This window comes from Hyperolius riggenbachi, chromosome 3 (assembly GCF_040937935.1).
Source record: "Hyperolius riggenbachi isolate aHypRig1 chromosome 3, aHypRig1.pri, whole genome shotgun sequence".
NCBI classification, from domain to species: Eukaryota; Metazoa; Chordata; class Amphibia; order Anura; family Hyperoliidae; genus Hyperolius; species Hyperolius riggenbachi.
In genome coordinates, this window is record NC_090648.1 from 340,388,105 (window position 1) to 340,460,193 (window position 72,089).

Below are 72,089 nucleotides of genomic sequence, written 5' to 3' on the forward strand. Positions count from 1 at the left end.
AAGAGATAACAATTGCCAACAGGGAAACAAGACTGAGTAAGCACAGAGATAGAATGTATGTGTGTCCACCAATCTAGTCGCCACCCAGCGACGGTGAACGCACAACAACGGAAATGAAGTGGGAATGCAATCGCAAGTGTAGCGATTGCCAATAGTGACACAAGACTGAACTAGACCGAGCAAAAGTATAAAGAAAGAGCACAGGGACAGAATGAATGTGTGTCCACCAATCTAGTCGCCACCCAGCGACGGTGAACACGCATCAGCAGAAACAAAGTATGAATGCAATTGCCAGACTGGCCATTGCCAACAGACACAAGACTGAGCAGGACAGAGCACAAGAGTAGCAAAAGGCACAACAAGCAACAACAATAAGAACATCAAGGAAAATAACAAATGCTAGCTAAACGTGAACACCGCACTCATTCGCAACAGCGAACGCGTTTAAGCACGATCACCGCGCATTAGGCGCCCAGTGATAAGCGTGCCACCCTAACTAACCAAAGTACACAAACACGAAATAGAGAACACGAGCGCTTGCTAAACGGATACCTCACCGAACCTACAGCAAGCGTTCGCACCAGACAAGACAGACAGACAGATGGGGCTACCAGTAGCAACCGCTGCTCTGGCTAGCACCCCTAAGGCAGAATATAGAAGGAAGCACTGCCACTACCACTAGGGTGAATGCAATCCAGACAGACGGAGCAGCCAGCAGCAACCGCAGCTCTGGCCTACACTCCCAGACAGAACGATTTCCTGTCGACCGCCGCTGGCGACAAGACAATCGAAGCAAAGAACAGAATAAGGCAAAACAGATAATACAACCTGACTGCACTAGAAGGAATGCCTAGTGCAGTCCCAGGGAATTACTTTAAGATAATCTTTAGCAAACGATAGCAAAGGCTGACACTCCAGGTGTTAGCAGGAACAAACCATCATGACCAGCAAAGGATCCTGGGAGAACATGGTATTTATACTGCAAGCCTTCAAAGGAGGCAGCTAGGAAATTTGCATGACAAGTGTATGCAAATTCCTCAGTGACAGAGCAAGTCTGAAACTTGCAAAGTAAAGATAGGTCTCTTTTCCAGAGATCTGCAGCCCTCAGACTTAAGGAATGGTCAAACAGCTGTCTGCCTGTGCAGACAGCTGAGCGGATCATTACAATATCATGCGGTTTAGCTCTGGAAAATGAAACAGCATGCAGAGGTTCCATTATGCACAATTATAAAAGTTGATGTAAAATAGAAGTGGGCTTATCCGGAGAATGGTTGGCTTTAAGGGAGAAGAACTGCTTTCTAGTTTTTGACTTCCTGTTTTGCATCTTACTTTCTTAAAGTGGCAGTCAGCCTTTAGTAGGCATAGAGCATATTATGTACACACGTGCAGTGGTCAGCATAATTGAGTACACCCCCTTTAAAAAGTATGAATTTAATCAGTAGCTCAATGAACAAAAGAACACGTTCCAAAATTTTCAGAAGGCTGAATTTTACACTTGTTTAACTGCATAACATGAAATTAAGGTTAATAATATAACTGAGATCACAAAATCTTCAGTTTTACTCAAATTGGTTGAATAAACCCCAAAACAAAAACTACTACATCTAGTATTTTGTATGACCCCCGTGATTTTTAAGGACAGCACCAAGTGTTCTAGGCATGGAATGAACAAGTTGGCGACATATTGCAACATCTACAGTATATTTTTCCATTCTTCAAGGACAACCTCTTTTAGAGCCTGGATGGTGGATGGAGAGTGATGCTCAACTTCTCGCTTCAGAATTCCCCACAGGTGTTTGCCTGGGTTCAGATCAGGAGACATACTTGCCCATTCAATCACCTTCACCCTGTATTCTTCTTCAGAAAGGCAACAGTAGCTTTAGATGTGCGTTTTGGATCATAGTCATGGAGGGATGGAGTGGAGTGATGGCAGCATTGTTGAGTTCATGATACCATCAATGAAATGCAGCTCCCCAACACCAGCAGCATTCCTGCAGCCCCACATAAGGACAATGCTATCATCATGTTTCACTGTAGGCACCAATGTGGGTTTCCTCCTGGCACTCCAGTTTCCTCCCACATCCCAAAAACATAAAGATAAGTTATACGGCTTCCCCCTAAACTGACCCCAGACTATGATACATACACTACACGATACAGACATAGACATAGGATTATGGTAGGCATTAGATTGTGAGCCCCTCTGAGGGACAGTTAAGTGACAAGACAATATGCTATGTACAGCGCTGCGGAAGCTGTCTTCGCTGTATAAATACTAAATAATAAGAATAATTGGCTTCTGTCAGTTCATTTGTAAAGGACACCTGAACTGAGAGGTATATGGAGGCTGACATTTATTTCCTTTTAAGCAATACCAATACAGAGGATCATTAGGACAGCCAGGCAATGTGCATTGCTTAAAAGGAAATACAGTAAATATGACAGACTCCATCTCTCATTTCAGGTGTGCTTTAACAGCAGACAAGGTGTAAACACTCCCTGCCACTGTGCTGCGACTACTACTAGACTTTCATCAGCACTGAAAATGAACATTCATCAGAGTGTGTAGGGAATTTGCCTACCTGATGGTAAGACTAAGTTGCAGTGATCACCAAGTACACATCCTTAAGTACTGAAAAAGAAAACTATGAGAAGTCCACATCACCCATGCAGCTTATCCCTTACGCAAAAACACATCACCATCCTGTTATGATAAAAATCAGTTAAGTGCCAGTGTTGATGACAAAACATTTCTGTTGAGCTGTTTTGTTGGTGGTATGTTTGCCTTGCCTGCATGCATGTGATTACATCACTCATTATACTCTTATGAGGAGTGTTAAATTGGCAAATCCCCATGAAAATATGACATCTGTGGTATCTGTGCAGACAGCCTTAATCCAGTACTTCACAGAAGAGCATTTCATTGACTGTTACACTCAAACACTGAGGTGGTCATTTGGTCCATTTGTCCTAGCTATGACATGCCAGACCTTTGTCTGCCCTGGAAGAATCAAACTGCACCATAAAGGTTTCTGACAGGAAATAGTCTGTTTTGTGTAAATAATCAGCAATTACCGATGAGGAAACTACAGTAAATAAGTTAGAAAGCAGACTATTCATTGCCTTAAGAGCATTGTGTCACCAGACTGGTCTATAGATGGCTTCTTCCTCTGAGACGCACTCTTCATTGATTGCACCTGATGCCAGTAATTACTCTAGGTATTACCTGAGGTGTACAGGTCTTCTTGTTCTGGACTGGAGCAACTACAGTATTGTCTAGATTAACCACTTTGGTACCAGCGGTCTCTGGCCCCTTAATGGGACTCAGACCTGAAAAAAGTAAAAAGATTTATACATACCTTCAGTGGCGTAGCTAAGGAGCTGAGGGCCCCGATGCAAGTTTTACAATGGGGCCCCCCAAGCACTTTATACATAACAATTGATACGGCGCACCAAAACCTGCCAATGGCAACTACAGTGTCAGAGGTGCAAGAAGGGGATGGGGAACAGCTAATTAATGATTACCACTATTCAAAGTATCTATAGAAGTGATTATTATGACCACAGGACCAATAGAGAGCTAATACTGCAGTTGAAGGAAGGCCTCTCGGGGCCCCTCTGGCCCAAGGGCCCCGATGTGGTCGCAACCTCTGCACCCCCTATTGCTACGCCCCTGCATACCTTGGGCTTCCTCCAGCCCCATTAGCTCGTATTGCTCCCACACCGCCGCCCTCTGCTTTGGAATCCGGGCTCCGTCACGTACGTCATTTAGAGCCAGTCTATGCAGAGTTGTGCCCTCTACGTATCTCTCCAGCGGCTGCTGGAGAAAAAAGCAAACATCGCACTTCTTCTGCGTAGACTGGCCCAGACTGATGTAAGTGACGGGACCCTGTTCCCGAGGCTTCGGGCAGCGGAGGACGGCGGCGTGGGTGCGATCTGAGCAGATGAGGCTGGAGAAAACCCCAGGTATGTATAAATCTTTTTACTTTTTTCAAGGACCAGAGATCGCAGGTATGAAAACGGGTCCCAACTACATTACCTCGCACAGATTCCCTGCTACCGCCAATTATGCCATTCTACCATTGCTGATGCTTATCCGCTCTACCTTCGCTATGACGGCAGAGCTCTATGAGCTGGCCGTGAGCAGATTTTGCTGGCTCCTGGCCCTGTGATCATTGTGAGCCAATGATTGGCTCACAGTGATAACGGGGTCAGGAGCCAATGCAATCTACTAAGGTGATTGAGCTGCAGCAGCGAGACAGCAGAGCACTCGGCGGTAGCATGTGGCAAGGAAGTTGAAATCTATACCCTGGCAGGGATAACAGCTCCCAAAGAGGGTGGAGATTTCAACTAGCGTGGTCCTCAAGTGGTTAAAAAAAGCTGATACAAAAGTAAACAAAGTTGACTTAACATTACAGTACAAATTGCCGAAATGGCTGAGGCAGGGTTCACACACAATTTTTCCATAATGTCAACTGATGCACACCAAATGTTAATGAGGGGTTCATAGATGTTCTCATTATATACGGTAGGCAGTATGGTCAGGGCTGGATTTGTACTTCTTACCGCCCAAGGCCGACTATTACCAGCCACCCCAACCGAAACCGTATCCTACCACCTCTCTCCACACATACACACCTAAAAAAAACTTTGGGCCGATGGTGTCCACTATTGCGGCTAATTCCGAGGTCTCCATGGCAACGTGAAGTGAATCAATCACGTCACACGGGGGAACTGGTCAATCAAGTGATCTACAGGTCAAAAGTGGCTCACAATTGGACATTGGGTGGGGTCAGCAACACGTAAAAGTGAGTCCTGTACCCACTGCTGTCTCCAGGGTAACAGCGCTGGCCAATAAATAATTAAGAAATGGGTACTGTGAGAGGCTGCTTTCTGTATTCTGTACTATTTGCTGGTGCTGCCCCTGGTCCTTTCATCCCCCACACCAAGTGCGTGGGACCTGGCCTTCTGTAACTGCCTGCAGCTGCTGCTAGTCATTGGACAAGGTCTGGCTTTTTGCTAGTCACACATAGAGTTGGGCCGAACGGTTCGCCGGCGAACGTGGTTCGCGCGAACGTAGGTGGTTCGCGTGCGGGTACCGCACGCGAACCTTTTGCGGAAGAAGTTCGGTTCGCCCCATAATGCACTGAGGGTCAACTTTGACTCTCTACATCACAGTCAGCAGGCCCAGTGTAGCCAATTAGGCTACACTAGCCCCTGGAGCCCCACCCCCCCTTATATAAGGCAGGCAGCGGCGGCCATTACGGCCACTCGTGTGCCTGCATTAGTGAGAGTAGGGCGAGCTGCTGCAGTCTCTCATATAGGGAAAGATTAGTTAGGCTTAACTTCTTCCTGGCTGCATACCTGTTCTGTTCAGTGAGCCCTCAGCCCACTGCATACCTGTACTGTGATCCTGCCACTGCATACCTGTTCAGTGATCCTGCCACTGCATACCTGTTCAGTGATCCTGCCACTGCATACCTGTTCTGTTCAGTGAGCCCTCAGCCCACTGCATACCTGTACTGTGATCCTGCCACTCCATACCTGTTCAGTGATCCTGCCACTGCATAGTGCATACCTGTTCTGTTCAGTGAGCCCTCAGCCCACTGCATACCTGTACTGTGATCCTGCCACTCCATACCTGTTCAGTGATCCTGCCACTGCATACCTGTTCAGTGATCCTGCCACTGCATACCTGTTCTGTGAACCCACCACTGTATACCTGTTCTGTTCAGTGGACCCACCACTGTATACCTGTTCTGTTCAGTGGACCCACCACTGTATACCTGTTCTGTTCAGTGGACCCGCCACTGTATACCTGTTCAGTGAACCCGCCACTGCATACCTGTTGTGTTCAGTGAACCTGCCACTGCATACCTGTTCTGTGAACCCGCCACTGTATACCTGTTCTGTTCAGTGGACCCGCCACTGTATACCTGTTCAGTGAACCCGCCACTGTATACCTGTTCTGTTCAGTGGACCCGCCACTGTATACCTGTTTAGTGAACACGCCACTGCATACCTATTGTGTTCAGTGATCCTGCCACTGCATACCTGTTCTGTGAACCCGCCACTGTATACCTGTTCTGTTCAGTGGACCCGCCACTGTATACCTGTTCTGTTCAGTGGACCCGCCACTGTATACCTGTTCTGTTCAGTGGACCCGCCACTGTATACCTGTTCTGTTCAGTGGACCCGCCACTGTATACCTGTTTAGTGAACACGCCACTGCATACCTATTGTGTTCAGTGATCCTGCCACTGCATACCTGTTCTGTGAACCCGCCACTGTATACCTGTTCTGTTCAGTGGACCCACCACTGTATACCTGTTCTGTTCAGTGGACCCGCCACTGTATACCTGTTCTGTTCAGTGGACCCGCCACTGTATACCTGTTCTGTTCAGTGGACCCGCCACTGTATACCTGTTTAGTGAACACGCCACTGCATACCTATTGTGTTCAGTGATCCTGCCACTGCATACCTGTTCTGTGAACCCGCCACTGTATACCTGTTCTGTTCAGTGGACCCGCCACTGTATACCTGTTCTGTTCAGTGGACCCGCCACTGTATACCTGTTCAGTGGACCCGCCACTGTATACCTGTTCTGTTCAGTGGACCCGCCACTGTATACCTGTTTAGTGAACACGCCACTGCATACCTATTGTGTTCAGTGATCCTGCCACTGCATACCTGTTCTGTGAACCCGCCACTGTATACCTGTTCTGTTCAGTGGACCCGCCACTGTATACCTGTTCTGTACAGTGGACCCGCCACTGTATACCTGTTCTGTGAACCCGCCACTGTATACCTGTTCTGTTCAGTGGACCCGCCACTGTATACCTGTTTAGTGAACACGCCACTGCATACCTATTGTGTTCAGTGATCCTGCCACTGCATACCTGTTCTGTGAACCCGCCACTGTATACCTGTTCTGTTCAGTGGACCCGCCACTGTATACCTGTTCTGTTCAGTGGACCCGCCACTGTATACCTGTTCAGTGGACCCGCCATCGGACCAAAGCCATCTGTTCGCTCTGCCAACAAAAATTGAGCCGTGGAAAGGCCAACACTCACGTAGGGACAAGTGCCTTACGAAGGCACCTGGAGAAAAGGCACAAACAGCAATGGGATGGCCACCTGAGCAAAAGCAGCAGCAGCACACAAAAGAAAAGTCACCCTCCTTCTCCTCTTCCTCCTTCAGGTGCATCATCTGCTTCTGCCGCTTTCTCCCTTGCACCTTCACAGGCACCCTCCTCCACTCCGCCTCTGCCCTTGAGCGGTTCCTGCTCCTCTGCCCACAGCAGCAGTCAGGTGTCCGTGAAGGAAATGTTTGAGCGGAAGAAGCCACTTTTGGCCAGTCACCCCCTTGCCCGGCGTCTGACAGCTGGCGTGGCGGAACTGTTAGCTCGCCAGCTGTTACCATACCGGCTGGTGGACTCTGAGGCCTTCCGTAAATTTGTGGCCATCGGAACACCGCAGTGGAAGATGCCAGGCCGCACTTATTTTTCGAGAAAGGCCATACCCCAACTGCACCGTGAAGTTGAGAGGCAAGTGGTGTCATCTCTTGCGAAGAGCGTTGGGTCAAGGGTACACCTGACCACGGATGGCTGGTCTGCCAAGCACGGGCAGGGCCGCTACATTACCTACACAGCCCATTGGGTGAACCTGGTGGTGAACGATGGCAAGCAGAAAGCGGCGGACCAAATTGTGACACCTCCACGGCTTGCAGGCAGGCCTCCTGCCACCTCCTCTCCTCCTGCTACATGCTGTTCGCTGTCCTCCTCCTCCTCCTTGGCTGAGTGGCAGTTCTCCTCTCCAGCTACACAGCCCCAGCTCCGCAGGGCCTATGCTGCATGCCAGGTACGACGGTGTCACGCCATCTTAGACATGGCTTGTCTCAAAGCGGAGAGTCACACTGGAGCAGCTCTCCTGGCTGCTCTTAAGAAACAGGTGGATGAGTGGCTGACCCCGCACCACCTGGAGATAGGCAACGTGGTGTGCGACAACGGCAGCAATCTGCTTGCCGCTTTGCATATGGGGAAGCTGACACACATACCCTGCATGGCACATGTCATGAATATAGTGGTTCAAAGATTTGTGGCAAAGTACCCTGGCTTAGCGGATGTCCTGAAGCAGGCCAGGAAGTTCTGTGGGCATTTGAGGCGCTCTTACACAGCCATGGCACGATTTGCAGAAATTCAGCGTAAAAACAACATGCCGGTGAGACGCCTCATTTGCGATAGCCCCACTCGCTGGAACTCGACCCTGCTCATGTTCTCCCGCCTGCTAGAACAGAAGAAAGCCGTCACCCAGTACCTCTACAACTGGAGTAGAACGAAACAGTCTGGGAAGATGGGGATGTTCTGGCCCGACAACTGGACACTGATGAAAAATGCATGCAGGCTCATGCGGCCGTTTGAGGAGGTGACCAACCTGGTGAGCCGCAGTGAGGGCACCATCAGCGACTTAATTCCCTACGCGTACTTCTTGGAGCGTGCTGTGCGTAGAGTGGCGGATGAAGCTGCGAATGAGCGTGACCAGGAACCGTTACAGCAGGAACAGGCATGGGACCAATTTTCATCAGACCCAGCTGTTTCCTCAACACCTGCGGCAGCACAGAGGGGGGAGGAGGAGGAAGAAGAGAGGTCGTGTGCAGAAGACGAGTCAGACTCAGAGGATGATGAGCAAGGTGTTTCTTTGGGGGGGAGGAGGAGGAGGAGGAGGGGACAGCGGCAGGAGAACAACCGCAGCAGGCGTCGCAGGGGGCTTGTGCTGCTAAACCTTCCCGTGGTATTGTTCGCGGCTGGGGGGAGGAGGTTGACTTACCTGACGTCACTGAGGAAGAGCAAGAGGAGATGGAGGGTACTGGATCCGACTTTGTGCAGATGTCGTCTTTTATGCTGTCCTGCCTGTTGAGGGACCCCCGTATAAAAAACCTCAAGGGGAATGAGCTGTACTGGGTGGCCACACTACTAGACCCTCGGTACAGGCACAAAGTGGCGGACCTGTTACCAACTCACCGGAAGGTGGAAAGGATGCAGCACATGCAGAACCAGCTGTCAACTATGCTTTACAATGCCTTTAAGGGTGATGTGACAGCACAACGCCAGCAAGGTACCACTGCCACTAATCCTCCTCCCGTGTCCACGCAGTCAAAGACAGGACGCTCCAGCGATCTCATGGTGATGTCGGACATGCGGACGTTCTTTAGTCCAACGCCTCGCCGTAGCCCTTCCGGATCCACCCTCCACCAACGCCTGGAACGGCAGGTAGCCGACTACCTGGCCTTAAGTGTGGATGTAGACACTGCTGTGAACAGCGATGAGGAACCCTTGAACTACTGGGTGCGCAGGCTTGACCTGTGGCCAGAGCTGTCCCAATTTGCCATCCAACTTCTCTCCAGCCCTGCCGCAAGCGTCCTCTCAGAAAGGACCTTCAGCGCAGCTGGAGGCATTGTCACAGAGAAGAGAAGTCGCCTAAGTCACAAAAGTGTTAAGTACCTCACCTTTATCAAAATGAATGAGGCATGGATCCCGGAGGGCTGCTGCCCGCCCCAAGACTAAGTCAGTCCCCGCACACACAGCATCTCTGCCTGCACGCCGTGTGACTGGCTGCCTGGCCTGCCCCAAAAAGACTAAGTCACTCCCAGTCCCTCCACACAGCATGTCTGCCTGCAGGCCGCTTCACTACCTTCTCCGCCACCACCAACAGGGTCCGGGACTCCAGGCGGATTGCTGAATTTTTTAGGCCACTGCTAGCAGCGGCCGCTGTAATAATTTTTATGGTGCGTGTACATGACTGCCTAATTTTTCTGGCTGCACTGAGGGCAGCTGCAACAACAAAAGAAAAGGCATGTACATGCGCCCATTCCCCTTCGTGATCATTACCTTGCCGTGGTGAAGGGGCTTGCGTATCACAATGAAGCAATGACCGGCGCCTAGATGAGTGTCTCGGGGGGCACACAAAAGATAATAAGGTCGTTGCTTCATTGTGGTCAGACCAAATTTGATCAGCTGGACAGTCACTGTTCTGTCATTCAGCTACATCAGCCAGGCCGACCATATGGGCTGTAAAGCCACCAAAACCTGCACTCTCGCCATGGTGCGCACCAGTCCAGCACGGCCGTCACTAGTACAAACAGCTGTTTGCGGTGCGTTACACGGTGAGTTTGGTGTGTCAGTGTGAAGCAGTACCTTAATTACACTACCTGATTGATGTATACACATGCAAGATGTTTTAAAGCACTTTAGGCCTGTCATTTAGCATTCAATGTGATTTCTGCCCTTAAAACGCTGCTTTGCGTCAAATCCAAATTTTTCCCGGGGACTTTTGGCGTGTATCCCACTCCGCCATGCCCCCCTCCAGGTGTTAGACCCCTTGAAACATCTTTTCCATCACTTTTGTGGCCAGCATAATTATTTTTTTTTTTCAAAGTTCGCATCCCCATTGAAGTCTATTGCGGTTCGCGAACTTTAACGCGAACCGAACGTTCCGCGAAAGTTCGCGAACCCGGTTCGCGAACCTAAAATCGGAGGTTCGGCCCAACTCTAGTCACACACTGTTCACAAACGTTTGGTTAACGGACTGCAGCTGCCTGTAGCACAGCACAGGCAAATGCCAGCTGGTACTAATAGTGCAGTTACCCTGATCACTTTCATTTGTTTGGACACTGCCCTGCAAATAATGCCCACTGTCTGCAGGCCGCCCCTTGTTTATCTGGTGCCCTAGGCCATGGCCTAATGGCCTTGCCAGAAATCCGGCCATGAGTGTGGTGGCGTAGTGGATAGCACTCTTGTCTTGTAGTGCTGGGTCCCTAGTACGAATCCAAGCCAGGACACTATCTGCACAGAGTTTGTATGTTCTACCCGTGTCTGTGTGGGTTTTCTCCAGGCACTCATGTTTCCTCCCGCATCCTAAGAATATATAGAGACGTTAATTGGCTTCCCCCTAAATTGGCCCTAGACCAGGATAGGAATTAGATAGTGAGGCCCTCTGAGGGACACTGAAGCGAAATAAAAAGATTATATAATGAATTGGTTGTGTAGTACAGCTAAGAAATAAAGCATTAGGAGCAGAGACATAAGTCTAATATTTAAGAAACTCCAGTTGTTATCTATGCAAATAGCCATTGAGCTCTGCGACTTTGAAAGTGGAGAGCTCTGACTTCTGATTAGGTTATCTCAACTGTATTGTGTTTTTCTTTTGCAGAAAACAGTTCAGGACAGGTCAAACGTTCACTGCCTGTTCTGCAAACACTTTTAGAATGCTGATTAATGTGTAAACTGTAATTAATGCTGGGAATACACGGTTAGGTCCGGAGGCTCAATTAGCCGCTGGATCGACTCCCGCTGCGTCCCCGTGGCTGCCCGGATTGCTTCCCGCTCATCCCCGCGGGCACTTCCGTATCTTCCGCTCGATTTCCGCTATTGTCCGCCCGCGGGTATCAAGCGGGGAATCGATCCGCGCAGTGATCGGACATGTCGGAAATTATCAATCGAGCCATCAGCGACTCGATTGATAAGAATTACCGACCCGTGTATGCCCAGCATAATGCTTAGTACACACCATAGAATTTTCTGTAATGCTGAGAATACACCATACAGTTTTCTGTTAAGACCTGAATATAATTTAAAATCTGTGGTGCGAGATAAAGAGAACTGTCCATGCGCTATGCATTTGAGTGAACCTAACTTGCCTAATCTCCATGCTCCATCAGTGACTGACTAAGCATTACCTGGTACTCATACTGTGCTGTGTGATCTGGTTTTCTTGTATTCCTGTATTGTCATGTTGCTGTATGTCACCCCTAAATATTGTCTGTAACCTAAATTAATGTCCAGCGCTGCGTAATATGTTGGCGCTTTATAAATACAATAAATAATAATAATGCTCGGAAGCCATCAAACCTGAATAAACTAGAGATGTTTTGTAAAGAGGAATGGTCCAAAATACCTTCAACCAGAATCCATACTCTCTTTGGAACCTACAGGAAGCATTTAGAGCAGGGGTAGGGAACCTATGGCTCGGGAGCCATATGTGGCTCTTTTGATGGCTACATCTGGCTCACATACAAATCAGTAGGGGTTGATTCACTAAGCTACACTGCTCAAGCAGCGCAGCTGAGTGTGGCAGCGCAAATAACATTTTTAAAGTAGGCACCCTACTGCTGTAGCATGCCCTACTAACTTACTCGCACTCCCCCTGAATGAACGCCTGTTCCAATTGTCCCACCCTGGATCCTGTCAGGTCCAGTGACTTTGTAGGACGAGATCCCAGCACTTTGACTTGCCCAATAGGCTGTCTGTCACTTGACAAGCAGCCTATTGGGCCAAAGTGCAGGGATCTTGTCCTACAAAGGGAATCAACCCTCAAGTCAGCTAGCTAATTGTACAAGCTGTTAGTCGGTATTTCTCCTGTCTGGCCCTCTGGGAAATTACTGATGTTGTTGAAACCCTAGAGAAGCTGAAGACGTGTTTTACACTTCTGCTGTCCGCAGGATCAACTGTATACACATCACCATAGCAACAGGAACGTGAGCCCTACTGTCCCAGTTTAAAACATACTGTATTGTATGGCTCTCATGGAATTTCATTTAAAAATATGTGGCGTTTATGGCTCTCTCAGCCAAAAAGGTTCCTGACCCCTGATTTAGAGGCTGTCATTTCTGCAAAAGGAGGATCTACTCAATATTGATTTAATTTCTTTTTAGTGGTGCCCAAATTTATGCACCTGCCTAATTTTGTTAAAACAATGATTGCACACGTTCTGTAAATCCAATAAACTTAATTTCCCCTCTTAAATATCACTGTGTGCGTCTCCTATATGATATATTTAACTGACATTTTTCATCGAAACAACCAACGATTTATACAGGAAACTCATGACAATTAACAAGGTTTTCCAAACTTTCGCACCCCACTGTATAATACTATATATATATATATATATATATATATATATATATATATATATATATATATATATATATATATATATATATATATATATCCACTTCACCGCCCAGGTACAGTATATCTACGCTCCTTTTAACTTCATTTCCCCGCCCAGAGCGTAGATATACGCACCCCCGCCGCTACCGCCGCAGTCCACGCTCCCGCTCGCACGTGCGCTCCTGCATGCCGCCGCCCACTCGCCTGGAGATCAATGAATGGGAAAAACAATTCCCGTTCGTTGATCTCAGCCCCCCAGCAATGATCGGCTGCTTCTATGAGAAGCAGCGCGATCATTGTGAAAAAATAAAAAAAAAAAAGTTTCCCAGCATCCCTGAACTTCCTGTAATTGTACTTTCTACGCTTACAGGATGCATTTACAAAACATTACTGTGGCCATCTTGTGGACAAAAAGTAAAACTACACCCAAAAACATTTTTGATATACAAATACATTTTTTACAATATAAATTAACTCATTAACTCCCACACTCCCCAATTGTTACCTTTTTTTTAAATTAAGTTCTTTAGAATGTCTGCTGTGTTTTCATATCTAAAAATTGTTATTTGCAGCCACTGTAGCAATATTTGTCATATACCCGCCTAACTTTTAAAGTACACTGCAGTCGCAAAATATGTTGCTTGCGCAGTGTGCGGGACCTAATTCTGCACTACAAACTCAACAGTGATGTGAAATGCTTTGTGTGAATGTCAGGTGGCATGTTTACAGTCAGGGCCGGAGCTACCATAGGAAAAAATAGGCAATTGCCCCAGGGCCCCAGAGCCTGTAGGGGCCCACAAGGTGTCCCTCCCCAATCTTAACTGTTGCTCCCCAGGGACTCTGCAGAGTCTGTTAAGTTGGGAGGTGATTGGGGGAGGGTCAGCAGCCAGCTCTTGGGCCCAGAAGGAAAATGTGCCTGCGACAAAGGGCTTCTAATGATGCTTTTTGGTTGGGGGGTGTCTATTGGGGGTCCCCAGGCTAATTTTGCCCTAGGGCCCAATTGTTACTTGAACCGGCCCTGTTTACAGTACAGTGTGATCACTCAATCATTTTATTTTAGTACAGTGATGGGGATGTAACAGTGACACAGCTACATACTACACTATATTACATGGGTGGTGTATATAAGCTATACACCACACAAAAAAAACAAATAACAAAAAAACACAACAGCAGGATCAGTACTCAAAGGTCTTTTAGGTCCCTAGTTGGTGAATTGCAAGGAGCAGAGCAATTATGGGAGTAGCTTCACAGCATTGGATAACACAGAACAGTGTCAGCAAGCTATCCGACTCTGGAACGAGATTTGATTTGATTATACGTGGGGTTTGGCCCATGTGGTAAAAATGCTTAATTGGCTGTTCTGTCACACCTGACTTAAAGGGAATCTAAACTCAAAAAAAAAAAAAAAAAAGTTTCACTTACCTGGGGCTTCTACCAGCCCCCTGCAGGTTCCCTTTAAAGCGGATCCGAGATGAAAAACTAGCTATAACAAGTAACTTGTCTGTATATCTTATCTAAAGTTTAGATAGTTTACACAGAAAATCTAGCTGCACACAGCTTCAACAGTATATGATTATTTCTTCCAGTGCTACAACGAGAGCAGCCATATTCTGTTTGTCACATTACACAGGCAAGCTGATCTGTATCTCCAGCCCTCAGCTTGTGAAAACCTCACTCCCCTCTCCTCCTCCCCTCTGCCTATGAAATGTCAGGCTAGTAACAGCTCCTCCTGCCCAGGCTGAACTCCCATAAGTCCTTGCTACATCTGTCTCAAAGTGCCAAGGCACTGGAGCTGTGGGCGAGGCTTGTTTAGTTTATGGGGAATTAGAGTATTAAAACAAAAAAAAGCAAAAAGTATTTGGCTTGAGGAATGCCCTATAAACTATATGAAAGGAACACAATTAATGAATGAGTAAAATTTTATCACGGATCCACTTTAAAGATGAAGGGTCAACATATGGCTCCATGTTTGGGACAAACCCTAACTTTGCGTTAAGTTTGTGGTAAGTGCAAACGGCGGACAGCACATGTTCGACGCGAACTGCAGGCCAGTACTAACAAGAGGACATTAGGAAGAATGACAAGATCAAAAGCAAGATAGCTTCATGCTGCAGTATGCAGTACAGAGCTAGTGGAATTGCAATTCAATGAATTCTCCATTAGAGGTTCGTTTTCGGCTTGCTGTGAATGAGATTGAATGGTGTAAAATGGTAAAATGATACCTGGACTGGTCCATGGTCAACTTGTAAATAACTAGCTTTATCTTGGCCTAAAGACCTTCACATGCTGAGGCTTGACATTAGCAGGAGGTGTTCTTGCTCATTTATACATAATAGAAACAGAGCCGAAGGTGGATGAATCTTGTGGCCACATTATTATTATTATTTAGTATTTATATAGCGGCGACAGCTTCCACAGTGCTGTACATGGCATATTGTCCTGTCACTTAACTGCCCCTCAGAGGGGCTCACAATCTAACCCCTACCAAAGTCTTATGTCTATGTATATATCGTGTAGTATATGTATCCTAGACTTGGCCAATTTAGGGGGAAGCCAATCAACGTATCTGTATGTTTTTGGGATGTGGGAGGTAAACGGTGTGCCCAGAGGAAACCCATGGAGACACGGGGAGAACATACAAACTCTGTGCAGATAATGCCCCAGGTGACATTTGAACCGGGGATCCAGCGCTGCAAGGCAAGAGAGCTAACCACTACGCCACCGTGCTGACCTGATCAGGTACCTGAAGCTGATTGATTTATCAAGCTGTCAATTAAGTTTGTAGCTACTGAATCTTTTTATCTGCTTGAAAGTTTCTAGGACAGCAAATTCCAGTTCCCATTAGCAATGAGTTTTATTGCTGCCTCTTTTAGGACATGGGCTGTCAGTGTGCCCCACATTTTATGTGCAAAAAATACATTGTAGAAGGAACTTTCCACAAGGTGGCACTATTGTTTCTATTCTGTCCGCTTTTCACTTTTGTAACTTCATTTTTAAACTTGAATGAGCTGCATCATAATTAGGTGGTGATAAACGGAGACAATAATAGAAGGAAATTATTTTGCTTTTCTTTTTTTAAGTATTACTGTTACAAAACAGTATTACTTGAGGATATGATGAAGGAAAACATACTAACATGCTACTTTTTGCAGCAACCGCATGACTAAATGACATTATAAATATATTGTACGACACTGACTTTGCCCCTAACGGTTTGGCTGGGAGCACACTTTGCAGAATTGCATGCATGTTTCAGGAGTGCACTCAATTCTGCAAAATGTGCTCCGAGCCATAAGCTTAACCCCAACCCTTCTGTTCCTTAGGCTTTCCTATTGGTCTCATAATGCAATGGGTTGCTTCACTAACCAGTGGGAAGCTCCGAAGTTACCCTTAGCATCGTTCTCAACTGACACCATCATCATAATTAGCCAGAGTTACCCCTTAAACATAATTGTGCAGCATGTACACCTTCCCCCCTCCCCCCAACTTTATTATTCAGTGCCCTTTAACATCATAGCAATGCAGGTTGATCCCTCAAACAACATAATTTGGCAGCAAATCACTTCACTCAAACGTCATAGTTTTCCAAAGTACTCCTCTCAACCACAATTATGCAGAGTCCCTCCCCCAATTATCCTAATTATGCAGCCCCCCTTGCAAAACAACATAATTAGGCAGTGTAGATTAAATGTTTGTGTGACGCTGGGTAATAACACTGCGAGTAAGATAATCGTAGTCAGATAGTCAGCTATGGTCATACACGTAAGATCAGATAATCTGTGGTACAAAAGGACTAATGCAAAGCTAGGTCAAATAACAGGCTAGGTTCAAACACTGGTAGTCAGATGGCTGAAGTACAATGTGCTGAGACGAAGGCTAAGTAGTTTAACAGGCTGAGGTCATACACGTATGTTCAGATGGCTGAGGTACAAACAAGGATGAGACAGAAACAAAGTCGTTAAGCTAGCCGAGGTCTATACCGGCATACCTCCCAACTTTTTGAAATGAGAAAGAGGGACACTTAAGCCATGCCCCTGCCACACCCCTGATCATGCCTCCACCACACCCCTAGTCATGCATACCATAAAGATTTCATAAGAAAAATGCGTTGTTTTGTAATTTAAACCACACTGGTCCTTTCTATCCTGGTTCATTTTCCTTCATAGTAACATTTTAAAATTAGTAATATATCAATTTAAAGGATGGGAATACAGTTTAGAGTCAAACATTTTTTTAGTAAAGAAATATATATATATTTACATGGAAAGAGAGACAGTCCTGAAAGAGGGACAAATGAAGAGGAAAGAGGGACAGGGCTCCCAAAGAGGGACTGTCTCTCCAAAAGAGGGACAGTTGGGAGCTTTGTACCGGGTATCAAATGACTGTAGTACAGAGAGATGAGACTTTAAAGGGGTTCTTTCGCAAACAAAGTAGGCAGTTAAAAAATGGTTTTGAGCCTGTCCATCTTTTTAAGAGGGATTCTCAGGGTTTTCTTTGTTTTCAACAGCATTTCCTGAACAGCAGTTTAACTGCCAAAATAGCAAGATACCAGCCGGCCTCCCTAATCACTTGAACACTATTAGGGCCCGTTCACACTGCACGCGTTTCCAGCCGCGTTTTGGAAACGCGTGCAGGAGGCCGACACGCATGACATCAGACAGTGCATAGAGTGCACTGTCTGATGTTCACAATGCATGCGTTCCGGACCTGTGCGGTCCGGGAACGCATGCTGCACGCAGATTTTGACAAAACGCGTGGCTGTCCCATTCACTTTTCAGTGATGGGATCAGCCACGCAACGCACACAAACGCGGATGGCCATGCGTTCGTACGCGTTGCGGTCCGCACGTGTTCCGCACGCATGGCCATCCGCATTTGTGATCTGAACGGGCCCTTATGTCAGTTAGATTTTGCAACTGCTGTTCAGGAAATGCTGTTGAAAACAAAGAAAGCCCTGAGAATCCCCCTTAAAAAGATGGACTGGCCCAAAACCTGTCATCTGTCACATTTTTTAACTGCCTACTTTTTTCGCGAAAGAACCCCTTTAATCAAAGTGGAGGGCACGCAGGGTCATACACAGAATACCAATCAAGATAATATACAAATTACAGTATATATATATATATATATATATATATATATATATATATATATATATATATATATATATATATATATATATATATATATATATATATAATCTAGCTGACTAGGTACAATAGCAAGACAAGGTCCAGAGCTTAGTGAACTGATAGCTATCACGGACACCGGACAACTGAGCAGACAGGACTTATATACTGGTCAGAAACAGCAACCCCTGGAACTTCCAGCCAATCAGTAGTGCTCCTGTGTCAGCTAACTCTACATCAGCTGACATCTCATACCTGTCTCCTCAGCCTATAAAGGCTGCCGTGAATCACACGCACCCGCCTGAGGACACGGCCTGCAGGGAAGCCGGGGATGCCAGAAGAGGAGAAACACGCGAGCGGCTTCCGCTGCTGCCCGGATATGCCGGCGGAGCTGCCGGCATCAAGATTTGTGACAGTTTGTATGTGTAACAGATGTAAAGAAAGTTAAATATTCAATTTAAACTCATTAAGTTACTATTTCCCTGGTGTCCAACCTGAGGTCACATTCAGATTTTTAGTACCTACTGCATGGCTCCCATTAACTTTATATCCAGTGAGAAGAAAAGAAAATGGATGCAATATCCATCTGCACCTATATAAATGATAGCAGGAAATCACCGCTCAACTGCACTGTGAAAGGCAGTGCTGGACCATAGGCAGCCAGGCCTCATTGCACCTATATAAGGTATTCCTTGGCAGTTTCAGTCTCTGACAGCTAGATAACGACCACCAGTGTATTTCCTTACAACTGAATTTCAATTTTACATTGAGTAGGGACAGCTTAGCGAAGCGGGGCATTTGGGCGTCAGCTATTGGAAGAAAGTTGGGCTCTGCCATACAGGCCATTATAAATTGCGGCTATAGTGTGAAATTTGGGCGGTGAAATTTGGGCGCTCAATATGCAGCAGGTGCCCCTGGGGTGCCCGCTATTTACTGGGGTACCAACATTTCATACTATAGCCGCTATCTATAATGGGGCCTATGGCGGTGCCCCAACATTATCGTAATAGTGGCGGATTGGTGGTGGGTTCGGTTATGGTTAGGCGTGGATGGGTGTTTTCAAGGATTAGGAGGGGTGGTTTACTTTAGGCATGGGTAAGGGAGGGGGGTCCATCTGAAAATGGCGCAGGGAGAAAAATGGCGCACCGTTCTGCCGATAAATGTATCATAAAACGATATTTACCGTTTTAATGTAAATACATTAAAACAGTAAATAGCGTTTTATGATACATTTATTGCAGAGCGGTGCGCCATGAAAAAACACACAGGGGCTGCTAGTAAAGGCAGCGGGGGTCGGGGCAGAGAGAGGCAGCGGGGGTCAGGGCAGAGAGAGAGAGGCAGCGGGGTCGGGGCAGAGAGAGGCAGCTGAGATCGGCTTAGGTCGGGGCAGAGAGAGGCAGCGGGGGTCAGGGCAGAGAGAGGCAGCGGGGGTCTGGGCTGAGAGAGGCAGCGGGGGTCTGGGCTGAGAGAGGCAGCGGGGGTCGGGGCTGAGAGAGGCAGCGGGGGTCTGGGCTGAGAGAGGCAGCGGGGGTCGGGGCTGAGAGAGGCAGCGGGGGTCGGGGCTGAGAGAGGCAGCGGGGGTCGGGGCTGAGAGAGGCAGCGGGGGTCGGGGCTGAGAGAGGCAGCGGGGGTCGGGGCTGAGAGAGGCAGCGGGGGTCAGGGCAGAGAGAGGCAGCGGGGGTCTGGGCTGAGAGAGGCAGCGGGGGTCTGGGCTGAGAGAGGCAGCGGGGGTCGGGGCTGAGAGAGGCAGCGGGGGTCTGGGCTGAGAGAGGCAGCGGGGGTCGGGGCTGAGAGAGGCAGCGGGGGTCGGGGCTGAGAGAGGCAGCGGGGGTCGGGGCTGAGAGAGGCAGCGGGGGTCGGGGCTGAGAGAGGCAGCGGGGGTCGGGGCTGAGAGAGGCAGCGGGGGTCGGGGCTGAGAGAGGCAGCGGGGGTCGGGGCTGAGAGAGGCAGCGGGGGTCTGGGCTGAGAGAGGCAGCGGGGGTCTGGGCTGAGAGAGGCAGCGGGGGTCTGGGCTGAGAGAGGCAGCGGGGGTCTGGGCTGAGAGAGGCAGCGGGGGTCGGGTTAGGTCGGGGCAGAGAGAGGCAGCGGGGCACTGGAGGGCAAAGGCATCAGGGGTGGATGTGTGCAGAGACATACATTACCTTGTCCTGGGCAGCCGATCGCTCCTTCCCTCCGCTCCTGCACTTCTTCCATGTGTTTGCTGTAGTCCTGCAGCCGGCCAATCACCATGCGGAGACTGAAGCTATATGGTGATTGGCCGGCTGCAGGACTACAGCAAACACATGGAAGAAGTGCAGGAGCGGAGGGAAGGAGCGATCGGCTGCCCAGGACAAGGTAATGTATGTCTCTGCACACATCCACCCCTGATGCCTTTGCCCTCCAGTGCCCCGCTGCCTCTCTCTGCCCCGACCTAACCCGACCCCCGCTGCCTCTCTCAGCCCAGACCCCCGCTGCCTCTCTCAGCCCAGACCCCCGCTGCCTCTCTCAGCCCAGACCCCCGCTGCCTCTCTCAGCCCCGACCCCCGCTGCCTCTCTCAGCCCCGACCCCCGCTGCCTCTCTCAGCCCCGACCCCCGCTGCCTCTCTCAGCCCCGACCCCCGCTGCCTCTCTCAGCCCCGACCCCCGCTGCCTCTCTCAGCCCCGACCCCCGCTGCCTCTCTCAGCCCCGACCCCCGCTGCCTCTCTCTGCCCCGAGCCCCGCTGCCTCTCTCCTCCCTCTGCATTTGTGAACACTTATAACGCTATTTAGCGTTATAAGTGTAAGGTCCACTGCCTGCGCCATTTTTTAACACTTATAACGCTAAATAGCGTTATATAATGTAAGTGTATGAGGCGCCCTTTTCATTCCCCTGGCGCTGTGCGCCATTTTTAATTGTCACGAAGGGAGGGTTCTGTGCGAGAGTAGTGTTAGATGAAGTTGTAGTAAAATATCTGTATTATTTACCAACATTTTACTATGATTATTTACACTTTTACAACAATATTGTACTAGCTGAAATTGGGCCGCCCAACTTTCCTTGGACCCCTTTATCATGCGCGCCAGCTTATAGGCTTGGGCATGTTTCTACTGCTGTCTGTGTCCCTGTTGTGAAGATATCCACTCACTTCCTCTTCTCAATGACCCTTTCACCTGGGCAGGAAGTGAGGAATGTTTTCCACAGGGATACGAACTGCAATAAAAGTTCACGTTTTAATGCTCTTCTTTAGTACTATTATGTGTTTTCTTTGGTGTGTGTTGAGAGACCTCATCTTACTTCCTGTTTCACCGTGCTATTCAAAATGAAAATTCTCGCCAATTGCAATTCAGACAGCAGCAATGCCCTGATATAGGTTCTAGCTCTTCATCTCTGTACTGAAAAAAAAGTCTTGACCGTATTATCATTATAGGGCCCTTTCACACCAAGTCAGTTGAATTACAATCAGATCGTAATGCAATGATGCCAAAAATATTTCACCGCGCATTACCGCTGCAGTGCAACCATACAGTGATGCATAAGTACAATGAAAGTATGCCTCGCTGCCATTGTAAACAAATAGCATGGTTTGCGTTACTGTGTCAGAAGCCACAGCACTCGATGTGTAAGGCTTAATTCGGAATAACCTTGCAACGCGTTGCAGTGATATTGTTCATTGCAATGCAAGGGCCGTTAAACTATACCCGAAGTGACATGCGACATGATGAGATAGACATGTGTATGACAGTGCCAAGCACACAAATAACTACTATGTTGTGTTCCTTTTTTTTCTTTTTCTGCCTGAAAGAGTTAAATATCAGGCTGACTCAGTCCTGACTCAGACAGGAAGGGACTACAGATTAGAAATTCCCCTTTTTATCCCTTTCTTGCTCACAGAAGCCATTTTCTGCTAGGAAAGTGTTTTATAGTTGGAATTTCTTATCAATGAAGGTCACACTGTAGTCACTTCCTGTCTGAGTCAGGACTGAGTCAGCCACTTACACACCTGATATTTAACTCTTTCAGGCAGAGAAAGAAAAAAAGGAACACAGCCTAGTTATTTGTGTGCTAGGCACTGTACATACACATGTCTATCTCATCATGTCATGTCACTTCGGGTATCCTTTAAAGAGACTCTGAAGCGAGGATAAATTCTCTTTTTTAACTTGTATTCCTGTCAATGACTATAACCGCTGCTATCCCACGGCCAAACGAGGGGTTTATACCCCCCAAATCCCCCTGCAAAATCTACGACTTTCTTGGTCCGCTGTAGCTCTGCCATCATGCGCGTCAATCGCTGCGGGGATCTCCGCCTCTCCCCTGCCCCTTTCTGTGAAGGAAGATTGAGAGGGGCGGGGAGAGGCGGCGATCAGCCGGGATTGACGCGCTGTGAGGCAGAGCTACAGCCATTAGCTCTGCCTCATTCAGGAAGCGCTCCCGGAACCTAGCAGAGGGGATTTGGGGGGTATAGACCCCTCGTTTTGCAGCGGGATAGTGGCGGTTTAGCAGCTGTTATGGTCATTGACAGGAATACAAGTTAAAAAATAAAATTTATCCTCGCTTCAGAGTCTCTTTAAGTTTTATCTATATCATTTTTTGTATTGGAGCAAAAAAAGGCTTTCATTTTGCCCACAGTTTTAATTAGTATACCTAGAGCACAGTGGAATAGGAGATTTATTTGCACTTTTACTGAAGTTTTTTTTGTTTAGCTATTTGGCCTTGCATGACTTTGTTGTGGCGCCACTATGTAATAAAAGAGACAGCTCATTTATCATTTTGTATGATAAGGTAATTCCTATGCTGATACTTTAAAGTTGTTAAACAACAAAGCACACAATTAAGTGGCTAAACCGACATCCCCCAGTCGAGTGTTTTGCAATATGACAAGCCTTTCAGCAAAGCACAGGGCATGCAAGTCATAGTAGAATAAAATTTAAAAATGGGCCACTTCTTGCCGGATGCATTTGGATGCAGAGAATCCCTTTGTAATTTATCACTGTAATGTAGCACCTCTTCGGTGATTTATAGGAAAAGCTATCGGCAAGGGAGGGAAAATACAAATCCTTTTTGTTGTGGACTGAAGGATTCGGGTCTCTGCAAATGGTTTTGATAAATATTCTCAACATTTCAACGCATCATTGTATTTATCACTGGAAAACATGGCATAAGTAGAGCAGCATCTACACCAGCAAGTTCATCAATCAGCAATAGAAGGAAAATCTTCAGGATTATTTGGCAAGGCTTCCTGCTGTCATCAGTCAATATAGCTATGGTGGTGACCAATGCACAGAGTTGCAAAGTACCAGCAATGAAATAAATACACATGCTGTTATGTATATGGATGGCTTTCTTCATCTAGTCTTACAGAAAAACCAGAACAATTCACAAGATCATTCAACATAAAAAGGTGGCCACTCCCCATGCATTTTTTTTATATTACTTTTCAATTCAAGAATTACAATCAAATGATTGAAAAAACTCTGAAAAAAATTCCTTGGGTCCCCTGACATCCCAAGTAGAACAGAAAGTAAACTGACAACTCAGGTAGAACAGAAAGTAACTGACATCCCAGGGTGCTCTGGCAATAAAACTGACATACCAGGGTGCTCTGCCTCTGGCAGTAAACTAATACCCAGGGTGCTCTGACAATAAACCGACATCCCAGGGTGCCTTGAAAGTAAACTGACATTGCAGGGTGCTGTGACAGGTAACTGACATCCGAGGGTGCCCTTAACGTAAACTGACATCTGAGGGTGCCTTTATAGTAAACCGACATGCCAAGGTGCTCTGACGATAAACTGACATCCCAGTGTGCTCTAACAATAAACTGGCATCCCAGGGAGCTCTGACAATAAACTGGCATCCCAGGGAGCTCTGACATGAAGCTGACTTCCCAGGGTGCTCTGACAATAAACTAACATGCCAGGGTGCCTTGAAAATAAACTGGCATCCCAGGGAGCTCTGACAATAAACTGGCATCCCAGGGAGCTCTGTCAATAAACTGGCATCCCAGGGAGCTCTGACAATAAACTGGCATCCCAGGGAGCTCTGACAATAAACTGGCATCCCAGGGAGCTCGGGCAAACTGGCATCCCAGGGAGCTCTGACCATAAACTGGCATCCCAGGGAGCTCTGACAATTAAATGGCATCCCAGGGAGCTCTGACCATAAACTGGCATCCCAGGGAGCTCTGACAATAAACTGGCATCCCAGGGAGCTCTGACCATAAACGGGCATCCCAGGGAGCTCTGACCATAAACGGGCATCCCAGGGAGCTCTGACCATAAACTGGCATCCCAGGGAGCTCTGGCAAACTGACATCCCAGGAAGCTCTGACATGAAGCTGACTTCGCAGGGTGCTCTGACAATAAACTAACATGCCAGGGTGCCTTGAAAATAAACTGACATCACAGGGTGCTCGGACAATAAACTGACATCTAAGAATGTCAATTTACTGCCAGAGCATCCTGGGATGTCAGTTTACTTTCAGAGTGCCCTGGGAATTCAGTTTATTGTCAGAACGCCCAGGGATGTCAATTTATTGTCAGAGCAACCTGGGATGTCAGTTACTTTCTGTGCTACCTAGTATGTCAGTTACTTTCTATGCTCCCTGGGATGTCAGTTTACTTTCTGGGCTCCTTGGAATTTCAGTTTATTGTCAGAGCACCCTGGGATGTCAGTTACTTTCTGTTTACTTTCTGAGCACTCCGGGATGTCAGTTCACTTTCTGCGCTCCTTGGGATGTCAGTTTATTGTCAAAGCTCCCTGGGATGTCAGTTTATTGTGAGAGCACCCTGGGATGTCAGTTACTTTCTGGGTTCTTTGGGATGTCAGTTTATTGTCAGAGCACCCTGGGATGTCAGTTACTTTCTGTGCTCCCTGGGGTGTCAGTTACTTTCTATACTCCCTGGGATGTTAGCTTACTTTCTGGGTTCCTTGGAATGTCAGCTTACTGTAAAAGCACCCTGGGATGTCAGTTGCTAGCAATAGCTCTGTAGTGCCTGAACATGTCGCCCTAGACATGTGCCCGGTATGCCTAAAATGGTCATGCCCACTGCTCTTGATAAGGAAAGTGTGTGTGTGTGTGTGTATATGTGTATATATGTAGTGTGTGTGTGTGTGTGTGTATATGTGTATATATGTAGTGTGTGTGTGTGTGTGTGTGTGTGTATATATATATATATATATACACACGTGTGTGTGTGTGTGTGTGTGTGTGTGTGTGTGTGTGTGTGTGTGTGTGTGTGTGTGTGTGTGTGTGTGTGTGTGTGTGTGTGTGTGTGTGTTTTAGAGCTACAGTGGGGGTTTGCACAAAGCAGTAATTGTGCTTGAAAATGCCACTGCTGAAGAAGATGATACGTGAATTGAGAACATACAGGTACATTATCATTATTGAACTACAAAGCACTAACATATTCCATGGCGTTGTACAGGTTTATTACACAAGGTAAACTTGAGCTCTGATTACACTGACTTTTAATGGATTTAATAGTATAGATGTGCAATAAAATTTCAGTGATTACTTCAAAACACCCAAGTGGGTGTTTATATATATACAAATATAAACAAATACTTATCGACGTCTCAGCATAGGACTGGATTTTTCCAAAGAAACTGTCAAATTGTATTATTTTCTTTGTCTTTTTGTGTTGATCATATCCGTTCTACTGTTAATTTAAAAAACAAAAATGAAATGTAGAGAAGACTCAGGCTTCTCCATGCAAAGAAAAAAATGGCTTACATGGCACTAACATACATTAATGACCAAGAGAACTACCGATACAAATGTTAGTCTGTGGTGCGTGATTAAGTGCATATTGATTTGACAGATGGGGGTCAGAGAAATACATGGCATCTGGCCATTCCAGGATATACAAGATAAAACATCTGTTATAGAAATTCTTTCTAAATAATCACTGGGGATAATGAAACCATGAACATATTGTTGTCTACACTTTTGATCCGCATATTAGCCCATTAAGATCTAATGTTGCTAGTTAATTAAAAAAAAAAACAACAATGTCTCATTTGAGTTGCATCATTTATTATATAAAAAAGAATGTACATTAATTAAAGAAATAACAATAGATTTTGTTCTCTGAGGTGATAAAATGAACAATTTGGGCTGTGAGGACTTTTCATTTTTTTTTTTTTGAGCTTTACTATCATGCTTTTGTGCTTTATCCAGGGCTTTTCCGGGGATCCTTTAAGTAGAGGGTGCTCAAATTTAAAAAAGGGGCCCTGGTTCAATTGTGGTAAAATGAGCGTTCAAAGGGACCCTGAACAGATTGCGTGGGTGTGCATTTAAGCATACCCATGAATACATGGTAATAACCGCTCACTTTCCGGCCATGAAGTAAAGCTTCCCCCCCCCCCCCCCCCCCCGGTGTCGCACTGTGACCCCGGAAGCAGAAGTCGGATGATGCTGTCTGCGCATGCTCCGGCTTCCATCATCCTCCTCTCAGCCTATCTGTGCATGAGCAGAACATCATAGTGCTCAGCGCGACTTCACCGAGAGTTGCCGGCTTCAATACAATTTACATTGGCTGGACCGGGGAGCAGAAAGATTTACTTCATGGCCAGTAAGTGAGGGGTTATTACCATGTATTTGTGGGTATGCTTATATGCATACCCAAACAGTCTGCTCAGGGTCCCTTTAAAATTTAGATGCATAGCAATAAAGATTACCAATATCAGTCTAGACTCCCACATAAGAAATGCAGCCTTGACTCTCACCCCACATATGAAAATCAGCATTGACTCCCACATATGAAGTGCAGTAATCATTCCCGCATATGAAACGCACCAATTATCTCTACATATCTCTACATATGAAATGTAGCCATCACTCCACATAGGAAGCGCAGCCAATATCCCCCATATGAAATGCAACCAAACTGCCTTCCCAACATTGGTGTCAGTGGGCCTTGTGACCCCCAAGACAGTAGGAACAGGTGCCTTCTCCCAAACTCACTCCCCCACACACATACAGTAGTGCCAGGCAGGCACCCTCCCTCTCCCCCCCCCCCCCCCGCCAAAGACAGGCAGCAGGTAGTGGCCTCTGCCTCCAACCACACCTCCTTCAGACAGTAGTGATGGGTACAAAGGTCTCTTCCTCTCCTATCCCTCCAAAACAACCATGACAGGTGGCCAAACTCCTCCTCAACACCTTCCCCCTAGAGAAAGCAGCAAGTCGGCCCCTGACTCACCCTCCTCCCACCACCAAAGACAGCAGCAACAGGTGGCCTCACCCCCCCCCCCCATTAGTAACAGGTACTAGGGCATAGATTTCAATATTTCAATCAGCCCCGCCATGCGGTCTTGTCGCTCTCGTAGCTGTTCACATTACTGCACCCACTCTCTCTGCTGTCACGCTGACAGTAGAGCTTTGGTATCTCGGATCCTGTGATTACTGTTAGCCAATCACAGTAATAACATTGCAAAATAGGAAAAGGTTGGCTCTGGTCCTTTAAGGGCCAAAAAGGTCTCTTACGATAGTCGTTTCAGTCAGCTTTAAAATATTTTGAGATCTTTTGTGGATAATATGGCATGGGTGTCATCTGTGACAAACATGTAAGACCTTGTGATAAATATGAGCTAAGCTTGTGTGGACCACAACACTGTATGAGTAGAGAACTTACTGTTCCTAGTTTGCACTACTAAAGTTGAATAAAAAAAAATTATAATCACATCATTGCTGATAATGTTGCCTCTCTGTATTTGCTGGTTTTATGTCTGTATTAGTATACCCCAGGAATGGTATACCAAGCGTATAAAAGTGATAAAGGTAGCCATTTGTTTTACTTATTGTGTAATAAAGCACTAGTTGTTGATCAGTGGTTCTTGTTCACAAGATTTATGACAGGAAAAGGACTGAAAGATAAGCTGTTTGTTTTGAGTTATACATTTCTAGCAAGATAAAGATTCTGCTTAAATGGTATTAAGCTATGCAGTTAATAAATACCATAATAAGAACTGTTGGGGGAGGGGGGATGCAGGACGACATTCACTGATTTATATTATTAATGAGGAGGGAGTGGAAAAAAAAACTACTGTTTCTGTACTAGGTTTCTGTTCTACATGTGTTCAATTTACGATAATTTAAACATGAAGGGTGATTTTTGTTTATGTTCTTTAAAGCGGTGTACACTTTTATAAATTCACATCCTTCAAGTGGGATCACACACATAGCATTACATTAGCAAGAGCTTTTTAAATCACACGCGCTTAGAAATGGCTTAGTAATGTAAGCGCGTGTGATTTAAAAAGCTATTGCTGATATTGCTCGTTTGGCAGTTGGAAAAAAAAAAAAAAAAGCTGCCATTTCCCACAATGCAACAAGTAGACCCGAAGAAGGCGTGGTTAAGCGCCGAAACGCGTAGTGACGTCAGACGGCTTGCCGAGAGGATCGTGAGTCGGCGTTTGTCCTCCTCCATACCTGCCCACCATCCGCACGGACCCTGTTAGCCCTGGCCAGGCACAGGACGCAGAGGGGACTCGCTGCTGGCCTCTCAAATGTGCATTCCTTGCACATACATTGTAAGTGCATTGATTTTAAGCGTGTTAATTTATTAAAAGTGGTAACGCACCATCGGAGCGCTCCGTTTTTCTTTTTGTGTTCCTGATTTAAAAAGCTATTGCTGATATTGCTCGTTTGGCAGTTGGAAAAAAAAAAAAAAAAAGCTGCCATTTCCCACAATGCAACAAGGTTCAGACAGCAAACTGTTAAGACCATGGTCATGACATTACACCATGGAGGGGGTTTCACCACGATATCAGCCATACAGACTACCCTGAAGATCTATTTGAGAAAAGGTTAAGATTTCTGGTGGGGAAAGCGGTATCAACTAATGATTGGAATGAAGTTCTTGGTTAAAGTTCCTCTTTTTAAAATACGGCCTCATCTACTTTACAACCCCATGTTTAGTGATCAACTATAGATATGAATCGTAACTACAAGTAACACTATATTATCCTACAGAGGAGTCACATGACTGACGGCTGAAGTACAGCAGATGATGAAAAGGTTAAATATGACATAGGCATCACTCTGGGTTTCTCTTCCTTGGCAAATTGTGTGCGTTTGTGCAACACAGGCCAAGCGATGTGATTATAATTGCTTACTAGAACAATGCAAAGGAGGAGGGTCCTCTCCCATGTAATTGTTCATATAGACACGCTGTTCACATTGATTTACATGATGGTTGGCATTTTCCTTCCAAGTTTATGCATGTCACATTAAGTTGATGTACTAGTGATGTGAATTCATTTGTGCAACCATTAGCTGATGACCTATTGTATCCACTGCCTTTTGTCTCAATACAAATTGCACATTCTAACAATATTGTTCTAAAATGAGTGAAAACAGAGTTGAAAAAACAAAAACAAAAAACCCTAAGCATGACAATCAAACGCAAAAGATTAGTTTTCTCTATTTTCTTTTAGTTAGACCCTCTAAATGTACAAAAATACAACAAATTGTAAAAAATACAACAAAACACGTACTGCTTTTAAGATTGTATATTTATCAGTTTACTATTGCCTGAGCACACCAATCATTTTTCACATCTGTCTTTTATGTAAATGTGCTAGTCAATAGAGGGAGATCCGCTACAGAACTCTTAAAGTAACCCTCAGTCTGTGCGTTGTAGAAGCCCTGCCAGTGTGCAAGCTCAAGGATGATAATAGATGACAGTTTAGCACATGGAGCTTTCCCACTCCTCACAAATGATGTCTGTTGTGCCAGTTAACCTTTTCCAAGTCCGTGTCAGCGCATGCAGTGCTGCAGTAAAGAGTACAATAAGGAAATTGACCTTCGGAATGCACAGCATCTCTAACACTCAACAACACAAGGGATACTATCTGCCCTGCTTCACAATACTAAGCAGTAGTGACAGATGCCTATCGCTGTTAATTTTTTTTTTTAATAAAAAAACAAAAAAACCTTTTTTGAAAAAAAAAAAATTAAAAAATTGCTAATACATGTATTAGTTATACATGAAAAAACAGTTTTACTCACCTTGGGCTTCTACCAGCCCCCTGCCACCATCCCGTGCCCTCGCAGTACCTCGCTGATACTCCTGTCTCCCGCTGCCAGCTAGTCTCGTTTTCAGCCGACAGGCTCACTGCTTGGCCACGCGTGTGCAGGCTTGGCCACGCGTCATCTTCTACGTGTTCCCATCCGCAATAGTGTCCTGTGCCTGCGGACGGGAACACGAAGAAGATTACGCGTGGCCAGACCTGTCGGCGAAATGAAAGTAGCTGATGGCAGGGGATAGGAGGATCCGTGACTGCAAGGGCACAGGACGGCTGCAGGGGGCAGGCAAAAGCCCCAGGTGAGTAAAACTTTTTTTTCCCAGGCTCAAGGATTCCTTTAATGCTGCTTTCTTAAGTGCCTCTTTAACTAGATCATCCGTAACGGACTACACCTCATAGCACAGTGTAATCATTCATACTAAGGTTTATATTAAAGCGGTATTGTCACCATAAAAATCAAATTTCAACAGCAACTGGTCTGAGTGTATTAAGTGATAAAGATGCTAATCCTGCATTCAAAACTTTTTCTGCTGTTATGGTTTGGAGTTATCACATACTTTAGGAGCACTGGCCCTAGTGCCAAACAAGTTGTTGAATACTGGGAGTTCGTTTTATCTATAATATATTCCTCCTCTTCCATTAATTTCCCTAACTTGCTGCTTATCAGAAACACCCTCTTATCAGCAAGGCTGAGGTGACTCAGTGATTGGATGTGTAAATAAAAAAAAGACAGTGCAATTGTTAGTATACACCTCAGTGGGAGTGTCTGAAGACTCTGGGAGGAGGGCAGCTAATGAATACACAATGAGCAAGAGAAGGGAAGGGGGAAAACAAGAGTCAGGGAGGATATGATGTCAGCATTAGCTTGGCAAGATGGCCACTGCCTAGAATAGATTTTCTGCTTTTCCTTTGTAAAATTAACAGGAATCATTACATGGATAGCACAATACATCTGTTATGTAAGTATAAGTAGTATTGATCTACTTATATATGTGTTTTTTATTTCTAGGTTAGCATGGGTGTCGCTTGTTCTTTAAAGAGACTCCATAACAAAAATTGCATCCTGTTTTTTATCATCCTACAAGTTCAAAAAGCTATTCTAATGTGTTCTGGCTTACTGCAGCACTTTATACTATTACTGTCTCTGTAATAAATCAATGTATCTTTCCCCTGTCAGACTTGTCAGCCTGTGTCTGGAAGGCTGCCAAGTTCTTCAGTGTTGTGGTTCTGCTATTAATTCCCCCTTCCAGGCCCCTCTATGCACACTGCCTGTGTATTATTTAGATTAGAGCAGCTTCTCTCTTCTCTTTTACAAGCTGGATAAATCGTCCTCTGAGCTGGCTGGGCTTTCACATACTGAAGAATTACAGACAAGGGCAAAGCTGTTTGCAGGAAGAAACAAGCAGCCTGAAACTTCAGTGCATGAGAACAGGGGGAAAGAAACACACAAATGATCTCTTGAGATTCAAAAGGAAGGCTGTATACAGCCTGCTTGTGTATGGATGTATTTTCTACGTGTGGACATACTGTACATCAACCTACTTCCTGTTTTGGTGGCCAGTTTGTTTATAAACAAACTTTTTAAAACTGTTTTTAACCACTTTTAATGCGGCGAGGAGCGGCGAAATTGAGTCAGAGGGTAATAGGAGATGTCCCCTAACGCACTGGTATGTTTACTTTTGTGCGATTTTAACAACACAGATTCTCTTTAAGGTTTTCCAAATAAATTGAATATACTGTATTGGTCAGATTTAACCATTTCTAGTGCTAAAATGATGACAAACAGTCATGTGCCCATCATTCTAGCAATATGCAAGACTTCCATATCCCTAACTGGTGACATTCGAAAAACCTTCCAAACAATGTTAGCACAGAAAAATCTGTGCTGTCATGAACTTTTATTTTTAAACATATTAAACAGGAACTTTACTGATTATAACTTTATGAATAAAATTCCTGTTCTAACATTGGCCATTATTCAATTTGTTTTCTCCTGGGAGATAATGTTTCATCTTCTGTTTAAAATAACTTTTCAGCACTCTGCAATTGAAAAAGTAATAAAAAGTAGTTGAAAATACTACTGTCAAAAGTATTTTCTTGCTTGCTGGTGGTTTAAAAAGCATTTTATTGACAAGGTGAGAAAATATCACCTTTGAGAAAACTGAGAAGAAAGAGTTAGGCCCGATTCACATCAGCGTTTGCCAACAGAACCGGCCGTACGGATCCGTGGTCCGTTCCATTGAACGGACAAAAAAATGCCGCAGGACCCCATTTTCCGGACCGTTTTGCTCAGCGGAACGGAACCGGAAGGTTTTGCAGCATATAGGAACCAATGAAAATGGACGTTTTACCACACACTGGCTGTAAAATGGACCGTTTTCACCGGATCCAGCTGGCCTGATCCATATGTCCGGTTCTGTAAAACAACGCTAATGTGAACCGGGCCTTAATTGCATATGGGACCTTGAGAGATACTGACAGATTCTTTATTCCTGGCAAGGTTGAATCATTATGGATTTTTTCTCCTGTGTAGTGACTAGGAATGTCAGTTGATCTCCCGGAGTGCTCTGGGGCAGAAGGCTGTGTGACGTAGCTTAGGCTAAGCATCACCGGAAAGGTTGGGGTTCCACATGTATATACAAGAAGCATTTCTGATGTTTTAAGGATACCAGAGGTGAGTAGTAGTGTAAAAATGGGGAGGGCAGTCATGTACTGTATAGGCAGCAGTCCTCATGCCCACTGCACCCCCGTTCTTCTCCGTGCATCTTCGCTTGCTACTTCCGGGTCACCCAGGTCACACAGTAGTGCGCAGGGGTAGCAGGCAGCCAGGTGGGCAGCAGGCACAGTGGCAGGGAGGGGTGGATGGGTCGGACCCCTCCTCCCTTACCTGGGTCCCCAGCTATGAGGCACAACAGTGTAGTATGATCAGGCAGCAGGCGGGGATGACCCACCTCTTCCGCGTTCCACTCTCATCAATTCCTGCAATGCCACTCACTGTACTGTAAGTGGACGGCATCGCAGGAAGTGACGAGAGTGGAATGCATGCTAGAACACGAAAGAGGTGAGCCATCCCCGCCCACTGCCTGATAATACTACGCACGCTGTTGCGCTTAATAGCTGAAGGGGGAGCGCAGATCGAGAGACCCAGGTAAGGGGGGGGTCCGACCCCCCTCCCCGCCGCTGTGCCCGCTGCCCCCTTTCCTGCCTCCAGGCTACCTATTTTGGGGGGTTACTCTACTACGGGGGGGGGGGAGGAGTTTGTCTCAGGCGGCAAAAAGTCTAGAACCGGTCCTGCTGCTGTCTATACATGTGTATTCCACCGTTTTTTACAATATGATTCACCTCCGATATCCTCTAAATGCCAAGAAAATGTGTGTAAAAAGAAGTATCCTGAATGTTGTCTACGAGTGCTGAAATGCTTCTACGAGTTATTATAGTTCCTTTTTAGTGTCTGTAGATGGGACGTGCTGCACTGAGATGATTAGCAGCTATCTTGTATGTTTTCCACTCATGAATGATGGTTCTCATTGTACAATGATGGGCATCCAGTTGTTTGAAAATGGCTTTATCAACACTTCCCAGATTGATTTGAAATAACTGCTTCTCCAGGATTATTGCTGATGTCTTTCTTACTTCGCATTGTGTTAACTCATCTGAATGCTCCAGTCCAGCAAACTGCCCAAACATCTTTTAGGCCGTTTTCATATGTGTGGCTGAAGCGATGAACACACCCTGTCAGCTGCACCTGTGCACCAGCTGAGCACCTGCTGGCGCTCAGCATGGGCATTGGCAAGGCGGCCCTTCTATGGAGTCACATCTGAGCATGGCTTTACCCAGAAGAGAAATTAGCGTCTTTTATGCCGATGGGTAACACTATCAAACTGTCAAATTATGACATGTGTAGTGTTCTGAGCTTTGGGCCCTATGGGAGAAAAGCAATTCATGTTGCGGTTATAAATTCAGCCATTCTGCTGCGTTGAATTGCTGATGAAATGTGCTCATTGCCGGCAGCCAGGAGGCAGAACTGCTCAAAAAACGCAAACAAAAAAACCAAAACAACAACTTTATAAAGTTGGTCACACTTGTTGATGATCAATGAATCAAGCGCATATGAATATCAGCACCTGGGTGGTAAATGTGTACTTCATTTTTCACTCACTGCTTCTGCGTTTTGATAAAGTATACCTGCAACAAAAAAGTGCCCCTATGAGGTACTCGTCTCAGAAGGGGGAAGCCTTTGGATCCCAAAGAGGCTTCCTCCAACTCTCCATTCTAGCGCTGGGACATCCCCCCCCCTCCTCACCTCGGGCTCTCCTCTCAGCGCTCCCCTCCTGCAATCATTGGTGGCAGCGGGCAGCAGCAGCGGCGGCAGGCTGAACACATTACCTCCTTCTCGCCAGAGGTCTTCCGTTCTCCAAGAGCAACTTCCTGTTTACACAGGAAGTTGCATGAAGCTCTTAAGAGATCGGAAGACCTCCAGTGAGAAGGAGGTAATGAGTTCAGCCTGCCCCCGCCGCTGCTGCCCGCTGCCACCAATGATTGCAGGAGGAGGAGCGCTGAGAGGAGAGCCCGAGGTGAGGGAGGGGGGGGGGGGGAATGTCCCCCCTCCCCACCGATCTGCCACACTCTCCTCTTATGCTGGGACCCCTCCTGCCCCCCAAAAGTCCCTGAGCGGGCCCTATGGGGGACCTAGGCCCCCCATGCGACGGCAGGGGTCGCATTCCCTATTGTTACGCCAGTGGTACCAGCGCAGTATCGAGAGGAAAAGAGAAGTCTCTTTAGGATACCGTGGCTTCCCCCTCCCAAGGTGAACACCCCAGGGGAGATTTTTGTTTTTATAGGTTAATTTTAAGGTGCTCAGACACGCACAATAGAGATGACTCGAACCTCCGATTTTCGGTTTGCAAAACTCGAAAACCTCCGCAAAAAGTTTGGTTTGCGCGAACGTTCGCGGACCGCAATAGACTTCAATGGGGAAGCAAACTTCGAAAACTAGAAACATTTATGCTGGCCACAAAAGTGATGGAAAAGATGTTTCAAGGGGTCTAACATCTGAGTTTTTGTATGGGTGAGTGGGATACACGCCAAAAGTCCCGGGGAAAAATCTGGATTTGACGCACTGCAGCGTTTTAAGCGCAGAAATCACATTGCATGCTAAATTGGAGGCCTAAAGTGCTTTAAAGCATCTTGCATGTGTATACATCAATCAGGTGGTGTAATTAGTGTACTGCTTCAAACTGACAGACCAAACTCACTGTGTAATGCACCGCACACAGCAGTTTGTGTAGTGACGGCTGTGCTGAACTGGTGCGCACCAGGACGAGAGTGCAGGTGATGGCGGCTTTCCAGCCCATCTGGTCGCTGGGCTGAGGTGGCTGACAGAACAGTGACTGTCCAGCTGATCGAATTTGGTCTGTCCACAATGAAGCATCAGAAACACCCTCTTATCAGCAAGGCTGAGGTGACTCAGTGATTGGATGTGTAAATAAAAAAAAGACAGTGCAATTGTTAGTATACACCTCAGTGGGAGTGTCTGAAGACTCTGGGAGGAGGGCAGCTAATGAATACACAATGAGCAAGAGAAGGGAAGGGGGAAAACAAGAGTCAGGGAGGATATGATGTCAGCATTAGCTTGGCAAGATGGCCACTGCCTAGAATAGATTTTCTGCTTTTCCTTTGTAAAATTAACAGGAATCATTACATGGATAGCACAATACATCTGTTATGTAAGTATAAGTAGTATTGATCTACTTATATATGTGTTTTTTATTTCTAGGTTAGCATGGGTGTCGCTTGTTCTTTAAAGAGACTCCATAACAAAAATTGCATCCTGTTTTTTATCATCCTACAAGTTCAAAAAGCTATTCTAATGTGTTCTGGCTTACTGCAGCACTTTATACTATTACTGTCTCTGTAATAAATCAATGTATCTTTCCCCTGTCAGACTTGTCAGCCTGTGTCTGGAAGGCTGCCAAGTTCTTCAGTGTTGTGGTTCTGCTATTAATTCCCCCTTCCAGGCCCCTCTATGCACACTGCCTGTGTATTATTTAGATTAGAGCAGCTTCTCTCTTCTCTTTTACAAGCTGGATAAATCGTCCTCTGAGCTGGCTGGGCTTTCACATACTGAAGAATTACAGACAAGGGCAAAGCTGTTTGCAGGAAGAAACAAGCAGCCTGAAACTTCAGTGCATGAGAACAGGGGGAAAGAAACACACAAATGATCTCTTGAGATTCAAAAGGAAGGCTGTATACAGCCTGCTTGTGTATGGATGTATTTTCTACGTGTGGACATACTGTACATCAACCTACTTCCTGTTTTGGTGGCCAGTTTGTTTATAAACAAACTTTTTAAAACTGTTTTTAACCACTTTTAATGCGGCGAGGAGCGGCGAAATTGAGTCAGAGGGTAATAGGAGATGTCCCCTAACGCACTGGTATGTTTACTTTTGTGCGATTTTAACAACACAGATTCTCTTTAAGGTTTTCCAAATAAATTGAATATACTGTATTGGTCAGATTTAACCATTTCTAGTGCTAAAATGATGACAAACAGTCATGTGCCCATCATTCTAGCAATATGCAAGACTTCCATATCCCTAACTGGTGACATTCGAAAAACCTTCCAAACAATGTTAGCACAGAAAAATCTGTGCTGTCATGAACTTTTATTTTTAAACATATTAAACAGGAACTTTACTGATTATAACTTTATGAATAAAATTCCTGTTCTAACATTGGCCATTATTCAATTTGTTTTCTCCTGGGAGATAATGTTTCATCTTCTGTTTAAAATAACTTTTCAGCACTCTGCAATTGAAAAAGTAATAAAAAGTAGTTGAAAATACTACTGTCAAAAGTATTTTCTTGCTTGCTGGTGGTTTAAAAAGCATTTTATTGACAAGGTGAGAAAATATCACCTTTGAGAAAACTGAGAAGAAAGAGTTAGGCCCGATTCACATCAGCGTTTGCCAACAGAACCGGCCGTACGGATCCGTGGTCCGTTCCATTGAACGGACAAAAAAATGCCGCAGGACCCCATTTTCCGGACCGTTTTGCTCAGCGGAACGGAACCGGAAGGTTTTGCAGCATATAGGAACCAATGAAAATGGACGTTTTACCACACACTGGCTGTAAAATGGACCGTTTTCACCGGATCCAGCTGGCCTGATCCATATGTCCGGTTCTGTAAAACAACGCTAATGTGAACCGGGCCTTAATTGCATATGGGACCTTGAGAGATACTGACAGATTCTTTATTCCTGGCAAGGTTGAATCATTATGGATTTTTTCTCCTGTGTAGTGACTAGGAATGTCAGTTGATCTCCCGGAGTGCTCTGGGGCAGAAGGCTGTGTGACGTAGCTTAGGCTAAGCATCACCGGAAAGGTTGGGGTTCCACATGTATATACAAGAAGCATTTCTGATGTTTTAAGGATACCAGAGGTGAGTAGTAGTGTAAAAATGGGGAGGGCAGTCATGTACTGTATAGGCAGCAGTCCTCATGCCCACTGCACCCCCGTTCTTCTCCGTGCATCTTCGCTTGCTACTTCCGGGTCACCCAGGTCACACAGTAGTGCGCAGGGGTAGCAGGCAGCCAGGTGGGCAGCAGGCACAGTGGCAGGGAGGGGTGGATGGGTCGGACCCCTCCTCCCTTACCTGGGTCCCCAGCTATGAGGCACAACAGTGTAGTATGATCAGGCAGCAGGCGGGGATGACCCACCTCTTCCGCGTTCCACTCTCATCAATTCCTGCAATGCCACTCACTGTACTGTAAGTGGACGGCATCGCAGGAAGTGACGAGAGTGGAATGCATGCTAGAACACGAAAGAGGTGAGCCATCCCCGCCCACTGCCTGATAATACTACGCACGCTGTTGCGCTTAATAGCTGAAGGGGGAGCGCAGATCGAGAGACCCAGGTAAGGGGGGGGTCCGACCCCCCTCCCCGCCGCTGTGCCCGCTGCCCCCTTTCCTGCCTCCAGGCTACCTATTTTGGGGGGTTACTCTACTACGGGGGGGGGGGAGGAGTTTGTCTCAGGCGGCAAAAAGTCTAGAACCGGTCCTGCTGCTGTCTATACATGTGTATTCCACCGTTTTTTACAATATGATTCACCTCCGATATCCTCTAAATGCCAAGAAAATGTGTGTAAAAAGAAGTATCCTGAATGTTGTCTACGAGTGCTGAAATGCTTCTACGAGTTATTATAGTTCCTTTTTAGTGTCTGTAGATGGGACGTGCTGCACTGAGATGATTAGCAGCTATCTTGTATGTTTTCCACTCATGAATGATGGTTCTCATTGTACAATGATGGGCATCCAGTTGTTTGAAAATGGCTTTATCAACACTTCCCAGATTGATTTGAAATAACTGCTTCTCCAGGATTATTGCTGATGTCTTTCTTACTTCGCATTGTGTTAACTCATCTGAATGCTCCAGTCCAGCAAACTGCCCAAACATCTTTTAGGCCGTTTTCATATGTGTGGCTGAAGCGATGAACACACCCTGTCAGCTGCACCTGTGCACCAGCTGAGCACCTGCTGGCGCTCAGCATGGGCATTGGCAAGGCGGCCCTTCTATGGAGTCACATCTGAGCATGGCTTTACCCAGAAGAGAAATTAGCGTCTTTTATGCCGATGGGTAACACTATCAAACTGTCAAATTATGACATGTGTAGTGTTCTGAGCTTTGGGCCCTATGGGAGAAAAGCAATTCATGTTGCGGTTATAAATTCAGCCATTCTGCTGCGTTGAATTGCTGATGAAATGTGCTCATTGCCGGCAGCCAGGAGGCAGAACTGCTCAAAAAACGCAAACAAAAAACCAAAACAACAACTTTATAAAGTTGGTCACACTTGTTGATGATCAATGAATCAAGCGCATATGAATATCAGCACCTGGGTGGTAAATGTGTACTTCATTTTTCACTCACTGCTTCTGCGTTTTGATAAAGTATACCTGCAACAAAAAAGTGCCCCTATGAGGTACTCGTCTCAGAAGGGGGAAGCCTTTGGATCCCAAAGAGGCTTCCTCCAACTCTCCATTCTAGCGCTGGGACATCCCCCCCCCTCCTCACCTCGGGCTCTCCTCTCAGCGCTCCCCTCCTGCAATCATTGGTGGCAGCGGGCAGCAGCAGCGGCGGCAGGCTGAACACATTACCTCCTTCTCGCCAGAGGTCTTCCGTTCTCCAAGAGCAACTTCCTGTTTACACAGGAAGTTGCATGAAGCTCTTAAGAGATCGGAAGACCTCCAGTGAGAAGGAGGTAATGAGTTCAGCCTGCCCCCGCCGCTGCTGCCCGCTGCCACCAATGATTGCAGGAGGAGGAGCGCTGAGAGGAGAGCCCGAGGTGAGGGAGGGGGGGGGGGGAATGTCCCCCCTCCCCACCGATCTGCCACACTCTCCTCTTATGCTGGGACCCCTCCTGCCCCCCAAAAGTCCCTGAGCGGGCCCTATGGGGGACCTAGGCCCCCCATGCGACGGCAGGGGTCGCATTCCCTATTGTTACGCCAGTGGTACCAGCGCAGTATCGAGAGGAAAAGAGAAGTCTCTTTAGGATACCGTGGCTTCCCCCTCCCAAGGTGAACACCCCAGGGGAGATTTTTGTTTTTATAGGTTAATTTTAAGGTGCTCAGACACGCACAATAGAGATGACTCGAACCTCCGATTTTCGGTTTGCAAAACTCGAAAACCTCCGCAAAAAGTTTGGTTTGCGCGAACGTTCGCGGACCGCAATAGACTTCAATGGGGAAGCAAACTTCGAAAACTAGAAACATTTATGCTGGCCACAAAAGTGATGGAAAAGATGTTTCAAGGGGTCTAACATCTGAGTTTTTGTATGGGTGAGTGGGATACACGCCAAAAGTCCCGGGGAAAAATCTGGATTTGACGCACTGCAGCGTTTTAAGCGCAGAAATCACATTGCATGCTAAATTGGAGGCCTAAAGTGCTTTAAAGCATCTTGCATGTGTATACATCAATCAGGTGGTGTAATTAGTGTACTGCTTCAAACTGACAGACCAAACTCACTGTGTAATGCACCGCACACAGCAGTTTGTGTAGTGACGGCTGTGCTGAACTGGTGCGCACCAGGACGAGAGTGCAGGTGATGGCGGCTTTCCAGCCCATCTGGTCGCTGGGCTGAGGTGGCTGACAGAACAGTGACTGTCCAGCTGATCGAATTTGGTCTGTCCACAATGAAGCAACGACCTTATTATCTTGAGTGTCCCCCCCCCCCCCGAAACACTCATATAGCCGGCGGTCATTGCTTCATTGTGATACACAAGCCCCTTCCCGCGGCAAGATAACGCTCATGAAGGGGAATTAACACATGTACATTCCTTTTGTTTTGTTGTTGCAGCCAGAAAAATTAGGCAGGCATGTATACGCACCAGAAAAAGTAGTATAGCGGCTGCTGCTAGCAGCGGCCTTAAAAATTCAGGAATCGTCCTGTAGTCCTGGACCCTGTTGGTGGTGGCGGAGAAGGCAGTCAAGCAGCCTGCAGGCAGAGACGCTGTGTGGGGACCGACTTAGTCATGGGGCAGGCAGTCACCCGGCGTGCAGCCAGAGATGCTGTGTGTGGGGATTGACTTAGTCTTGGGGCGGGCAGTAGCCCTCCGGGTTCCATGCCTCATTCATTTTGATAAAGGTGAGGTACTGAACACTTTTGTGAACTAGGCGACTTCTCTTCTCAGTGACAATGTCTCCAGCTGCGCTGAAGGTCCTTTCTGACAGGAAGTTTGAGGCAGGGCAAGACAGAAGTTGGATGGCAAATTGTGAAAGCTCTAGCCACAGGTCAAGCCTGCACACCCAGTAGTCCAAGGGTTCATCGCTGCTCACAATGTCTACATCCACACTTAAGGCCAGGTAGTCGGCTACCTGCCGGTCCAGGCGTTGGTGGAGGGTGGATCCAGAAGGGCTAAGGCGAGGCATTGGACTAAAGAATGTCCGCAATCACCATGAGATCGCCAGAGCGTCCTGTCCTTGCCTGCATGGACATGGGAGGAGGAGGATTACTGGCAGTGGCACCTTTATTCCGTTGTGCTGTGACATCACCCTTAAACGAACTGTAAAGCATAATTGCCAGCTTGTTCTGCAAGTGCTGCATCCTTTCTGCCTTCTGGTGATTTGGAAATATCTCCGCCACTTTGTGCCTATACCGAGGGTCTAGTAGCGTGGCCACCCAGTACAGCTCATTCCCCTTGAGTTTTTTTTATACGGGGGTCTCTCAACAGACTGGAAAGCATAAAAGACGCCATCTGCACAAAATTGGATGCAGACGTACTATCCATCTCCTCTTGCTCTTCCTCAGTGATGTCAGCTAAGTTCTCCTCCTCCCCCAGCCACGAACAATACCACGGGAAAGTTGAGTAGCACAAGCCCCCTGCGACACCTGCTGCGGTTTTTCTTCTGCCGCCTCCTGCTCCTCCTCCAAAAAAACTCCAACCTCATCTGACTCTTCCCCACACGACTCTTCTTCCTCCTGCTCCCCCCTCTGTGCTGCCACAGGTGTTGAGGAATCATCTGTTTCTGCTGAGAATTGATACCACAACTCTTCCTCCTGTTCCTGTTCCTTTTCATGCTCCTTCACAGCTTGATCCACCACTCTACGCACGGCACGCTCCAGGAAGAAAGCATATGGGATCAAGTCACTGATGGCGCCTTCACTGCAACACACCAAGTTTTTCACCTCCTCAAACGGCCGCATGAGCCTGATGGCATTTCGCATGAGTATCCAGTACTTCAGCCAGAACATCCCCATCTCCCCAGAGCATGTCCTTTGACTGTAGTTGTAGAGATACTGTTTGACAGCTTTCTCCTGTAGTAGCAGGCGGTTAAACATCAGGAGCGTTGAATTCCAGCGAGTCGGGCTATTGCAAATCAAGCGTCTCATCAGCAATTTGTTTCTACGCTGAATATCGGCAAAGCGTGCCATGGCCGTGTAAGACCGCCTGAAATGCCCACACACCTTCCTGGACTGCTTTGGGACGTCCTGTAAGCCTGGGTACTTCAACACAAATCTCTGAATTATGAGATTCAGCACATGTGCCATGCAGGATACATGTGTCAACTTTCCCAAATTCAAAGCCGAAATTAGATTGCTGCCGTTGTCACACACCACGTTGCCGATCTCCAGTTGGTGCGGGGTCAGCCACTGATCCACCTGTTTGTTCAGAGAAGCCAGGAGAGCTGCTCCAGTGTGACTCCCCGCTTTGAGGCAAGACATGTCTAAGATGGCAAGACACCATCGTACCTGGCATGCAGCATAGGCCCTGGGGAGCTGGGGCTGTGTAGCTGGAGAGGAGATCGCAGCACCAGTAGAGTTGAACTGCCACTCAGCCGAGGAGGAGGACGACGACAGCGAAGAGGATGTAGGAGGAGAGGAGGTGGCAGCAGGCCTGCCTGCAAGCCGTGGAGGTGTCACAACTAGGTCTGCTGCACAGCCACCTACTCCCTGCTTGCCAGTGGTCACCAGGTTGACCCAATGGGCTATGTAAGTAATGTACCTGCCCTGACAGTGCTTGGCAGACCAGGCATCCGTGGTCAGATGGATCCTTGACCCAACGCTGTGTGCCAGAGATGACACCACTTGCCTCTCAACTTTACGGTACAGTTTGGGTATCGCCTTTTTAGAGAAATAATTGCGGCCTGGTATCTTCCACTGCGGTGTCCCAATGGCCACAAATTTACGGAAGGCCTCAGAGTCCACCAGCTGGTATGGTAACAGCTGGCGAGCGAACAGTTCCGCCAAGCCAGCTGTCAGACGCCTGGCAAGGGAGTGACTGGCAGAAATTAGCTTCTTAAGCTCAAAGATTTCCTTTACAGACACCTGGGTGCTGTGGGCAGAGGAGCAGGAACCGCTCAAGGTCAGAGGCACAGTGGAGGAGGGTGGCTGTGATTATGAAGGTGCAAGGGAGCAAGCGGCTGAAGATGATGCACCTGAAGGAGGAAGAGGAGAATGAGGGTGGCTTTGCTTCTGTGTGCTGCTTTTCCTCAGGTGGTCTTCCCATTGCACCCTTCATAAGGCAGTTGTCCCTACGTGAGTGTTGGACTTTCCAATGCTCAAGTTTTGGTGGCAGAGAGAACAGATGGCATTGCTCTGATCTAAGGCAGACACAAAATTTTTTTCCAAACGCTGAGCCCCCCTGGGGTTAGGGCCTATGGTGGCATCAGCAGCTGACGTTGAAGGGCATGTTGGCTGGCTGTCCATAGGTGGCGATACATGGTGCCGGACACTGCCACCAGCTGTTTCTGACGACGAGCTCTCCCTGCTTCTTTAAGGAACTCGTCTCCTCTTACTCCTCTCTGACTCCCCCTCTGAACTGACCCCTTGGTCACCTTGTCTATTAGGATCCCATGTGGCATCCGTATCATCATAATCATCCTGCCCAGCTTTGCTTGCCTCAGACACCTCATAAACTGCACCAACAGCAGGTACTTCATCATCCTCCTCCTCACATCTTACGTCCATAGTGTCGCCTAACTCAGACATATGAGGTGGTGTAACTTGCTTAGCGCCTTCATCTTGTTGTAACAATTAGAGATGGCCCGAACAGTTCGCCGGCGAACTTCAGTGGTTCGCGTTCGCGGAGAACTGCAAACTTTACCGGAAGTTCGATTTGCCCCCATAATGCATCATTAGGGTCAACTTTGACCCATTACATCACAGTCAGCAGGCACATTGTAGCCAATCAGGCTACACTCCCTCCTGGAGCCACTCCCCCCCTTATAAAAGGCAGGCAGTGTCAGGCATTGGACTTACTCGTGTGGCTGCAGTAATTAGAGAAGGGAGAGCTGCTGCAGACTCTCAAAGGGAAAGCTTAGTAGTTAGGCTCTTGTATGCTTGATAGCTTGCCCCTTGCTGATTCTTATTGCTAAAAAAGCACCACTCAACAGCGCTTTTGAGAGCTAATCTTGTTCTTGTGATCTATATACATATATTTTTTTTTTGGTCCACTTGCATTATATACAGCCCCGTCGCAGCTGGCCTTTGGTGTAATTCCTACTGAGCCACTGCCAGGCCCAGCACATTCAGTGACTACCTGTGTGTGTGACAGGCAGCTGCAGATTTGTAATCCCATCCCAATTACTGCACCTGTTCACTGTTCAGTGCACCTACCTACCTACCTACCTGTGACAGGTGCACATTTGTAATACCCATGACTGCAAATACCTACCTGTCGTGTTCAGTGCACCCACCTACCTATGTGAGTGCACGCAGTGTGATATACCATTCCGTGCATACCTGTTAACTGCACCTGTGTGAGTGCACATTGTATTAGTCAAGTCAGTGCATACCTTTCACTTCATTCCCCCCCCCCCCCCCCGATATGTACAAAACAGGTAAAGGCGGAGGTAGAGGCAGACACAGAGAAAGGCCACCTGGCAGGTCTGTGCGAGGTCGTGCTGATGTGATTTTGTGTGGCCCTGGACCAAAGTACAGTGCTCAGAAGAAGGCATGTCACAGAGGCGCTCACTTCTGTATCTAGACCCATTGAGTTATACTCCTGTTTGCCTGATGAAGCAGGACCACACCTGCGAAACGCGTTGCACTAAGTGGAGTTCAATAAAATATTTTTGTATTGATATATTGTGACTCAATTGAGTTTTATATATTTGAGGGAGGTAAGTCCACCTGAACATCCCCCTCTTTTAGACGGTTTTTAAACGTTTTTATTCTACTCTGGCGCCTCTGTACACCAAGCCTTGCTGAAATTTAACATAGAACACCTCATCTTCCGCAGCCACCAGCGCTACTACAAGCACCACATACGCTGCATTTGACACTTTGCAGGAGTTATTTGGTGGGGAAATCACTGATGCACAGCCATTATTGTTACAACAAGATGAAGGCACTAAGCAAGTTACACAACCTCATATGTCTGAGTTAGGCGACACTATGGACGTAACATGTGAGGAGGAGGATGATGAAGTACCTAATTTTCCTGGCTGCACTGCAGCTGCAACAACAAAACAAAAAGCATGTACATGTGCCAATTCCCCTTCGTGATCATTACCTTATCTGCAGTGAAAGGGCTTGCGTATCACAATGAAGCAATGACTGAGGGCTATATGAGTGTCTCGGGGGGGGGGGGGGGGGGGGGGGCACACCCAAGATAATAAGGTCGTTGCTTCATTGTGGACAGACCAAATTTGATCAGCTGGACAGTCACTGTTCTATCATAGAGCTACCACAGCCCGGTGACCATATGGGCTTGAAAACCGCCACGGCCTGCACTCTCGCCATGGTGCGCACCAGTCCAGCACGGCCGTCACTATACAAACAGCTGTTTGCGGTGCGTTACACAGTGAGTTTGTGTGTCAGTGTGAAGCAGTAATCTAATTACACTACCTGATTGATGTATACACATGCAAGATGTTTTAAAGCCCTTTAGGCCTGCAATTTAGCATTCAATGCGATTTCTGCGCTTAAACCGCTGCTTTGCTTCAAATCCAGATTTTCCCCGGGATGTTTGGCGTCTATCCCACTCATCCATGCAAAAACTCAGATTTTAGACCCCTTGAAACATCTTTTCCATCACTTTTGTGGACAGCATAAGTGTTTCTAGTTTTCAAAAGTTCACCTCCCCATTGAAGTCTATTGCGGTTCGCGAAAGTTCATGCGAACCAAAATTTTGCAGAAGTTAGCGTTCGCAGTTCGCGAACCGAAAATCGGAGGTTCGGGCCATCTCTAGTAACAATAATGGCTGTGAATCAGTTAATTCCCTACCAAATAACTCCTGCGAAGTGTCAAATGCAGCGGATGTGGTGCTTGTAGTAGCGCTGGTGGCTGCGGAAGATAGGGGGTTCTGTGTTAAATAGTCAACCACGTCCTGACAATCTTGGGAATGGATGGGACGTGTCTTCTTCAGAGAAATATATTTTGGGCCAGGGCCGCACGAAATCACGTCAGCATGACCTCGAACAGACCTGCCGGGTGGCCTGCGCCTCTGGCTCTGCCTGTGGTTTTGTCCATATCAGGGGGGGGGAGGAGGGTTGAAGTGAAAAGTATGCACTGACTTGACTAATACAATGTGCAGTCACACAGGTGCAGTGAAAGATATGCAGTGACTGATATTACAATACAATGTGCAGCTGTCACACAGTTAACAGGCATGCACGGACTGGTATATTACACAGCGTGCGGTCACACAGGTACTGTGAACAATTATGCAATGACTAGTATTACAAATTTGCAGCTGTCACACACACAGGTACCGTGAACAGGTGCAGTGACTGGTGCTATACAACAATGCGTGCGCTCATGTAGGTAGGTAGGTGTACTGAACTGATGGGTATGAAGTGATTGGTATTACAAATATGCAGCTGTCACACACACACACAAGTAGTCACTGAATGTGCTGGGCCTCACAGTGGCACAGTAGGAATTGCCAAGGGGCCAAGGTCCAGCAGCTGCGTCTGACTGACAGGGCTGTATATGCAACACAAGTGTCTGTGGGACACACACACACACACACACACACACACACAAAAAAATAGATCACAAGAACAACATTAGCTCTCAAAAGAGCTGTTGAGGATCAGGAGCGCTTTTTAGCAATAAGTATCAGCAAGAAGGAGCAACCTAACAAGCCTAACACAAGAGCCTAACTAAGCTTTCCCTATGTCAGCAGGTTCTCTCCCTTCTCTAATTACTGCAGCCACGCGAGTGAGTGAAAACGCTGATGCCGCTTGCGTTTTGCTGCCCGATTGGCTACCCTGTGTCTGCTGACTGTGATGTAAAGGGTCATAGTTGACCCTAATGATGTAGTATAGGGGGTGGGTCGAACTCGCATATAGTTCGCGCTTACCACAAACGCGAACCACCAAAGTTGTGCGAACCGTTTGGGCCATCTCTAACGCACAATGCTTTTCGTCCAAAAGGATTGGGACTGAATCCCACAGGCAACTGTTTGGGAGCAAAATGCTGTACTGACGGTCGCTCTGCTAGAGATGGGCGCAGCTTATATGTCCATGAGACATCCACTACTGGCTTGACCTGCATCCTGTGCCCTGTAAGCCTGGCGTCTTCACTGGCTCTGCCATGGGGGTCCCTTCTAAGGTGTTGAGCTTGACCTACATGTGGGTACCCACTGGACTGCCTGAGCAATGTGTGTCGATGAGATCTTTCCCTACCCTTACAAGGGGACAATTGAATTGCTCTGAATTGATTACCCGTGAGCTGTATAACTAACTTGCATGCACGTGAGATGTATGTGCCAGCTTAGCATAGATAGTTAACTTTCTGTGCCACCAACTGTCACTTAAAACACTTGGCATGCCAGACCATTTAGCGACCTTGGGGTACACCTGTACACCTGCTAGATTCTGTGCTGTGATGGCTTCTACTGGCTGGCTCAGCTGAGAACAGTTTAGCATGTGTACGAGGCTTTAACGTTAGTATTTACCTAATTTAATACTAATGACCAGATGATTTTTCATTATGTCTGGATATGTAACACCTGAGAACTGAGAGAGGGCATACTCGCATTTTTTCGTGATTGGACATTTGACCCAGGGAATAGGACAGCCGCCTAGTAACAGCTGATGGGTTCATGAGAACTGTAGATTTCTTTCTGTGAAACAGATGGTCTGTACTATATCCTATGAAAACAAAATCATATAGATAAACGTAGGGAGGGAATTTTTACCGCCGTTAACATAGAATAGGATTTATAGGCACATGAAACAAATAACTGCTGTCTAGCTATCCTTTACAGTCTTAGGCTAAGTTTACAATTGGGTAGTACGATGTAATAGAGTCACACTGCTATTGTAAGTCTATGCGACGTTCAGTGTCCATCTGGTGCAATGCTATCCAACAGAATCCAAGATCCCAATGCAGTGTGTTACACCTAAATGCATACCAGGACCCCAATCCAGGATACCCCATAATGCATGCCTATTCATTGTCTGTATGATTCACTGTATGGGATGCAACACTCGTATAATGTGCAATGTGACTTTTCCCTGCCATTGCGTTCCTGTTTTTACAGGGAGAGCAACAGAACTCCCACTATGAACTTAGCCTTCAACAACCATATAAACCTTTCCTGTACATGCTTGTGAAAAACACAATTCACTATTATCTTGTGGGACTAGTAAGCCTCGAAGACACACGCTAAATGAGACTCTGCCAAAGTGGACAATTATGACCGCCTCTGCCGAGAATCTACAGTGAATATGGCGGCCCCCGATTCTATTCAGCCCAATGTTGGCTGGCCATGAGCATTGTCCTTCCCACTCACCCCAGCCACCATGTGACGTCACTCTCTCACTGCTTCTTCAGCCCTCTGCCCCCCCTCCTTCGATAGCAGAAGAACATGGGCTTGATTCACAAAAGAGAGTGCTAACTGTTAGCACGGCCGTTTTCACGCGAATTTTCACGCAAAACATTATCGTTTCGTGCGAAAACGGCTGTGCTAACAGTTAGCACTCTTTTGTGAATCAAGCCCCATGTCACTATCCTACAGGCTAGTAATGCGTCTGTACAGTGTCAGTTCTGCAATATCACCTGAAGGCTCATGTCCTTGATCATCACCAGGTGACATGCCTCGGATGTGTGTACAAAGTTTTAGAAGCACAGCAATAGCATTTTTGTATGGCTATATGAAAAAGAGCTATCTTGTTGAAAACAGAAATGCCAGTTATTTCATATTTATCCACAGCATCACTATTTTCTCTGGGCAACAACAACCATTCAGCCTCACTCTGATTTGTAACAGGTGTTAGATACTAATTAAACGGTGATCTACCAGCAACATGATGTTTATTGATAATATTGTCTTTCTTTTGAAATAAATCAAATTCATGAGCATCCCAAACAGAGAACAGTCATCTGCACATGTGCATGTAAGATTAATCTACTGATCAGATAATGTAGGGGATTTCAGCAGAGTGGGAATGCCCCATTTGTCAGGCCACTAGGAGCTGATGGAGTATGTAAGGTTAGGGGAATACCCTGCTACCAACTCCTGAATTCTCAAACATGTGCTGGAGACACTACAATTAATCAATTTCATGCTAATTACAGCTAAGCATTTTGTGAACCTCTATTGTCTGACTGCACCATATCCAATGTGCCAGATATATGCAAATGATATGCATTCTTTTTTGTAGCCAGACTGTTTGAAAAACGACTGAAGTCAGAATTACCCAGATTACCTTTCCACAAGGTTTTTTTTTGTTTCTAAGACTAACAACATATAGTGGCCATTAGCACAAAAGAACTACATGCATTAGATGGATATGAATACATTTCAACAGTGTAGTCCCGAGTTATATGGTAATGTCAGAATTTTAATAATAGTAATATGATCAAAGTTACTGGAAAATTGCTCCAGTAAAATTCAGCTAACTACAATGACAAGGAGCACGGAGCCCTGTGGGTCCAGTTCTCACCAACATGTCTGGGCTCCCCTATAAGATCAGCCACTGGCCTCTGCACCAGTGCATGGTGACATTGTGGAGGAAGCTTAACTTAAATCTTTGAAGGCCACAGGCTTCCCTCTAACAAATAATGGTCAGAGATAACAGCTTCTTTACATAAAGAATGTAATGAAGAACTGTAGCTAGTGGAGCTCAATGTCGTTTCATTTTTTTTCTCAGTTTGGCTGATTAGCAAAAAGGATAAGGATGACATTGCTAAAACCACATCTTAAAAACTCTCCCCTAATGCTGGGTACACACGGTACGTTACCGCACTCGATGCCCTGCTCGATTCACGTCCGCTCAATTATTTCCGACATGTCCGATGGATTGTTAGGTCGATTTGGCATACTTTACATGAGAATCATCAAAACAATCATCGAAACGCGATCGGAAAGGCTCAGAAATAATCGAGCGGCCGGGAATTGAGCGGGGCATCGATTGCGGGAACGCACCGTGTGTACCCAGCATAACTCATATCAGAAATAAAAATTGGGGCTTAGGTTGGAGAATAACCGTCAGTAAAAATATGGATAAACTTTTGGTGTGAGTACAAACACTAATTTCATTTTACACATCCATAATTTAAACATGCAACACCTAAAGCACTACGGGGAATGGTACAGTCTGTCATTTCAGTCGCCCTGTGCCGCTACTCTACGATCCTCCGTTCCCCCACCACGGACTGGGAGGAACTTTAAAAAGGTAGGGAGCACGGAAACAGTAAATTCGGGCGCCTGAGGCTAGTGGACAAATCGGGCGCCGCCATTCACTCCTATAATAAATATCGTTTAATGGGCGCCCGATAGGAAAAAAGGGCGCCGGTGAAAAATAACGTTTTAAAAGCGGCGCCCGGAGACTTAATGTTTTATTACTGCTTCTCATGATTACACATTATTTAATTATTTATACATTTTTAAACATTATTTTTAAACGAAAAACAGTACTTTTTTTTTTTTTTTTTTTTTTACATTATTTTTAAACGAAAAAAACAACAGGGGGGTCTTAGGTTTAGGCACCAACAGGGGGGTCTTAGGTTTAGGCACCAACAGGGGGTCTTAGGTTTAGGCACCAACAGGGGGGTCTTAGGTTTAGGCACCAACAGGGGGGTCTTAGGTTTAGGCACCAACAGGGGGTCTTAGGTTTAGGCACCAACAGGGGGGTCTTAGGTTTAGGCACCAACAGGGGGGTCTTAGGTTTAGGCACCAACAGGGGGGTCTTAGGTTTAGGCACCAACAGGGGGGTCTTAGGTTTAGGCACCAACAGGGGGGTCTTAGGTTTAGGCACCAACAGGGGGGTCTTAGGTTTAGGCACCAACAGGGGGGTCTTAGGTTTAGGCACCAACAGGGGGGGTCTTAGGTTTAGGCACCAACAGGGGGGGTCTTAGGTTTAGGCATCAACAGGGGGGTCTAGGGGTTAGGGGTAGGTACAGGGAGGGTTACTTAGTAATTTTTTTTTTTAACGTTATTATACGTTTCAGTATTTTAACGAAAGATTAACGTTTTTACAATTGCCGATTTCATGCACATTTAATGATTTATAACTTTAAAAAACATTAATTTTAAACGAAATACCGTACAATACATTTTTAAACGTTATCCATGCTTATCGTTAAAAACCCGGCGCCCTTTTTTCCCAGCGCCCCTTTTTAACGTACGCAGGGAGCACAGTTGTCTGTGCAGAAAACCATGAGAAATGCTATTTATATTTCTGCATTTTTTCTCTGCGTTCTGCATTTGTGTTTTTCATGCGTCTGTATTTCATAATAAATTGCATTTTCAACAGCAGAATAAAGTATCAGATTTTTTTTTTTTTTTTTTTTTTTTTTTTTTTCAACTCAGTACACACACCCAAATTCGTGAGTAATCAGTTACATGGGGCATTAGCAATTTCTTTTCTTGCCATACCCCTAAACTGAAATGTGTAATCATCATAGTTTATACATCATAGATTGGTAAGAGCTAAATAGGTATCTCTATAACTTTCTTCATCATTAAACTCTTATTTCTCACAATTACATGACTGTTGCTGAGACAATTATCTATTTATCCTTCTCATACCACAATCATATACATGTGCCCCGTCAACATCCTGTATATACTCCTCTCATCTCTCCAACCTCTCTTTTGAAGGGTATCTGTACCTTGCAACGAACATACGCGTCCCAAACGTGCCACTCACAGTCACCCCGTCATCCACTCCCTCCCCGGGGCCCCTCGTCCCACCCCAATACCAACCAGCACCGCCCCCCTCCAGCCCCAACAACGCTCGCCAGCGACTCCCAATTCTCAGCACAGTCCCTCCCCAGGGTAAACCTAACCGAGATTAGCTGTAAGGCTTCTCCATATTTCTTCTACTTTATTCGTAGATCCCAGCTCCTTGTTCTTACACAGTTCATCCATCCTAGCAAACCATTCTCCTATATCTAGCCTAGATGGATTTTTCCAGTTATTAGCGATAATACTTTTGGCAACTATCGTGCCATATTCTTTAATCAGAGAGCATCCAAGGCTTTCTTTTTTAGCTGTATAACTAAGGATTGCTTCCTTTGGAGTAAGTTCAAATTTTTCTTTTAGCAATCTCTCGGCCAAGAGGATGATATCATCCCAAAATTTTCTAACTATCGGGCACTGCCACCACATATGTAAAGTACCTCCGTCCCCCTGTCCACACCTCCAGCACATCACCTTGCGGTTTGCAAACTTACCAACACGAAATGGTGTCATGTACCATCTACCAATTGTTTTAAATTGAATCAATTGTAACCTTGGATCTTGGATTTTAAAAGTATTTACCCATATTTGTGGCCATAACCCTTCCAGACTGGACCCCAGGTCAATTTCCCATTTTCTGCAATATGCAGGAAAGTCCTGGTCATATTCTGCTGCGCAGATATCTGCATATAAACTGGAGATAGATTTATTCATTTTTTTTCCCAGATAAAAGTGTCTCTCAAAATTATTCAGCTCCCTCTTCTGAACCACCCTCGAGGCAAACTTATAGAAGAAACTATGTATCTGGGAGAAACCCCAAGAACCAATCTGGTCACTACACTCAAGAATCGATCTAATTCCCTTTTTAACGTACGCAGGGAGCACAGTTGTCTGTGCAGAAAACCATGAGAAATGCTATTTATATTTCTGCATTTTTTCTCTGCGTTCTGCATTTGTGTTTTTCATGCGTCTGTATTTCATAATAAATTGCATTTTCAACAGCAGAATAAAGTATCAGATCTATTTTAACAAAAATATGCATCTCCATTTATTTTAAACCAGTATGGCCGTTTAATTTTATCAATATTTTTCTTTTCTTATAATCTAGCACCATGGGAATGAGTAAGGGCACAAACCTCTTTACTCATTGTTGTGGAAGGAATTGTCTATCCAGTTATCATCACTAAGGCTCCGATTCACATCTAAAAATCGCAAAACCCTAGCGTTTTTCGGGAGTGATTTTTCCGCTATTAACGCGGGGAAAAAAAAATCACTGGATTCTGTAGCGTTTTGGGAGCGATCAGGATTAGCAGTTCTATACATGCTAATTGCGATCACTCGGGAATACGCTGTATGTAACGCGTTTGCGGTTAACGTTAACTGCAAAACGCAGCGCCGTGAGAACACTGCCATAGGATTAAATGGCTAGCGGTTTAAATAAAAAAACCACTAGCGGTTTGCGGAGAGTGGGAATCGCATGATTCCCGCTCAAGTGTGAACGAGCCCTAATGAGCATGCTATGTGTATTTTCTACAGTATGTTTTTGTACATACATCCTCACATTGTTGTCCCACTTGTACATGCAACTGATTTGCTCTTGCTTTGAGGATTGTGTTTGTTCATCTTAATCATGCCTCAAAGTTTTCTTTTTGTTTTTTTTAAAGATGAAATGACATGGGAATGTGTATTTGATGTGTCATGGAATTCATCTTTAATCATCCACTGCATGCACACATATAAAATGAACACAAAGAAGAATGGGATCCACATACTCCGTATTTACAAAAGCTGGTACTGTTTATTGATGATAAATCCACAAAAACAAAAAAAAAAAAGACAAACATCCACAGCACCAACTGACGTGTTAGTAACTATGATTAAGGGCGTATCATAGCCCGCCCCCGATACATGTCAGTTGATCTTGTGGATGTTTATGTCTTTTGTGTGTGGATTTACCTTCAATAAACAATACTCTACTGAGTATGCAGATCGGGGGTTTTAGGTCGCATTCACAGTGGGACGTTATGGTTGCGCGTTTTAAAGTCTTATAACACAGCTTACCGCACTGCAATGCTAATCCTATGGGCCGTTCACAGTGCAACGTTTAAAGTCGCATTAAAAAAATTGTTGCGTTGTGGTAACTCACTGCTTGCAGTGCGTTATCTCTTATGGCCCATACTCACGGGCTACAATTGTCGCCGCAACACGCGGCGCGCGCGTTGCGGTGACAGGTCGCCCGTGAGTATGCGGCGTTGCACGGGCGCGCACCCTAAACCGTCGCTCGTCGCTGATGTCGCCAGGCGATTGACCCGGTCAATCGCCTGGCGACAGTTGCCGCCGCAACTGTCGCTAGTCCGCGTGAGTATGCGGACTAGCGACAGCAACCTTCCTAAAGAATACGGCGCATCCGGCGGGGGGAGGAGGAACGTCGGCGACAGCTTCCGTTGCACCGCTGGTCCCTCTTCCGCGTGTGTACGCGGAGGGACCTGGAGACGAGCTGTCGCCGGCCTGTCGCGCACACGCTCACGTGTGCTGGCGACAGGCCAAAAATGGGCCATTAACGCAGACACGTTGCGACTTTAATTAAAACACAACTTCCCACTGTGAATACAGTCTTATAGCATTTTCTTGGTTTCACATATGAAATGTCCATTTTCCTAGACACAGCCAATAACAATGGCCTCAATTCACTAAGATCATGCTGGAGATAATAAGGCAAGAGAAAACTTACCTCCACACAGTAAGAGTTATCTTATCTCTTCATTCATTATGTTACCTCCTCTGTAGTTAAGGTACCTCCTCTGTAGTTAAGGTACCTCCTCTGTAGTTAATGTACCTCCTCTGTAGTTATTTTCTCACACAGTTAATGAACAGCCTGTCTTTAACTCTGGAGTTATTTTAAGGATTAAAGAGTTAACTTAAAGACAGAAGCACTGAGGCGCTACACCTGCTATTGACGAAATTCTGTTTTGTCCCCACTTTTATTGCCTGATGAAGCGGGCTGGGCCTGCGAAACGCGTTGCACTGTTTTTGGGGTACCGTATAATAAATGTATTGATTTATATGAAGACAGGATCTCGTGTCTGCTTTTGGGAGGCAAGCACACCACTTACTCCAAGCAATTTTTAAAAATGTTATTGACTTTTATCCTGCTGGCGCCTCTGTTCTACATACAAATTAAAGACAGAAGAGTTAACTTTAGGTTTGCCTGAGGTAAAATGTTTCCTGAATACTACATGCCTTATCACCATGGTAACAACTCTAGAAGAGTTATTAAAGACAGGAGATAAGCTTAGTGAATTGAGGCCACTATCTGTGGTGGCATGCGATGCAAAGAAGAAACTGACCAATGTGCACCTTCACTGACCAAAATTGAGCGAGTTAGCCTATGCACTTCTAGCCATGCACTGCATGTTTTCCATTGAAACAATATAATCCATTGCATTGCAACAAATGAGGTGTGAAATGTTCATAGATTTTTAACTGCACCACTTCAAATAACATATATATCGCGATTTACAGAGCCAGAGCTGCAGCCACTAGGGCGCACTCTTTAGGCAGTAGCAGTGTTAGGGAGTCTTGCACAAGGTCTCCTACTGAATAGGTGCTGGCTTACAGAACAGGAAGAGGTTGAACCCTTAACCAGTACACTATCCAGCCACATTACAGTGCGCTAAACAATGCTCATTACAACGCAACTTGTTAGTGTGAAGGAACCAGAGCAGGGTGCTCCACCAGGCAACCTGGGCAGGTGCTTGGGGCCTAGTGGGTGTCAAGGAGCCCACCTGCCACTTTCCTTGACCTCTCTCTACTTCAGCTTACCAAAAAGACCACAAGGAGGCCCCCAAATCTACTAACATTACATCTTAATCCATCTCTGAGAAGGACCACTAACGGGCCTTTTCTACTGCAATATTTTTTGCTGTACAGTTTCATCAATTTTTGTAATGTTTGCAGATCCAATTTAGTTATTCTGAATAGAAATACAAGGCAGGTGCGCTAAGCTGCAGCAAGCAGTGATTTTTTCCCCCCAGAGAATCTAAAACCCACTAGTGGAAAGAAAGAAAAAAAAAAAGGGGGGGGGGGGGCACCATGATTTGTATCATCTTGCCAGTGACTGGCAGAATGCATGCGATCTAAAAATCAGATCGGAGGACGCTCAGTGGAAAGGGACCCTATTAAAGAGAATGTAAAAGATTGAGCATGCTGTTCCCATTTCTGTCAGCAGGTGAAGTGGGCCCATGATGCATAGGTTGTCAATAGAACAGAAGATAAGTGTAAAGGATTGCGGAGATGCCGCCGCGCGGTCTGGCGGCGGGGCGGCTGTCTTCGCGTTCAGACCGGCGGTTTCCGCACAGCAGCATGCGTCTGGTTTGTCTGGGCCTTCTAGTGCACACAGATAGAGAGCTACGCGCTGGGAGGCAGGACCTTTATGCCAGGAGGAGAGGGATCAGCTGATCAGGTTGGTCAGCTGATCCCAGCGCAGACTGTCATTGGCTGAGTAGCGCTGGGTGGCACTGGGGAGCGCTGCACTATATATAGATCTCGCTGGTCAGTCTCAGGTTGTCTGCCGCTGCGAATACATACGTGTGAGCACTCAGACCATAGTCAGATACCACAGTGTGTTAGAACCAGGTGGACCTGGGAATTCACACTTAGCCAGATTACGCTTGTGTCATTACTGTGTTATACTTTAGACCAGTTCCAGGGTGTTGTGACCAAGGACCTCACACCCAAGCTTAGGGATACTGTGTCATTGCTGTGTTATACTTTAGACCAGTTCCAGGGTGTTGTGACCAAGGACCTCACACCCAAGCTTAGGGATACTGTGTCATTGCTGTGTTATACTTTAGACCAGTTCCTGGGTGTTGAGACCACAGACCTCACACTCTAGACTAGGCCTCTGCTTTATTTGTTATGACCACTTGCTCTCTCTACCTCTCTCCTGCTTTCTGATTCGGTACCTATGCATATCTGCCTACCTGTTGCCAAACCCTGCCTGTACCTGGTTACCGAATCAGCCTTCTGTCTCTGTACCTTATCTGCTCGTGTGTTGCCGACCTGGCCTGGCCGACCTTTCTGGCTGTCACTCATACCTTGAGTGTTCAGTCTGTCTGTACTACCTGTGACACTACCGCGCCAAGTGTCAGGTAGCTGCAGAGACCTCCTGTTCTTCAGAGAGGCCTCTCTGCAGTACAGTCAGGGGCTCTATCCCTTAGGAGTCCTTTGGCTGCAGTATAGTCTGATTCCCAGTATTGCAGGGAATCACTGGCTCGCAGGTTATCTCTATCCCCTTTCCTAGGAGATAGTTCACACACAGCCAAGGGCCACCTGCTCCTCAGGTGGTCCATGCTCATTGTTAACTGCGTCTCCCGCCCTACAGGAGACAGCCTACTGTTGCACCAAAACACTTACACTTTATCAGGTGTCCAGAGGTTAGTCATACTTGTATTATTGGTGATTCTGCAGATCATCAATAATCGGGTATATATCTGTATTGTTGGTGATACTGCAGATCACCAATAATCAGATTCTCTCTGTATGCTGACACCAGCAGGAGCAGGATGTGGCCAGACCAAAATCCAGCAGGTGCCAAACCAAAGACCACTTAAACAAGATTGGAGGTCAAATGAAACAGCAAGGAGCTGGCACAGGGGACAGAGGAGTCAGGGCAGGGGGTCATTGAAACAAGCACAGGGCTGATCGATGACAGAGTAAAATATTTTCCATGACCCCTCCCTTCACACATAGACAACATTGGCCTTAGAGTGAATGTTAGTAAAATAGATGGCTCTACGTTCCCTATAGAATGGTGTGGAAAAGGGGTCATTGTTATATATTGAATATACAGTATAGAGATTCAGAAGAAGTGTTAAGTATTACTTAAGGTGGCCATACATCTAGCGATTTGGCTGTATGATCGACCATTTGATTTGATCATTTTATAGAATAGAGAGAGAATCGAGTGTTCCAGTATACCCAATCGATGAAAAGTGGCTGATATCATGTCTAATCGACCAGCTTAGTCGATCAAGCAGGATCCAAGATATCGGTCGATCGGACAGGAATCTGCTACTGTGCACATGTCATTCAATCAACTCTGAATCGATTTATAAATTCAGAGCATGGAGACACTAAATTGTTCTGATCAATTAGTGAAATGGAATTGCATAGGATATCATCTGTAGTGTGTGGGCCACTAGACAATCGACTTTCGATCAACCATACTGAAATCGATTCCTTAGTAAAGTCGATCGCTTTGTCGTCTGAATCAGAATCGCTAGATGTATGGCTAACTTTAAAGTGACTATTTATAACAATGTACTCCATTTGTTCCTTACAGGCCATTTCAATGACAAAGTGCCAGCAGCAGAATATAGCTGGAGTGATGGAAGAGATTGGATCTTGCTGTGTGTCACTCTGCAGCTGCTGGGGAAAGGGGAAAGTTGCAGATAGAATGTAAACACTTTCATGCATTGTTCTTTTAAACAATCAGCAGCAGATCAGGTCTGATAAGACAAGACACAGAACGTTTATATCGCACTTTTCTCCTGGTAGACTCATAATGCTATTATTGTACCTGCAAGGCAGTAGGCATTTAAAAACAGACACGTCTTCCAAAACAGAGGTACCTTTAAGTATATAATGGCCATCATTATCATCTACAGCATCACTGGTGTGTCCATCCTATTTAGTGGTCCTTTATCACAAAGCATCCAGAGGGATCTTTGCCTCAGGCCATACAATAGACAGCACGCTCCAAACCAAGCTTATCACATTCAGAAAACCACACAATTTACTAACAATGTACTGGTGTTTTATTTAGTAGGCAGCCTCTGTCATTAGGCAGTCAGTGATAAGCAGCAACACTGTACAGGGCAACCTCTGTTCTTTGAAGTCACTATTGAAAAGAAGACCCTCCCTTCACATAACTGTGGGGATCAGGCTTCTGGGTATTTAACAAAAGAAGGCACTTCAGATACATGAGGCAACTTTCTCCTTGTCACTCCTTTTCAATCAAATGGACAATTATTGAGGAAATGTGTCATTTACTGTGAATACAGTCTTGCTTGTCTTAGTTTGCCTTAAAATGGCGCCCCAGAGTGCCAGTGTCCTATTGTGACACAAACAGAAAAAGTAAATTGTGATGAGCTAAAGCATAAATGACCTGACCACCATGCAGGGAAACTACACTGTGGTGAGCTGAACATGGATCACCTCAGCAGAACTCTGGATGATAAAAATTTGTATATACTGCAAATGAGCATTTTGCTTTGTCTCCAGAACTCCATTTTATGGTTTTGTCTAGATAACCGAATAGCTTCCTCAGACTCAAAAACCAAAAGAGCAGAAATAAGAGAACAATTGGCTTGAAAGGTGCTGCTGACCTGAACTCAGAACTTCCTATCTGCTCTAAAAGTTAAACAACAGCATAATAGCCATTAAAGAAAAAAAAATTTCCTTGTTACAGGTTATAGAGATACGCAGAGATGCTGCAGTGTGGTTTGCTGGGAGCACAGAAAAGTTTAACCTCCCACATTTACATATTTCATAACTTGGCAGAGAGTTCAAATTTACACTGGCTCATTACTTGCTAAGAAGGGAGAATTAGACAGGATGTTCTTTATAAACTCATACAGGGTGGACATCTCTGGGTTTTCCATCTCTCCTGTGCAAGAGTTCAGGTCTGCTTTAAAGAAAGAAATGATCACCTCTAGAATCTTGGGCGCTACTAACATTTTTTTTTTATTGTGTTTATGATTTGGGTGACAGAAAGGGATACACTGAACTTGCAGTGAAAACAGTGCTACTTTTCTCTAAAAAACATAAAATTGCTTGAAGAATAATCCCTAATATGTTAAAAAGTGTCACCCTAATCAGCCAACACGATTAAAGGCCCACTATCGAAATACATTGTAAAATTTAAAATGCATGTGTATAAAATGTACACTTGTTCCATAGTAAAAAAAAAATTTAAAATGTTTTTTAAAATAATTTGCAGAATGGCAGTTGTTCAGTCCAACTTCCAAAATAGCGTGCATGCAAGTAGGGTGGTTGGCTGGCATCTTTATATAGATCCTATCCATGGAGTGCTTTTGTAAAGAATGAGGCCTAGTTCACAGTGTTCAGTTGGGATGCAAAAAAATTCTGCATGTCTACTTACTGCTCATACAATTCTATGGTCTTGTTCACAGTACTGCCTTGTAACTGATCACGTTATTCTAACTCACTGCATGTAGGCTTTGTATTAAAGTCTATGTCAAGTCTATATTGCAGGTCAGTCATAACACTTGCATTATGCAATGGGCCACTTTGAATTCGCCTTAAGGAAATCTCCCATGAGCAGATGGACTAGTCCAAACCCTGTCAGATCTGTCAGATTTTTTTACTGCCTAATTTAAGGGACAGTAGACAGTAACTGTACTTTAAGCAGTACAAGAGGTGGTCAGAACTGTCAGTACCTACGGCAGGCCAAAGGGGTCCTATATTTCTGGCCTGACATAATCGAATGCCCAGAGGTGAACTGGTGCTGATTGTTGTGCCTGCGTAATAGGTTAGGCATGCCAGTGTAATCAAAAGTTAATGGTTATAAGCAGCACGTATGTGTGATCCTTACCACTGGGCACGAGTGTGTGACTGGAAAAACATGCATGTTGTAGTGACATAACACGGCTGAAGGTAATGTAAACACGAGCGCTGTAATCACAGTGCAGGGGATTTGGGCGAACACTGAGTAACTTCGGCACCATCAGAAGACGGAGCAGGAGTTACATTTTAAAACACTATAATTCGGCCCCCAGCAATAGCTGGAAGCCAAATTATATCATTCCCCACTATCCACGTGGACCTAGAGGAATAGTAATTAACGTCACCAGGACTTGTGCAGCAGCAGGATAAGCCCTATACCAGCTGTATCCTGCGTCCAAGTTTTCCGGCGCCAATTATATATGTACGCATTGTAAACAGGTCACTTTCTAATGACCATAAATAGCCATATGTTATGAATAATGCTCACACCATTACATTACTAGTGATAACCTGTGGTTTGAGTCAGTGGGCAGTTTGTGGTGAACATTCGCCGTTTGCATTTACCGTGAGTGTTCACATACTTAACATGGATCAACCCGGGTTCTTCCCTGTGGGAGCTCTTATCTGAGCACCATAAGGTGAAAATATTTGTCTGATTTATATCTATGCCATCTATTATAGGTGTCATATTGATCATATTTTATATGAGGTTTACCAGCAGATGTGTTTTTAATGGTTTTTATATATAGTGTGCAATATGCACTTAATAAAATTGTGGTTATTTTTGTTTACATACGTTTGTGGTGCTGCTTTTTGGTCATAAATCCTTCCTTGATGTATGTTTATTCATGACCTAGCACACATTGATTGACACAGTTGTGCAGAAATCTTTTCCCGTTTATACTTAACATGGAGCTATATTTTGACACTTAAAGAGGAACTCCAGTGAAAATAATGTAATAAAAAAAAGTGCTTTGTTTTTACAATAATTATGTATAAATGATTTAGTCAGTGTTTGCCCATTGTAAAAAAATTTAAATCTCTGATTCACATTCGGACATTACATGGTGCCATTTTTACTGTTGGCAGGTGATGTAGCTGTTGCATGCTTTTTTTGGCAGTTAGAAACAGCTGTAAACAGCTATTTCCCACAATGCAACAAGGTTCACAGACATGAAACTGCCAGAAGTACCACGTTACTCAGAGCTTCTTGTGGGAGGGGTTTCACCATAATATCAGTCATACAGCGCCCCCTGATGGTCTGTTTGTGAAAAGGAATAGATTTCTCATGTAAAAGGCAGTATCAGCTACTGATTGGGATAAAGTTCAATTCTTCGTCGGAGTTTCTCTTTAAAGAGACTCAGAGATGAGTCAATTAGCTGTTTTTTTAATTTACCGGGGGCATCCTCCAGCCTCATAAACATGGATGTGTCCCTCGCCGTCCTCACGGGTATCCTCCGTTCAGCCGCAATCAACCCCCAGTATTCGGCTCAGTTGGGCTCAGTCTGACTGAGTGAGGCCAGCCGGGATCTTCTGCGCTTGCGCAGAAGGTCCGTGCATGCGCAGAAGACCCCCCACTGACGTCACTGAGCCATATATCGGAGAAGATTGCGGCTTAACGGAAGCACTCAGGAGGACGGCAAAGGACACATCCATGCTTATGGGGCTGGACTCATCTCTGAGTCTCTTTAAGTCAGGTGGGACAAGACAGTCAATCGAGCATTTTTGGACAACAGAGAAGAATTGGCAGCGCATCCTAAAACCAGGCCGCATCTGAAATGACTACCAACAGAAGCTTGCAGAGCCAACTAGAGGCAAATACACACCTTGCATTCAAAACAGATGCTAAACTATGCACTAGATCCCTAAACACGGAATAAAAATGCAATGCAAAACTGAAATAGCAAATGGGTGCAGCTAGCCATAAAGTACACTTACATTTTTTAGACAGCGGAGTGGGGTGGAAGCGAATCCCAAGACAGGCTGCATCTGAATTGCTAACAGCATAGGTGTGCAGAGCCTAATTATAGGCAGGATACACAACTTGTATTCAAAATTAACATAATAGAGGATGTTAGCTTCCAAAAACAGTTTGCATGCAGAGTGTTCTGTACAGGACCCTTCCACCGCAATGAGGCCATCCTTCCTGGAAGGGATCCTAACCTCTAATTACCAAACAAACAGTGTGAACCTCGGAGCAGATTGCCATAAAATGATTTACACATGTATTTATTTATTTATTTATTGGACAACAGGGAAGAATACTATCTAAAAAATGTAAGTTTACTTTATGGCTGCATGTGCACTGGCAGGGAGCAGGGTGGGGACCTGCACATAAGATGAACTTCAAACCTCATCTGCAGATAAGCAAAGTCCCCTCCTTTAGCACATTGTTCAGATACAAAAAAAAAAGGTTTGCTTATCCATGGATATATATGATATATGGTCAAGAAAAGGAGAGGGAATTTTTTTATGAGCATATTAAGCCATTGAGGAAAGCTGAAAACACAAATATGCACATAAATGCAAGAAAATAACATTTTATCCCATAATTTATGTTTTCAATACAGTACAGTGGCTTGCAAAAGTATTCGGCCCCCTTGAAGTTTTCCACATTTTGTCACATTACTGCCACAAACATGAATCAATTTTATTGGAATTCCACGTGAAAGACCAATAAAAAAAGTGTTGTACACGTGAGAAGTGGAACCAAAATCATACAGGATTCCAAACATTTTTTTTTACAAATAAACTGCAAAGTGGGGTGTGCGTAATTATTCAGCCCCCTGAGTCAATACTTTGTAGAACCACCTTTTGCTGCAATTACAGCTGCCAGTCTTTTAGGGTATGTCTCTACCAGCTTTGCACATCTAGAGACTGAAATCCTTGCCCATTCTTCTTTGCAAAACAGCTCCAGCTCAGTCAAATTAGATGGACAGCTGTGAGGAAATGCGGAAAAGCCGCCGCAAGTGCTCAGAGTGAGGCGGCTGTTTCCGCGTCTAACGGGGCGGCGCAACGCAAAGAAACCGCCGCATGCCGCATGGGCAGAGCGGTGAAGTCCGCGTTGGATGCAGCGGATTGCGCACATAGCAATACTGCTGACATGGTGGTTGGACGCGGGGAAGCCGCCGCTTGCTTGGAGAGCGGGGCGGCGGCCCCCCGCGCCCGAATCAGCGGATACATTGCAAGACATGTCTGGTGTGGCTGGGACTGCTAGTCCACACAGGTTCAGAAGGACGCGCGCGCGCTGAGAGGCAGAGCTTATATGAAAGCCAGAGAAGCGGGTCAGCTGACATTTTCACCACCTTCCATTGGTCCAGCACTTAGGGGTGGCGCTGGTGAGCGCTATAGTATATATACTGGGTGCTGGTCATTCTCTGGTTGTCTGCCGTTGCGATCACTACGTGGTAGCACTCAGACCTTGTCTGTATCTGTGTTCTAGCATAGTTTCCAAAGGTGTTGATGATCAAGGAACTCACACCTTAGCATTAGGAATATTGAACTGTATTATTTGTTATGACCTTCTGCCTGCCTGACTATTCCTCTGAACTCTGATTCTGTACCTTGCTATTTCTGATATCCTGTTGCCAAACTCTGCTCGTTCCTGGACTCTGTATTTGCCTCCTGATTCTGTACCTTGCTATTCTGATACTCCGTTGCCAAACCCTGCCTGTTTATTGGATTCCGTATCTGTCTCCTGAATCTGTACCTTATCTGTTTGTGTGTTAACGACCTGGCTTGCCCGACCTCGAGAACTGGCCTTACTGTTAGAGGCAGTTCCCAGACCTGTTAGTGACACCCTCTCTCTGGTGTTACTCACGCTCTGTCCTTCCTACTCTCAGCCTAGCTCCTCCCCCGGGAGAGTCTAGGCCCTCGGAAGGAACATACTTCTGTGCAGTACTCAAAGTATACTGTTGCATCTAACACTCACTTGTTTTCTCAGGTGTCCAGAGGTTAGTAGATATATCTGATTATCGGTGATACTGCAGATCACCAATAATTGGGTATATTCTGTATTCTCGGTGATACTGCAGTTCACCGGTAATCAGACCCTCTCTGTGTTACACCGATCGTTACAACAGCGTTTGTAAACAGCAGTTTTCAGATCTTGCCACAGATTCTCGATTGGATTTAGATCTGGACTTTGACTGGGCCATTCTAAGACATGGATAGGTTTTGTTTTAAACCATTCCATTGTTGCCCTGGCTTTATGTTTATGGTCGTTGTCCTGCTAGAAGGTGAACCTCCGCCCCAGTCTCAAGTTTTTTGCAGACTCCAAAAAGTTTTCTTCCAAGATGGCCTTGTATTTGGCTCCATCCATCTTCCCATCGACTCTGACCAGCTTCCCTGTCCCTGCTGAAGAGAAGCACCCCAGAGCATGATGCTGCCATCACCATATTTGACAGTGGGGGTGGTGTGTTCAGAGTGATGTGCAGTGTTAGTTTTCCGCCACACATAACGTTTTGCATTTTGGCCAAAAAGTTCCATTTTGGTCTCATCTGACCAGAGCACCTTCTTCCACATATTTGCTGTGTCCCCCACATGGCTTGTGGCAAACTGCAAACAGGACTTCTTATGCTTTTCTGTTAATAATGGCTTTCTTCTTGCCACTTTTCCATAAAGGCCAACTTTGTGCAGTGCACGACTAATAGTTGTTCTATGCACAGATTCCCCCACCTGAGCTGTAGATCGCTGTAGATCTCTGCAGCTCGTCCAGAGTCAACATGGGCCCTTTTGACTGCATTTTTGATCAGCGCTCTCCTTGTTCAGCCTGTGAGTTTAGTTGGACGGCCTTGTCTTGGTAGGTTTACAGTTGTGCCATACTCCTTCCATTTCTGAATGATTGCTTGAACAGTGCTCCGTGGGATGTTCAAGGCTTTGGAAATCTTTTTTGTAGTCTAAGCCTGCTTTAAATTTCTCAATAACTGTATCCCTGACCTGTCTGGTGTGTTCTTTGGACTTTGGTGTTGTTGCTCCCAATATTCTCTTAGACAACCTCTGAGGCCGTCACAGAGCAGCTGTATTTGTATTGACATTGGATTACACACAGGTGCACTATATTTAGTCATTAGCACTCATCAGGCAATATCTAAGGGCAACTGACTGCACTCAGACCAAAAGGGGCTGAATAATTACGCACACCCCACTTTGCAGTTATTTATTTGTAAAAAAATGTTTGGAATCCTGTATGATTTTGGTTCCACTTCTCACGTGTACACCTCTTTGTATTGGTCTTTCACGTGGAATTCCAATAAAATTGATTCATGTTTGTAGCAGTAATGTGACAAAATGTGGAAAACTTCAAGGGGGCCGAATACTTGTGCAAGCCACTGTAGAATCCCTTTATAGTAAACTCCAATGGAACAGGAAAAGTAGTTCACTATATCAGAAGTTTACAATATCAGAATTGGTCATACATTGGCCTCAATTCACTAAGATCATGCTGGAGATAATAAGGCAAGAGAAAACGTACCTCCACACAGTAAGAGAGTTATCTTATCTCTTCATTCCTTAAGTTACCTCCGCTGTAGTTATTTTCACACGCAGTTAATAAACAGCCTGTCTTTAACTGTGGAGTTATTTTAAGGATTGAAGAGTTAACTTAAAGACAGAAGAGTTAACTTTAGGTTTGCCTGAGGTAAAATGTTTCCTGAATACTACATGCCTAAACATGGTGATAGCTCTAGAAATGTTATTAAAGACAGGAGAGAAGCTTAGTGAATTGAGGCCATTGTATATTTATACAGATTTTCTGGGACCGGAGGATTGAGTTTATTATATTCAACTGTATTGGTTACCTCTGGGCATTTTTTTGTTTCCTCTCATTTCCAACCCTCCAGGATAAATAAATAACAAACAAAACAAAAATAAATAAAAATAAACACACACACTGGTAGGTGACTTGACTTACATCCCTCACCTCTCCACCGAACTGGCCATAAGCCACATTTTCCCAATTATACCACCCTTTTGTAGTGTGAGAGCTTACCACACAATCTTAATACTATTCAAAATCGGTTGGCCCTCATATCACATGGAAGTGGTAAATTTGGCCAATTCACCAATTGCATATGTGTACCAAGCTATAGACTGTGGTAAGAATATTAGATGGTGAGCTCCTCTGGGAGACAGTGACATAAGTTAAACGTACTCTGCAAAGTGCTGTGGAAAATATCAGCACTATATAAATGTATAATGAAATCACATAAGTGTGTGGACACCGTTTATGGAACAAAGCCTATTTTCATTGACATTTTAAAGTCAGCATTGCAAAATTTTACAATAGTATAGTTGTGTTTGTTCATTGTAACAATGTGCAAGCTGGAAGACACAAGTCAACCCGGGAGTCACATTTCCTTCCACAGTAATCCAGGTAGTGCTTGTACGGCCACACTTGTCGGCACAATAAAGAGACCTGCTTTAGGGCGGGTTATTATTGGATTCTCAGGATACACGTGTCACGGCACACTTGCTGCTCAGCATATCACTGGCAATTATCAGGCAGACAGTTGCGAAAGTGTGCCTGTTAAACTTTTATAACACGGTAATAAAAGTTAAAGTTAGTTATGCTGTATTTTCAGTTGATCATCTACTGGACAAATTTCTGTTGCAACGAAAGCTTTTATTTTAACATTATATGAAACTGCTGTCAGAATAATCTGTGCAGTATTGACAGAAATCAAAACTTTCTTTTTTGATGGTCAGCTGCTGTAGTGATGGCTGCAACCATGGGGGCCTCTGATGACATTAGGAGCTGTAAATCAATTCACAGAGGTCAACACTCACTGTAGCAATCAAATGTAAGTAAACACAAGACACCATATGTCAACCTGCAGGAAACCGCATGAGCCCTGTTATAATTCTTTATGGGAGGGGAGCGTCAGGGCCTGATTTACTGAGGCAGGGAGCACACTTATTACAATTGTATATGTTCTGCCGCAAAGTGGAAAACAAATGTGAAATTGCATATTATCTAAGTCATACAGAATTATGCAATTTATTTATGCAGGGGAACCTGAGGTGAGAGGGATATGGAGGCTGTCATTTATTTCCTTGTAAACAATGCATGTTGCATGGCAGCCCTGTTGATCTTCTGCCAAGTAGTGTTTGAGTGAAAACCCTGGAACAAGCATATAGCGAATCCAGTGAAACCTGAGTCAGTTGAGTCAGAGTACTTAATCTGCTGCATGATTGTTCAGGGTCTATGGCTAAATGTATTAGAGACACAGGATCAGGACAACTGCCAGGCAACTGGTATTTTTTAAAAGTAAATAAATATGGCAGCCTCCATATATCCCTCTCACCTCGGGTTCCCTTTAAAATTGGTGACAATTTTGGCCTCAATTCACGAAGCTTATCTCCTGTCTTTAATAACGTTTCTAGAGTTATCACCATGGTGATAAGGCATGTAGTATTCAGGAAACTCTCATCACTGTGTGGAGGTAAGCTTTCTCTTGCCTTATTAACTCCAGCATGATCTTAGTGAATTGAGGCCTATGGCTTTTGGCAACTCTGGTTTAACTCAGTGCTAAGAAGCTTCACACTTTCATCACAGACATATGAGATTATCAGTAACCTCAAACACTAGTTTTAAGCTCACGCTAGTCTACTTTAGCAGGCCCAGCAAAAACCCTCATAGGGAAATTCTGCTAACATATGTGGGTGGACAGCATCCTCTGGAACTGCTAGGTTTTAGGGCCTGTTCAGACTGTCAGCGTTAGTAGAACGCATATAAATTCAAAGAAACGCAAGTTGAAAAACGCATGCGTTTTTCCTGCATTCAAATGCGTTTTCTATTGCGTTTTGCACACACAAGTGACCCAGGGGAAAAAAAAAAAAAAAAGAATTATGGGAACCGCAGAGGGAAACGTACGCTAAAAACGCAATAGTACGCGTTTTTTGATACGTGTCCATAGACTTTCATTGCGTTCGTTTCTATGCGTGACGCACAGAACTGCGTGCAGCAATGCGGATGAGAAACGTATGCGTCTCATACGCATACATGTGAACGAGGCAATTAGAAAACATTAGTAGCCGTTTCTATGTGGAAAGTCTTCCTGCACGCGTTCTGGAAAAACGGCTAGGAACGCACATAGTCTGAACAGGCCCTTAGATAGGTTGTAGGAAGCTACACACACTTCATGCTGTAGGGGGTGCTGCGATTGGAGAACTGTTCCCTTTGAGGTTTCCTGCTAGGTCCTAGTCTAGACAAGAGGTCCCAGAATAATAAAATCAGTTCCCACTAAAAGAAACCTAAACTGAAACTAAAAAAAAATAAATTAATATATATATCTTCTACCAGCCCTGCACCCACGTCATCATGGAATGATCTTCCGGTCCTCCACAGCGGCTGGGTAAGTTTCATTTTTGGTGATTGGGCCAGTTGATGGCCACTGTGCCTGCGTACTTGATCGCGTTTTCGCATCCTGCACAGTACGAGACAATATCATACTGTGCATGCGCAGGATGCTCCCGCCAACAATAGCCAGATTGAGGACGTGCGCCGCCAGGGTCGCACTGGCCCAGTCGCCGAAAATGAAACCGAGCCACTGCGGGGACCGTAGGATCGTTTCATGGTGACGCGGTGGGCACAGGGCAGCTGCAGGAGGCTGGTAGAAGCCCCAGGTAAGTTAAACTCTTATTTTTTAGTTTCAGTTTAGGTTCACTTTATGACATAAATGCAACATCATTACATTTTACCAGTTTCTGGATTATTTCTCCCCCCCCCCCAAGAGCTTGCAGAGTTGCAGGAAGGATCATCATTCAAACCACCTGGCCAACTACCACAGCTACTTCCAATCATTTGTTTATACCTTCAGCATGCACATTACATGGAACTATGTTACCAGGTCCAAGCACAGTTCCTCTGGGCAACACCGTGCAGTTCAGGAATGAAGAAAACAAGCCCTCTTCCTTAAGGGCTTGTTTCCACTGTAGCGGTGCGGAATCGCCTGGATTCCACCGCTGAAGAAATCGCATGCGGCTGCGTTTCCCCATGCGGATTTCCCCGCGATTTCGCATGCGATTTCGCATGGCAAGGAGCCATGCGAATTTAACCATGTCACTGCCTGTGTTAAGTTCCATTGGCTTTCATGCGAAATCGCATGCGAAATCGCGGGGAAATCCGCATGACAAAGCCGCATGCGATTTCCCTATTAAATACATTAGCGGCGATTCACATGCATTCCACTCGCAGGCGAATTCGTTGACTCTTTTGTGCGTTTTTTTACCGCTGAAAAAAAACGCACCTCAACAACGCTACAGTGGAAACAGGCCCATCCACTTGCATTACATGTGCGAATCCGCATGTGTTGGACACATGCGGATTCGCGATAGTGAAAACGAGCCCTTAGGCTTTGGTGTTTTTTTACCTTTACTGTATGGTGCAAGTTGACTTTCTTTGGTCCTCTATGGGCTCTATTCACAATCTCACATGTGGTAATGGATTTTTTAACGCTATATTATCGGCAGTGATAATTTCCGCATTTTTTCCACATTCACTAAAAGTTCTCCGCATGCGGGAACAATGCGTAAAAAAAATTTGCGGAAACGTGTAGTCAGGTAGTAAATATGCCGAAACCATGCGGAAAAAGGTCTAAAAATATTTGACTAAAAAAAGTCCAGCAAACACAGCACTCAAGGCTCCAGACTGCATTTAAGTCAATAGGAAGCAAAAATATATCACCAAGTACTTGTAGGTGATATCGGTAGTTAAGTCCGAAATAATGCGTCCCGTTTTCTTTGTGAATTTTGAATTTTTGCAGAAATAGCCGTCTTTTGCAGACATTTTTCCTGAATTATTCACATAATTTTACGCATGCGGAAAAAAACATGCATAGAATCTTATGCATGTGGAAAAGCATGCGTAAAAAACTTTGTGAATGTCAAGATGGTCATATTTCAGTCGGAAATTGACCACTATTGATATTCTGCATGCGGAAAATGATTGTGAATAGAGCCCTATGCGTCAGGCATTTTGGGAGTGTCCACTGAAGACACATATCCTGCCATTCTGATTTTTGGTGATACAGTTTCCTCTCTTATCCAGTGCAAGTTGGCTACCCTTGGCAATGACATCAATCACTGATTAGCACAGAACTCCAGATATCATCTTCATCTAGAACAGGTGCATTACAGGCTGGAGATATGGACACCTCTGCTGCTGTTTCCATACTGAAGAATTGTAGACCTCTGCTGCTGCTTCTATGCTGGCTTTGGGCTGGTTCACACTACAAGACCTTTTCTAAGCGCTATGGGATTTTAAAAGATCTTGCTAATATTATCCTATGTGTGTTCACACTGTAGCGATGTGATTTTGTAAAAATTCCCCATAGCATTGCATTAGCAAGAGCTTTTCAAATCTCTAGCACTTAAAGAGGAACTCCAGTGAAAATAATGTAATCAAAAAGTGCTTCATTTTTACAATAATTATGTATAGATTTAGTCAGTGTTTGCCCGTTGTAAAATCTTTTAAATCCCTGATTTACATTCTGACATTTATTACATGGTGACATTTTTACTGTGGGCAGGTGATGTAGCTGCTGCATGCTTTTTTGGCAGTTGGAAACAGCTGTAAACAGCTATTTCCCACAATGCAGCAAGGTTCACAGACAGGAAACTGCCAAGAGTACGTACTCAGAATTTCTTTGTGGGAGGGGTTTCACCACAATATCAGCCATACAGCGCCCCCTGATGGTCTGTTTGTGAAAAGGAATAGATTTCTCATGTAAAAGGGGGTATCAGCTACTGAGTGGGATAAAGTTCAATTCTTGGTCAGAGTTTTGCTTTAAAAAGCTCCTGTAGTGTGAAACAGCACTCTGTCTCTTTTCAAGTCTCTTTTCCAAGAGCAGTTGGTAGGCAGTGGAAAGCCTCTCAAACTCGCACAACTGCTCGCTGCTGCCTGGTAACTGCTTGCTGAGCACATAGTTCAACTGCCCGTGAAAAAGAGGCCTCAAACTCATTGGACTGTTTGGAAGTGACCTCCTGCTCTGCCTCACCTGTGTGCACTTGCTGCAACATTGGTTGCAAACTTCTCTTCACAGATAGTCCTTTCTATGTTTTTAAGTTCATTCTAAAAGGTGGCCATTAACGGTACAATTTTTCACCAAATGCGATCTTTCCACACAATTTTACGATCGAATTGTATAGAAAATTAGCCTTTTATGAAGGCAAATCGTTAAGGAACGATTCTTTGGTCGATTGCTAAATAGGATAAAATCAATCCGAAAGTTGTATTTTATGATCGCATTTGAAGAAAGAATCATTCAGTTAATGTGAACAATCGATAATTGCCTTCCGATTAGTTACGATCATTCAAAAGATAGCATTTAGTGAAAAATTGTACAGTTAAAGGGACTCCGAGCAGTGCAGAAACTATGGAAAGATGCGCATCATTTTAAAGCTCTCTTTCTCCTCTTTCCAATGATATATAAACCGCCACCCTACGCCTTTTAGTTTTCGCTATTTTCGCGATTGAAATTTCCGCGGCCGCGATTTCGATTGCGAAAATAGAGAAAACTAAAAGGCGCAGGGCAACAATTTAGGTGTCGTCAGAAAGAGGAGAAAGAGAGCTTTAAAATGATATCCATCTTGCCATAGTTATATTGTATTACACAGGGCGACTTTTTCTCAAAGTCAGCAGCTGCATTCTGCAGAATGGAGCTGCTGACACTGGGGAAAGTGTCGTCCTGTGTAATACAATATAACTATGGCAAGATGGATATCATTTTAAAGCTCTCTTTCTCCTCTTTCTGACGACACCTAAATTGTTGCCCTGCGCCTTTTAGTTTTCTCTATTTTCGCGATCGAAATCGCGGCCGCGGCAATTTCAATCGCGAAAATAGCGAAAACTAAAAGG